Here is a 59,901-nt window from a genome sequence, read left to right on the forward strand (position 1 = left end):
ACGTGCGGCTTCATCGGGAATAGTGTGCTATGACTTTTCTAAGACATTCGTCATTTTTTCGCAGAATTATTCGCAAAAAACTGCCAAAAAAGTCCCATAGAAAATGAATGGGGAGCGAAAAAAATCGGTTCAAAAAATCCACTATTTTCAAAATGCCACTCCTTCGCCATACGTTCACCTAGAAACTTCATTTAACCATCAAAACGCAGGGATTTTTCTTGTCTCCGCAGGAATGTAGTTTATGTCAGGCTGAGATTTACAGTTTTTGATCAGTGAGTCCTCAAAAAAGTGAAAATTCTCAAAATCTGCTCTGGTTAGAGTGCGGCATGTCAGTTGGTAGAGTGGAGGAGAGGTGAAAAATCCGCCTGAAAATTTCCCGATCGCATCGCCCTCACGACCAAACGATAAATGTCAGGGGAATGAAATTTGGTCAGATTGTAGACAAATTTCCTGGGGTTCAAATGAATCCAAGTTTGAAGACCTAGCTCTTTCTGAAGTGAAATGGCAGGCAGCAGTTTAGACAAAAGTCGCACCGTTCTCTCCATAAGAACCAATGTAAACTGAATCATCTGCCTCATGGAGGGACAGTGTTTTTTAAATCGCTGTAACTCGGTCATTTCTCACAATATTTGGAAAATAATTACATTTATGGAAAGCCACAGCCTTCCTCTCGCTCACGGTCATTTCGGTTTTCAGCTAGCATTCACGGTTAGCCCACAGTTAGCGCCAGAACGAGACGTTGCGCGCTGCTGCTGAGAAGCACTTTTTTGCTGTCTGTGGCAGGCACCGTTGCTATGGGGGCCCATAGCAACCGCCCTTACACACGCGCAGGCATGTTCGCACGCACACACACAGACTCACTGGTGTGCCACACCCACCTTCACACCCAATACCTCCACAGGAGCTGCATTTCATCCTGAAAATCACTGAAACCTCTCAGCTTCACACAGCCTTTAGAGCAGGGGTGTCAAACTCAGTTCCAACACACCTGATTCAAATGATCAGGCTCGTTATCAGGCTTCTGCTGAGCTTTATGATGTAAGAAGGAAACATCTAGAACACAGAGGATAGTGGACCTCCAGGAACTGAGTTTGACACCCCTGCTTTACAGTAACTCCAATCCAAATTTTGACCAGGTGAGATCTTCCTGTCTCTACCTTTCAAAATAAAAGCACAACACAATTTCAAAATAAAAGCCTGCAACAGACTGGAAATGCCAGTTAAACCTTTCAGCTTCGCACAGCCTTTAGAGTAACTCCAATACAAATGTTGACCAGGTCAGATCTTCCTGTCTCTGCCTTTCAAAATAAAAGCACATCACAATTTACCAGTTAAACCTCTCAGCTTCACACAGCCTTTCGAGTAACTCCAATCCAAATTTTGACCAGGTGACATCTTCCTGTCTCTGCCTTTCAAAATAAAAGAACAGCACAATTTCTAAATAAAAGCCTGCGACTGACTGGAAATGCCAGTTAAACATCTCAGCTTCACACAGCCTTTACAGCAACTCCAATCCAAATTTTGACCAGGTGAGATCTTCCTGTCTCTGCCTTTCAGAATAAAGCACAGCACAATTTCAAAATAAAAGCCTGCGACAGACTGGAAATGCCAGTTCAACCTCTCAGCTTCACACAGCCTTTAGAGTAACTCCAATCCAAATTTTGACCAGGTCTGATCTTCCTGTCTCTTCCTCTCAAAATAAAAGCACAGCACAATTTGCCTGTTAGACTTCTCAGCTTCACACAGCCTTTACAGTAACTCCAATCCAAATTTTGACCAGGAAAACGCCGAAATACGCCTCTCCAGACATGCACACATCCCGAGCCCCTCCCACGATTTCCGCATCAGCGGGAATTGTCTAGTTAGGGGCTCGGGCTTCGACACGAAGCCACTCTCCTCTCCATTGCCAAAGCAATGGGAGGAGAGTGGCTCGTGGCGAAGCCACGAGCCACTATTGTTCTCCTGTGAAAAAGGCGTTTATTAGGGGCTCGGGCTTTCCGACACGAGCCACTCTCCTCTCCATTGCAAAAGCAAATGGGAGGAGAGTGGCTCGTGGCGAAGCCACGAGCCACTATTGTTCTCCTGCTGCGTTTATCTTTTCTATTTTCTTCACGTTTCCGCCGTTTTTCGATTCGCTTCTCGTCCTAGGCCTTTGAGAAAACCAAAACAAATTATATATCAAAAACGTGCGGCTTCATCGGGAATCCGTGTGCTATGACTTTTCTAAGACATTCGTCATTTTTTCGCAGAATTATTCGCAAAAACTGCGAAAAAGTCCCATAGAAAATGAATGGGGAGTGAAAAAAATCGCCAGAAAAAATTCACTTTTTTCCAAACGCCACTGCTTCGTCATACGTTCACCCAGAAACTTCATTTAACCATCAAAACGCAGTGATTTTTCTCGTCTCCGCAGGGATGTATTTTATGTCAGGTTGACATTTACAGTTTTTCATCTGTGAGTCTTTAAAAAAGTGAAAATTCTCAAAATCTGCTCTGTTTAGAGTGCGGCATGTCAGTTGGTAGAGTGGAGGAGAGGTGAAAAATCCGCCTGAAAATTTCACGAACGAATCGCCATCACGACCAAACGATAAATGTTAGGGGAATGAAATTTGGTCAGATTGTAAACAATTTTCCTGGGATTCAAATGAATCCAAGTTTGAAGACCTAGCTCTTTCTGAAGTGAAATGGCAGGCAGCAGTTTAGACCAAAGTCGCACCGTTCTCTCCATAAGAACCAATGTAAACTGAATCATCTGGCTCATGGAGGGACAGTGTTTTTTAAATCGCTGTAACTCGGTCATTTCTCACAATATTTGGACAACAATTACATTTATGGAAAGCCACAGCCTTCCTCTCGCTCACGGTCATTTTAGTTTTCAGCTGGCATTCACGGTTAGCCCACAGTTAGCGCCAGAACGAGACGTTGCGCGCTGCTGCTGAGAAGCACTTTTCTGCTGTCTGTGGCAGGCACCGTTGCTATGGGGCCCATAGCAACCGCCCTTACACACGCGCAGGCATGTTCGCACGCACACACACAGACTCATTGGTGTGCCACGCCCACCTTCACACCCAATACCTCCACAGGAGCTGCATTTCAGCCTGAAAATCACTGAAACCTCTCAGCTTCACACAGCCTTTAGAGCAGGGGTGTCAAACTCAGTTCCAACACACCTGATTCAAATGATCAGGCTCGTTATCAGGCTTCTGCTGAGCTTGATGATGAGCTCATTATTTGAAACAGGTGTGTTGGAAGAGGGAAACATGTAAAACATAGAGGATAGTGGACCTCCATGAACTGAGTTTGACACCCCTGCTTTAGAGTAACTCCAATCCAAATGTTGACCAGATGAGATCTTCCTGTCTTTCCCTTTCAAAATAAAAGCACAGCACAATTTCAAAATAAAAGCCTGCGATGGGCCTGAAAACACCAGTTAAACCTCTCAGCTTCACACAGCCTTTACAATAACTCCAATCCAAATTTTGACCAGGTGAGATCTTCCTGTCTCTGCCTTTCAAAATAAAAGCACAGCACAATTTGCCAGTTAAACCTCTCAGCTTCACACAGCCTTTAGAGTAACTCCAATTCAAATTTTGACCAGGTGAGATCTTCCTGTCTCTGCTTTCAAAACAAAGCACAGCAAAATTTCAAAATAAAAGCCTGCCATGAACTTCAAATGCCAGTTAAACCTCTCAGCTTCATACAGCCTGTACAGTAACTCCAATCCAAATTTTGACTTGGTGAGATCTTCCTGTCTCTGCCTTTCAAAATAAAAGCACAGCACAATTTCAAAATAAAAGCCTGCAATGGACTGGAAACGCCGAAATACGCCTCTCCGGACATGCACACATCCCGAGCCCCTCCCGACGATTTCCGCACCAGCGGGAATTGTCTAGTTAGGGCTCGGGCTTCGACACGAGCCACTCTCCTCTCCATTGCCAAAGCAATGGGAGGAGAGTGGCTCGTGGCGAAGCCACGAGCCACTATTGTTCTCCTGTTGAAAAAGCGTTTATTAGGGGCTCGGGGCTGCAGTATGCAGCCCGAGCCACTATTGTTCTCCTGTTGCGTTTATTATTAGGGGCTCGGGCTTCGACACGAGCCACTCTCCTCTCCATTGCAAAGCAATGGGAGGAGAGTGGCTCGTGGCGAAGCCACGAGCCACTATTGTTCTCCTGTGGCGTTTATTAGGGGCTCGGGCTTCGACACGAGCCACTCTCCTCTCCATTGCAAAGCAATGGGAGGAGAGTGGCTCGTGGCGAAGCCACGAGCCACTATTGTTCTCCTGTGGCGTTTATTAGGGGCTCGGGGCTGCAGCATGCAGCCCGAGCCACTATTGTTCTCCTGCTGCGTTTATTATATTTTCTTCAACTTCCGCCGTTTTTCGATTCGTAACTCGTCCTAGGCCTTTGAGAAAACCAAAATAAATTATATATCAAAACGTGCGGCTTCATCGGGAATAGTGTGCTATGACTTTTCTAAGAAATTCGTCATTTTTTCGCAGAATTATTCGCAAAAAACAGCGCAAAAAATCCCATAGAAATGAATGGGGACCGAAAAAAAATCGGCTTGAAAAATCCACTGTTTTCCAAACGCCACTGCCTCGCCATACGTTCACCTAGAAACTTCATTTAACCATCAAAACGTAGTGATTTTTCTTGTCTCCGCAGGAATGTAGTTTATGTCAGGCTGAGATTTACAGTTTTTGATCAGTGAGTCCTCAAAAAAGTGAAAATTCTCAAAATCTGCTCTGGTTAGAGTGCGTGATGTCAGTTGGTAGAGTGGAGGAGAGGTGAAAAATCCGCCTGAAAATTTCACGATCGCATCGCCCCACGACCAAACGATAAATGTTAGGGGAATGAAATTTGGTCAGATTGTAGACAAATTTCCTGTGATTCAAATGAATCCAAGTTTGAAGACCTCGCTCTTTCTGAAGTGAAATGGCAGGCAGCAGTTTAGACAAAGTTGCACCGTTCTCTCCAATAGGAAACCAATGTAAACTGAATCATCTGCTCACTGGAGGGACAGTGTTTTTTAAATCGCTGTAACTTTCGGTCATTTCTCACAATATTTGGAAAAATAATTACATTTCTGTTAGCCACAGCCTTCCTCTCGCTCACGGTCATTTTGGGTTTTTCAGCTAGCATTCACGGTTAGCCCACAATTAGCGCCAGAACGAGACGTTGCGCGCTGCTGCTGAGAAGCACTTTTCTGCTGTCTGTGGCAGGCACCGTTGCTATGGTGGCCCATAGCAACCGCCCTTACACACGCGCAGGCATGCTTCCACGCACACACACAGACTCATTGGAGTGCCACACCCACCTTCACACCCAATACCTCCACAGGAGCTGCATTTCAGCCTGAAAATCAGTTCAACCTCTCAGCTTCACACAGCCTTTAGAACAGAGGTGTCAAACTCAGTTCCAACACACCTGATTCACATGATCAGGCTCGTTATCAGGCTTCTGCTGAGCTTAATGATAGCCTATCATTTGAATCAGGTGTGTTGTAAGAAGGAAACATCTAGAACACAGAGGATAGTGGACCTCCAGGAACTGAGTTTGACATCCCTGCTTTGGGTAACTCCAATCCAAATGTTGACCAGGTGAGATCTTCTTGTCTTTGCCTTTCAAAATAAAAGCACAGCACAATTGCAAAATAAAAGCCTGTGACAGACTGGAAACGCCAGTTAAACCTCTCAGCTTCACACAGCCTTTACTCGAATCCAATTTTTGACCAGGTGAGAGCTTCCTGTCTCTGCCTTTCAAACTAAAAGCACAGCACAAGTTCAAAATAAAAGCCAATGACAGACTGGAAAATGCCAGTTAAACCTCTCAGCTTCACACAGCCTTTTGAGTAACTCCAATCCAAATTTTGACCAGGTGAGATCTTCCTGTCTTTCCCTTTCAAAATAAAAGCACAGCACAATTTCAAAATAAAAGCCTTCGATGGGCCTGAAACACCAGTTAACCTCTCAGCTTCACACAACCTTTACAGTAACTCCAATCCAAATTTTGACCAGGTGACATCTTCCTGTCTCTGCCTTTCAAAAAAAGCACAGCACAATTTCAAAATAAAAGCCTGCGACAGACTGGAAATGCCAGTTAAACATCTCAGCTTCACACAGCCTTTACAGTAACTCCAATCCAAATTTTGACCAAATGAGATCTTCCTGTCTCTGCCTTTCAAAATAAAAGCACAGCACAATTTCAAAATAAAAGCCTGTGACGGACCAAAAAATAACCCTCTCCTGCCCAGCTCCGGACATGCACCATCCCGAGCCCCTCCCACGATTTCCGCGAGCGGGAATTGTCTAGTTCTTCTCTTTTCTTCACGTTTCCGCCGTTTTTCGATTCGCTTCTCGTCCTAGGGCTTTGAGAAAATCAAAACAAATTATATATCAAAACGTGCGGCTTCATCGGGAATAGTGTGCTATGACTTTTCTAAGAAATTCGTCATTTTATCGCAGAATTATTCGCAAAAAACTGCGCAAAAAGTCCCATGAAAATGAATGGGGAGTGAAAAAAATCGGCTGAAAAAATCCACTTTTTTCCAAACGCCACTGCTTCGCCATACGTTCACCTAGAAACTTCATTTAACCATCAAAACGCAGTGATTTTTCTTGTCTTCGCAGAATGTATTTTATGTCAGGCTGAGATTTACAGTTTTTGATCAGTGAGTCCTCAAAAAAGTGAAAATTCTCAAAATCTGCTCTGGTTAGAGTGCGGCATGTCAGTTGGCAGAGTGGAGGAGAGGTAAAAATCGCCTGAAAATTTCCGATCGCATCGCCCTCGACCAAACCATAAATGTTAGGGGAATGAAATTTGGTCAGATTGTAAACAATTTTCCTGGGATTCAAATGAATCCAAGTTTGAAGACCTTGCTCTTTCTGAAGTGAAATGGCAGGCAGCAGTTTAGACCAAAGTCGCACCGTTCTCTCCAAGAACCAATGTAAACTGAATCATCTGCCTCATGGAGGGACAGTGTTTTTTAAATCGCTGTAACTCGGTCATTTCTCTCAATATTTGGAAAATAATCATATCTATGGATAGCCACGGCCTTCCTCTCGCTCACGGTCATTTTAGTTTCAGCTCGCATTAACGGTTCGCCCACAATTAGCGCCAGAACGAGACGTTGCGCGGTGCTGCTGAGAAGCACTTTTCTGCTGTCTGTGGCAGGCACCGTTGCTATGGGGGCCCATAGCAACCGCCCTTACACACGCGCAGGCATGGTCCCACGCACACACACAGACTCATTGAAGTGCCACACCCACCTTCACACCAATACCTCCACAGGAGCTGCATTTCAGCCTGAAAATCAGTTCAACCTCTCAGCTTCACACAGCCTTTAGAGCAGGGGTGTCAAACTCAGTTCCAACACACCTGATTCAAATGATCAGGCTCGTTATCAGGCTTCTGCTGAGCTTGATGATGAGCTGATCATTTGAATCAGGTGTGTTGGAAGAGGAAACATCTAGAACATAGAGGATAGTGGACCTCCAGGAACAGAGTTTGACACCCTGCTTTCGAGTAACTCCAATCCAAATGTTGACCAGGTGAGATCTTCCTGTCTTTCCCTTTCAAAATAAAAGCACAGCACAATTTCAAAATAAAAGCCTGCGATGGGCCTGAAAACACCAGTTAACCTCTCAGCTTCACACAGCCTTTAGAGCAGGGGTGTCAAACTCAGTTCCAACACACCTGATTCAAATGATCAGGCTCGTTATAATGCTTCTGCTGAGCTTAATGATAGCTAATCATTTGAATCAGGTGTGTTGTAAGATGGAAACATCTAGAACATAGAGGATAGTGGACCTCCAGGAACTGAGTTAGACACCCCTGCTTTAGAGTAACTCCAATCCAAATTTTGACCAGGTGACATCTTCCTGTCTCTGCCTTTCAGAATAAAAGCACAGCACAATTTCAAAATAAAAGCCTGCGACGGACTGAAAACTCCAGTTAAACCTCTCAGCTTCACACAGCCTTTGGAGTGACTCCAATCCAAATTTTGACCAGGTCTATCTTCCTGTCTCTTTCTCAAAATAAAAGCACAGCACAATTTGCCTGTTAGACTTCTCAGTATCACACAGCCTTTACAGTAACTCCAATCCAAATTTTGACCAGGTGAGATCTTCCTGTCTTTGTCTTTCAAAATAAAAGCACAGCACAATTTCAAAATAAAAGCATGCAATGGACTGGAAAATGCCACTTAAACCTCTTAGCTTCACACAGCCTTTACTGTAACTCCAATCCAAATTTTGACCAGGTGAGAGCTTCCTGTCTCTGCCTTTCAAAATAAAAGCACAGCCCAATTTGTCAGTTAAACCTCTCAGCTTCACACAGCCTTTAGAGTAACTCCAATCCAAATTTTGACCAGGTGAGATCTTCCTGTCTCTGCCTTTCAAAATAAAAGCACGGCAAAATTTCAAAATAAAAGCCTATGACAGACTGGAAAACGCCAGTTAAACCTCTCAGCTTCACACAGCCTTTAGAGTAACTCCAATCCAAATGTTGACCAGGTGAGATCTTCCTGTCTCTGCCTTTCAAAATAAAAGCACAGCACAATTTGCCAGTTAAACCTCTCAGCTTCACACAGCCTTTTGAGTAACTCCAATCCAAATTTTGACCAGGTGAGATCTTCCTGTCTCTTCTTTTCAAAATAAAAACACAGCAAAATTTCAAAATAAAAGCCTGCAAGGTACTGGAAACGCCAGTTAAAACTCTCAGCTTGAAACAGCCTTTACAGTAACTCCAATCCAAATGTTCACCAGGTCAGATCTTCCTGTCTCTGCCTTTCAAAATAAAAGCACAGCACAATTTGCCAGTTAAACTTGTCAGTTTCACACAGCCTTTACAGTAGCTCCAATCCAAATTTTGACCAGGTGAGATCTTCCTGTCTCTCCCTTTCAAAATAAAAGCACAGCACAATTTCAAAATAAAATCCTGTGACGGACCAAAAAATACCCCTCTCCTGCCCAGCTCCGGACATGCACACATCCCGAGCCCCTCCCACGATTTCCGCGAGCGGGAATTGTCTAGTTCTCTTTTATTCCTAACGTTTCCGCCGTTTTTCGATTCGCTTCTCCTCCTAGGGCTTTGAGAAAATCAAAGCAAATTATATATCAAAACGTGCGGCTTCATCGGGAATAGTGTGCTATGACTTTTCTAAGAAATTCGTCATTTTATCGCAGAATTATTCGCAAAAAACTGCGCAAAAAGTCCCATTGAAAATGAATGGGGAGCGAAAAAATCGGCTCAAAAAATCCACTTTTTTCCAAACGCCACTGCTTCGCCATACGTTCACCTAGAAACTTCATTTAACCATCAAAACGCAGTGATTTTTCTTGTCTCCGCAGGAATGTATTTTATGTCAGGCTGAGATTTACAGTTTTTCGTCAGTGAGTCCTCAAAAAAGTGAAAATTCTCAAAATCTGCTCTGGTTAGAGTGCGGCATGTCAGTTGGTAGAGTGGAGGAGAGGAGAAAAATCCGCCTGAAAATTTCACGATCGCATCGCCCTCACGACCAAACGATAAATGTTAGGAGAATGAAATTTGGTCAGATTGTAGACAATTTTCCTGGGATTCAAATGAATCCAAGTTTGAAGACCTAGCTCTTTCTGAAGGGAAATGGCAGGCAGCAGTTTAGACCAAAGTCGCACCGTTCTCCCATAAGAACCAATGTAAACTGAATCATCTGGCTCATGGAGGGACAGTGTTTTTTAAATCGCTGTAACTCGGTCATTTCTCTCAATATTTGGAAAATAATCATATCTATGGATAGCCACAGCCTTCCTCTCGCTCACGGTCATTTTAGTTTTCAGCTCGCATTAACGGTTCGCCCACAATTAGCGCCAGAACGAGACGTTGCGCGTGCTGCTGAGAAGCACTTTTCTGCTGTCTGTGGCAGGCACCGTTGCTATGGGGGCCCATAGCAACCGCCCTTACACACGCGCAGGCATGGTCTGACGCACACACACAGACTCATTGGTGTGCCACGCCCACCTTCACACCCAATACCTCCACAGGAGCTGCATTTCAGCCTGAAAATCAGTTCAACCTCTCAGCTTCACACAGCCTTTCGAGCAGGGGTGTCAAACTCAGTTCCAACACACCTGATTCAAATGATCAGGCTCGTTATCAGGCTTCTGGTGAGCTTGATGATGAGCTGATTATTTGAAACAGGTGTGTTGGAAGAAGGAAACATCTAGAACATAGAGGATAGTGGACCTCCAGGAACTGAGTTTGACACCCCTGCTTTACAGTAACTCCAATCCAAATTTTGACCAGGTCAGATCTTTCTGTCTCGGCCTTTCAAAATAAAAGCACAGCACAATTTCAAAATAAAAGCCTGCGATGAACCCGAAAACGCCAGTTTAACCTCTCAGCTTCACACAGCCTTTCGAGCAGGGGTGTCAAACTCAGTTCCAACACACCTGATTCAAATGATCAGGCTCGTTATCAGGCTTCTGCTGAGCTTAATGATGAGCAAATCACTTCAATCAGGTGTGTTGTAAGAAGGAAACATCTGGAACACAGAGGATAGTGGTTCTCCAGGAACTGAGTTTGAGACCCCTGCTTTACAGTAACTCCAATGCAAATGTTGACCAGATGAGATCTTCCTGTCTCTGCCTTTCAAAATAAAAGCACAGTAAATTTCAAAATAAAAGCCTGCGATTGGCCTGAAAACACCAGTTAAACCTCTCAGCTTCACACAGCCTTTACAATAACTCCAGTCCAAATTTTGACCAGGTGAGATCTTCCTGTCTTTGCCTTTCAAAATGAAAGCACAGCATGATTTCAAAATAAAAGCCTTTGACGGACTGGAAACGCCAGTTAACCCTCTCAGCTTCACACAACCTTTTGAGTAACTCCAATCTCAATTTTGACTGGGTGAGATCTTCCTGTCTGTGCCTTTCAAAATAAAAGCACAGCACAATTTGCCAGTTAACCCTCTTTGCTTCACACAGCCTTTACAGTAACTCCAATCCAAATTTTGACCAGGTGAGATCTTCCTGTCTCTTCCTTTCAAAATAAAAGCACAGAAGAATTTCAAAATAAAAGCCTGTGACGGACCAAAAAATTACCCCTCTCCTGCCCAGCTCCGGACATGCACACATCCCGAGCCCCTCCCACGATTTCCGCACCAGCGGGAATTGTCTAGTTAGGGGCTCGGGCTTCGACACGAGCCACTCTCCTCTCCATTGCAAAGCAATGGGAGGAGAGTGGCTCGTGGCGAAGCCACGAGCCACTATTGTTCTCCTGTTGAAAAGCGTTTATTAGGGGCTCGGGGCTGCAGTATGCAGCCCGAGCCACTATTGTTCTCCTGTTGCGTTTATTATTATTTTTCACGTTTCCGCCGTTTTTCGATTCGTAACTCGTCCTAGGCCTTTGAGAAAACCAAAACAAATTATATATCAAAACGTGCGGCTTCATCGGGAATAGTGTGCTATGACTTTTCTAAGAAATTCGTCATTTTATCGCAGAATTATTCGCAAAAAACTGCGAAAAAAATCCCATAGGAAATGAATGGGGACTGAAAAAAAATGGGCTTGAAAAGTCCACTGTTTTCCAAACGCCACTGCTTCGCCATACGTTCACCTAGAAACTTCATTTAACCATCAAAACGCAGTGATTTTTCTTGTCTTCGCAGGAATATATTTTATATCAGGCTGAGATTTACAGTTTTTGATCAGTGAGTCCTCAAAAAAGTGAAAATTTTCAAAATCTGCTCTGGTTAGAGTGCGGCATGTCAGTTGGTAGAGTGGAGGAGAGGAGAAAAATCCGCCTGAAAATTTCCCGATCGCATCGCCCTTACGACCAAACCATAAATGTTAGGGGAATGAAATTTGGTCAGATTGTAGACAATTTTCCTGGGATTCAAATGAATCCAAGTTTGAAGGTCTAGCTCTTTCTGAAGGGAAATGGCAGGCAGCAGTTTAGAGCAAAGTCGCACCGTTCTCCCCATTAGAACCAATGTAAACTGAATCATCTGCCTCATGGAGGGACAGTGTTTTTTAAATCGCTGTAACTCGGTCATTTCTCACAATATTTGGAAAATAATTACATTTATGGAAAGCCACAGCCCTCCTCTCGCTCACGGTCATTTCGGTTTTCACCAAGCATTCACGGTTAGCCCACAATTAGCGCCAGAACGAGACGTTGCGCGCTGCTGCTGAGAAGCACTTTTTTGCTGTCTGTGGCAGGCACCGTTGCTATGGGGCCCATAGCAACCGCCCTTACACACGCGCAGGCATGGTCCCACGCACACACACAGACTCATTGGAGTGCCACACCCACCTTCACACCCAATACCTCCACAGGAGCTGCATTTCAGCCTGAAAATCACTGAAACCTCTGAGCTTCACACAGCCTTTAGAGCAGGGGTGTCAAACTCAGTTCCAACACACCTGATACAAATGATCAGTCTCGTTATCAGGCTTCTGCTGAGCTTAATGATAGCTAATCATTTGAATCAGGTGTGTTGTAAGAAGGAAACATCTAGAACACAGAGGATAGTGGTCCTCCAGGAAGTGAGTTTGACACCCCTGCTTTACAGTAACTCCAATCCAAATTTTGACCAGGTGAGATCTTCCTGTCTCTGCCTTTCAAAATAAAAGCACATCAAAATTTCAAAATAAAAGCCTGCGACAGACTGGAAACGCCACTTAAACCTCTCAGCTTCATACAGCCTTTAGAGCAGGGGTGTCAAACTCAGTTCCAACACACCTGATTCAAATGATCAGTCTCGTTATCAGGCTTTTGCTGAGCTTAATGATAGCTAATCATTTGAATCAGGTGTGTTGTAAGAAGGAAACATCTAGAACACAGAGGATAGTGGTCCTCCAGGAAGTGAGTTTGACACCCCTGCATTACAGTAACTCCAATCCAAATGTTGACCAGGTGAGATCTTCCTGTCTCTGCCTTTCAAAATAAAAGCACAGCACAATTTCAAAATAAAAGCCTGCCACAGACTGGAAACGCCAGTCAAACCTCTCAGCTTCACACAGCCTTTAGAGTGACTCCAATCCAAATTTTGACCAGATGACATCTTCCTGTCTTTCCCTTTCAAAATAAAACCACAGCACAATTTCAAAATAAAAGCCTGCGATGGTCCTGAAAACACCAGTTAAACCTCTCAGCTTCACACAGCCTTTACAATAACTCCAATCCAAATTTTGACCAGGTGAGATCTTCCTGTCTCTGCCTTTCAAAATAAAAGCACAGCACAATTTCAAAATTAAAGCCTGCAACAGACTGGAAATGCCTTACACACGCGCAGGCATGGTCGCACGCACACACACAGACTCATTGGAGTGCCACACCCACCTTCACACCCAATACCTCCACAGGAGCTGCATTTCAGCCTGAAAATCAGTTCAACCTCCCAGCTTCACACGGCCTTTAGAGTAACTCCAATCCAAATTTTGACCAGGTGAGATCTTCCTGTCTCTGCCTTTCCAAATAAAAGCACAGCACAATGTCAAAATAAAAGCCTGCAAGGTACAGGAAACGCCACTTAAACCTCTCAGCTTCATACAGCCTTTAAAGCAGGGGTGTCAAACTCAGTTCCAACACACCTGATACAAATGATCAGGCTCGTTATCAGGCTTCTGCTGAGCTTCATGACAGCTAATCATTTGAATCAGGTGTGTTGTAAGAAGGAAACATCTAGAACATAGAGGATCGTGGTCCTCCAGGAACTGAATTTGACACGACTGCTCTACAGTAACTCCAATCCAAATTTTGACCAGGTGAGATCTTCCTGTCTCTGCCTTTCAAAATAAAAGCACAGCACACTTTCAAAATAAAAGCCTGTGATGGACCAGAAAACGCCGAAATACGTCTCTAAGGACATGCACACATCCCGAGCCCCTCCCACGATTTCCGCGAGCGGGAATTGTCTAGTTATTAGGGGCTCGGGCTTCGACACGAGCCACTCTCCTCTCCATTGCAAAGCAATGGGAGGAGAGTGGCTCGTGGCGAAGCCACGAGCCACTATTGTTCTCCTGTTGGCGTTTATTATTCTTCCTCACGTTTCCGCCGTTTTTCGATTCGCTTCTCGTCCTAGGCCTTTGAGAAAACCAAAGCAAATTATACATCAAAACGTGCGGCTTCATCGGGAATAGTGTGCTATGACTTTTCTAAGACATTCGTCATTTTGTCGCAGAATTATTCGCAAAAAACTGCGAAAAAAGTCCCATAGGAAATGAATGGGGACGGAAAAAAATTGGCTGAAAAAATCCACTTTTTTCCAAACGCCACTGCTTCGCCATACGTTCACCTAGAAACTTCATTTAACCATCAAAACGCAGGGATTTTTCTTGTCTCCGCAGGAATGTAGTTTATGTCAGGCTGAGATTTACAGTTTTTGATCAGTGAGTCCTCAAAAAAGTGAAAATTCTCAAAATCTGCTCTGGTTAGAGTGCGGCATGTCAGTTGGTAGAGTGGAGGAGAGGTGAAAAATCCGCCTGAAAATTTCACGATCGCATCGCCCTCACGACCAAACGATAAATGTTAGGGGAATGAAATTCGGTCAGATTGTAGACAATTTTCCTGGGATTCAAATGAATCCAAATTTGAAGACCTCGCTCTTTCTGAAGTGAAATGGCAGGCAGCAGTTCAGAGCAAAGTCGCACCGTTCTCCCCATTAGAACCAATGTAAACTGGATCATCTGCCTCATGGAGGGACAGTGTTTTTTAAATCGCTGTAACTCGGTCATTTCTCACAATATATGGAAAATAATTACATTTATGGAAAGCCACAGCCCTCCTCTCGCTCACGGTCATTTCGGTTTTCAGGTAGCATTCACGGTTAGCCCACAATTAGTGCCAGAACGAGACGTTGCGTGCTGCTGCTGAGAAGCACTTTTCTGCTGTCTGTGGCAGGCACCGTTGCTATGGGGCCCATAGCAACCGCCCTTACACACGCGCAGGCATGCTCCCACGCACACACACAGACTCATTGGAGTGCCACACCCACCTTCACAGCCAATACCTCCACAGGAGCTGCATTTCAGCCTGAAAATCAGTTCAAACTCTCAGCTTCACACAGCCTTGAGAGCAGGGGTGTCAAACTCAGTTCCAACACACCTGATTCAAATGATCAGGCTCGTTATCAGGCTTCTGCTGAGCTAAATAAAAATCTGAAACACAAACATGTAAAACTGCAAAGAAAAATAAATCTAATGAATAAAACTGAAATATAAATGCTAAATATTAATTTCCATCAGAAATACAATAACAAAATACATAAATAAATAAAATATATTAAAATGATAAAACAAATCCAAAATGCATATAACAGAAATGAAATAAAATAAAGCTGAAAATGCAATAACTTTTATAAAAATCACAACAATACACAAAATAAAAGTAAGAAACAGTTCAAAAAAACACAATAGTGCAACATAAAAATACTAATTACTTTTATAATTAAAAATAACTACAATAAAATATTCACAATAAAATCAAAAATAGGAAAATTAAAAAATCCAAAAGTCAAATATTGAATCACAAAAAATAAAATGAAAAATGTAAAGAATGAAATTAAAGCAAAAAATATAAATGCTAAATATTAATTAAATATTTTTAAAACTGTCATTAAATTAATCATTAAATAAAACAGCAAAAAATGGTATAGTAAATAAAATGCATCAAAATAATAACATTAATAAATAAAAATACACTTAATTAAAATAATAATAAAGTCAGTCTGAAAACAAAAGGTGATGTTAAATGTGTTCGATCAGCCCCCAGGAGAGCAACGCCTGTTTATGGAAGTTTAATAATTGAATTGGTATTTTTGTCAATTTTATAATTACATTTAAGTAAAAAATGAATTCCTCCTATTTTTTTGAGTACATAATTTGGTATTGCATTCCACATTTTAACATTTTCTCTTTTGAGGCAACATAACCAATTAATTTTGAACATATTATTCATATTATTAATAGATAGAGATAGATAGATAGATAGATAGATAGATAGATAGATAGATAGATAGATAGATAGACAGATACTTTATTAATCTCCAAAGAGAAATTCACAGTTCCAGCAGCATGAAAGGTAAGAAGAAAACAAAAACAAAAACATGAGAGCATGCAAGTTGCAAATAAGACTGTGAAAAGGAGAATCATCATCACTGAGTGGGCTTGAACCACCAACCCTTCAATTTACAGCCAAACACATTAACCAATTGCACCACAGATACCATATATAAACTTGTTCATGTTATTAGTCATTAGTTCATTTCATCCTCTTCTGTTCACGTATGGTTGTAATACTCTTTCTATGACTCTTTGCCTGTGTCCGAAATGGCATATTTATGTACTCCATAATACATACTCAATGAGTATATACTGTATACTATGTACTATAAGTATGATTAGAATGCCAACCGTTCACACTGTAGTATACTACTACGTTTCCCATAATGCATTTCAAACCTCCAGCGACAATAACCGGAAGTACGGCTATCTACTGACACACACACACACACACTGCAGACAGAACCTTCTGGAAAAAATGCTCTCCCGACAGGCGCCCGGCAACAGCCTAGCAACACCAATCAGCGGTGGCATGGAGGCCACTCATTGGAGTGCCACACCCACCTTCACACCCAATACCTCCACAGGAGCTACATTTCAGCCTGAAAATCAGTTCAACCTCTCAGCTTCACACAACCATTGTTGCAGGGGTGTCAAACTCAGTTCCAACACACCTGATTCAAATGATCGGGCTCGTTATCAGGCTTCTGCTGGGATTAATGATGAGCTGATTATTTGAATCAGGTGTGTTGGAAGAAGGAAACATCTAAAACATAGAGGATAGTGAACCTCCAGGAACTGAGTTTGACATCCCTGCTTTAGAGTAACTCCAATCCAAATGTTGACAAGGTGAGATCTTCCTGTCTTTGCCTTTCAAAATAAAAGCACAGCACAATTGCAAAATAAAAGCCTGTGACAGACTGGAAACGCCAGTGAAACCTCTCAGCTTCACTCAGCCTTTTGAGTAACTCCAATCCAAATGTTGACAAGGTGAGATCTTCCTGTCTTTGCCTTTCAAAATAAAAGCACAGCACAATTTCAAAATAAAAGCCTGCAACAGACCAAAAATGCCAGTTAAACCTCTCAGCTTCACACAGCCTTTGGAGTAACTCCAATCCAAATTTTGACCAGGTGAGATCTTCAGGTCTCTGCCTTTCAAAATTACTTTACAGCACAATTTGCCAGTTAAACCTCTCACCTTCACACAGCCTTTTGAGTAACTCCAATCCAAATTTTGACCAGGTGAGATCTTCCTGTCTCTGCCTTTCAAATTAAAAGCACTGCACAATTTGCCAGTTCAACCTCTCAGCTTCACACAGCGTTTAGAGTATCTCCAGTCCAAATTTTGACCAGGTGAGATCTTCATGTCTCTGCCTTTGAAAATAAAAGCACAGCACAATTTTAAAATAAAAGTCTGTGACGGACCGGAAAATGTCACCAAAACCTCTCAGCTTCACACAGCCGTTAGAACCCTCTCCTGCCCAGCTCCGGACATGCACACATCCCGAGCCCCTCCCACGATTTCCGCGAGCGGGAATTGTCTAGTTAGGGGCTCGGGGCTGCAGTATGCAGCCGAGCCACTATTGTTCTCCTGTTGCGTTTATTATTATTTTTCACGTTTCCGCCGTTTTTCGATTCGTAACTCGTCCTAGGCCTTTGAGAAAACCAAACAAATTATATATCAAAAACGTGCGGCTTCATCGGAATAGTGTGCTATGACTTTTCTAAGAAATTCGTCATTTTATCGCAGAATTATTCGCCAAAAAACTGCGAAAAAAATCCCATAGGAAATGAATGGGGACTGAAAAAAAATGGGCTTGAAAAGTCCACTGTTTTCCAAACGCCACTGCTTCGCCATACGTTCACTAGAAACTTCATTTAACCATCAAAACGCAGTGATTTTTCTTGTCTTCGCAGGAATGTATTTTATATCAGGCTGAGATTACAGTTTTTGATCAGTGAGTCCTCAAAAAAGTGAAATTTTCAAAATCTGCTCTGGTTAGAGTGCGGCATGTCAGTTGGTAGAGTGGAGGAGAGGTGAAAAATCCGCCTGAAAATTTCCCGATCGCATCGCCCTCACGACCAAACCATAAATGTTAGGGGAATGAAATTTGGTCAGATTGTAGACAATTTTCCTGGATTCAAATGAATCCAAGTTTGAAGACCTAGCTCTTTCTGAAGAGAAATGGCAGGCAGCAGTTTAGACCAAAGTCGCACCGTTCTCTCCATAGGAACCAATGTAAACTGAATCATCTGCCTCATGGAGGGACAGTTTTTTAAATCGCTGTAACTCGGTCATTTCTCACAATATTTGAAAAATAATTACATTTATGGAAAGCCACGGCCTTCCTCTCGCTCACGGTCATTTCGGTTTTCAGCTAGCATTCACGGTTAGCCCACAATTAGCGCCAGAACGAGACGTTGCGCGCTGCTGCTGAGAAGCACTTTTGCTGTCTGTGGCAGGCACCGTTGCTATGGGGGCCATAGCAACCGCCCTTACACACGCGCAGGCATGCTCCCACGCACACACACAGACTCATTGGTGTGCCACACCCACCTTCACGCCCAATACCTAAACAGAAGCTGAATTTCAGCCTGAAAATCAGTTCAAACTCTCAGCTTCACACAGCCTTTAGAGCAGGGGTGTCAAACTCAGTTCCAACACACCTGATTCAAATGATCAGGCTCGTTATCAGGCTTCTGCTGAGCTTCATGATAGCCTATCATTTGAATCAGGTGTGTTGTAAGAAGGAAACATCTAGAACACAAGGATAGTGGACCTCCAGGAACTGAGTTTGACACCCCTGCTTTGGGTAACTCCAATCCAAATGTTGACCCGGTGAGATCTTCCTGTCGTTGCCTTTCAAAATAAAAGCACAGCACAATTTCAAAATAAAAGCCTGCGACAGGCTGGCAACGCCAGTTCAACCTCTCAACTTCACACAGCCTTTAGAGTAACTCCAATCCAAATTTTGACCAGGTCTGATCTTCTTGTCTCTTCCTCTCAAAATAAAAGCACAGCACAATTTGCCTGTTAGAATTCTCAGCTTCACACAGCCTTTACAGTAACTCCAATCCAAATTTTGACCAGGTGAGATCTTCTTGCCTCTCGTGCGCTGCTCCGGACATGCAAACATCCCGAGCCCCTCCCACGATTTCCGCACCAGCGGGAATTGTCTAGTATTTCCATTACTACCCCAATATGATTTTTTCTTCACGTTTCCGCCGATTTTCGGTCGCTAACTTGTCCTAGGGCTTTGAGAAAACCAACATAAATTATATATCAAAACGTGCGGCTTCATCGGGAATAGTGTGCTATGACTTTTCTAAGACATTCGTCATTTTATCGTAGAATTATTCGCAAAAAACTGCCAAAAAAGTCCCATAGGAAATGAATGGGGAGTGAAAAAAATCGGCTCAAAAAATCCACTTTTTTCCAAACGCCACTGCTTCACCATACATTCACCTAGAAACTTCATTAACCATCAAAATGCAGTGATTTTTCTTGTCTCCGCAGGAATGTATTTTATGTCAGGCTGAGATTTACAGTTTTTCATCAGTGAGTCCTCAAAAAAGTGAAAATTCTCAAAATCTGCTCTGGTTAGAGTGCGGCATGTCAGTTGGTAGAGTGGAGGAGAGGTGAAAAATCCGCCTGAAAATTTCCCGATCGCATCGCCCTCACGACCAAACGATACATGTTAGGGGAATAAAATTTGGTCAGATTGTAGACAATTTTCCTGGGATTCAAATGAATCCAAGTTTGAAGACCTAGCTTTTTCTGAAGGGAAATGGCAGACAGCAGTTTAGACCAAAGTCGCACCGCTCTCTCCATAAGAACCAATGTAAACTGGATCATCTGCCTCATGGAGGGACAGTGTTTTTTAAATCGCTGTAACTCGGTCATTTCTCTCAATATTTGGAAAATAATCATATCTATGGATAGCCACGGCCTTCCTCTCGCTCACGGTCATTTCGGTTTTCAGCTAGCATTCACGGTTAGCCCACAGTTAGCGCCAGAACGAGATGTTGCGCGGTGCTGCTGAGAAGCACTTTTTTGCTGTCTGTGGCAGGCACCGTTGCTATGGGGGCCCATAGCAACCGCCCTTACACACGCGCAGGCATGTTCACACGCACACACACAGACTCATTGGTGTGCCACACCCACCTTCACACCCAATACCTCCACAGGAGCTGCATTTCAGCCTGAAAATCAGCTCAACCTCTCAGCTTCACACAGCCTTTAGAGCAGTGGTGTCAAACTCAGTTCCAACACACCTGATTCAAATGATCAGGCTCGTTATCAGGCTTCTGCTGAGCTTAATGATAGCTAATCATTTGAATCGTGTGTTGGAAGAAGGAAACATGTACAACACAGAGGATAGTGGACCTCCAGGAACTGAATTAGACACACCTGCTATCGAGGAACTCCAATCCAAATATTGACCAGGTCAGATCTTCCTTTCTCTGTCTTTCAAAATAAAAGCACAGCACACTTTGAAAATAAAAGCCTTCCACACACCGGAAAACACCAGTTAAACCCCTCAGCTTCACACAGCCTTTACAGTAACTCCAATCCAAATGTTGACCAGGTGAGATCTTCCTGTCTTTGCCTTTCAAAAAAAGCACAGCAAAATTTCAAAATAAAAGCCTGTGAAAGACAGGAAATGCCAGTTAAACCTCTCAGCTTCACACAGCCTTTACAGTAACTCCAATCCAAATTTTGACCAGGTGAGATCTTCCTGTCTCTGCCTTTCAAAATAAAAGCACAGCAAAATTTCAAAATAAAAGCCTGTGAAAGACTGGAAATGCCAGTTAAACCTCTCAGCTTCACACAGCCTTTACAATAACTCCAATCCAAATTGTGACCAGGTGAGATCTTCCTGTCTCTGCCTTTCAAAATAAAAGCACAGCACAATTTCAAAATAAAAGCCTGCGACGGACCAAAAAATACCCCTCTCCATCCCAGCTTCGGACATGCACCCATCCCGAGCCCCTCCCACGATTTCCGCACCAGCGGGAATTGTCTAGTATTTCCATTACTACCCCAATATCATTTTTTCTTCACGTTTCCGCCGATTTTCGGTCGCTAACTCGTCCTAGGGCTTTGAGAAAACCAAAACAAATTATACATCAAAACGTGCGGCTTCATCGGGAATAGTGTGCTATGACTTTTCTAAGAAATTCGTCATTTTTTCGCAGAATTATTCGCAAAAAACTGCGAAAAAAGTCCCATAGGAAATGAATGGGGAGTGAAAAAATCGGCTCAAAAAATCCACTTTCTTCCAAACGCCACTCCTTTCGCCATACGTTCACCGAGAAACTTCATTTAACCATCAAAACGCAGGATTTTCTTGTCTTCGCAGAAATGTATTTATGTCAGTCTGAGATTTACAGTTTTTCATCAGTGAGTCCTCAAAAAAGTGAAAATTTCGCAAAATCTGCTCTGGTTAGAGTGCGGCATGTCAGTTGGTAGAGTGGAGGAGAGGTGAAAAATCCGCCTGAAAATTTCCCGATCGCATCGCCCTCACGACCAAACCATAAATGTTAGGGGAATGAAATTTGGTCAGATTGTAGACAATTTTCCTGGGATTCAAATGAATCCAAGTTTTGAAGACGCTATCTCTTTCTGAAGGGAAATGGCAGGCAGCAGTTTAGACCAAAGTCGCACCGTTCTCCCCATTGAGAACCAATGTAAACTGGATCATCTGCCTCATGGAGGACAGTGTTTTTTAAATCGCTGTAACTCGGTCATTTCTCATCAATATTTGGAAAATAATACATTTATGGTAGCCACAGCCTTCCTCTCCTCAGCGGTCATTTCGGTTTATTCAGCTAGCATTCACGGTTAGCCCACATTAGCGCCAGAACGAGACGTTGCGCGCTGCTGCTGAGAAGCACTTTTCTGCGTGTCTGTGGCAGGCACCGTTGCTATGGGGGCCCATAGCAACCGCCCTTACACACGCGCAGGGCAGAGTCTCACGCACACACACAGACTCATTGGTCTGCCACACCCACCTTCACACCCAATACCTCCACAGGAGCTGCATTTCAGCCTGAAATCAGTTCAACCTCTCAGCTTCACACAGCCATTGTTGCAGGGTGTCAACTCAGTTCCAACACACCTGATTCAAATGATCAGGCCGTTATCAGCTTCTGCTGAGCTTGATGATGAGGTGATTATTTGAAACAGGTGTGTTGGAAGAGGGAAACATCTAAAACATACAGGATAGTTGACCTCCAGGAACTGAGTTTGACACCCTGCTTTAGAGTAACTCCAATCCAAATATTGACCAGGTGAGATCTTCCTGTCTTTGCCTTTCAAAATAAAAGCACAGCACAATTTCAAAATAAAAGCCTGTGATGGGCCTGAAAACACCAGTTAAACCTCTCAGCTTCACACAGCCTTTACAATAACTCCAATCCAAATGTTGACCAGGTGAGATCTTCCTGTCTCTTCCTTTCAAAATAAAAGCACAGCACAATTTCAAAATAAAAGCATGCGACAGGCTGGAAACGCCAGTTCAACCTCTCAGCTTCACACAGCCTTTGGAGTAACTCCAATCCAAATTTTGACCAGGTCTGATCTTCCTGTCTCTTTCTCTCAAAATAAAAGCACAGCACAATTTGCCTGTTAGAATTCTCAGCTTCACACAGCCTTTACAGTAACTCCAATCCAAATTTTGACCAGGTGAGATCTTCTTGCCTCTTGTGCGCTGCTCCGGACATGCACATATCCCGAGCCCCTCCCACGATTTCCGCACCAGCGGGAATTGTCTAGTATTTCCATTACTACCCCAATATCATTTTTTCTTCACGTTTCCGCCGTTTTTCGGTCGCTAACTAGTCCTAGGGCTTTGAGAAAACCAAAGCAAATTATATATCAAAATGTGCGGCTTCTTCGGGAATAGCGTGCTATGACTTTTCTAAGAAATTCGTCATTTTTTCGCAGAATTATTCGCAAAAAACTGCGCAAAAAGTCCCATAGGAAATGAATGGGAACTGAAAAAAATCGGCTTGAAAAATCCACTGTTTTCCAAACGCCACTCCTTCGCCATACGTTCACCTAGAAACTTCATTTAACCATCAAAACGCAGTGATTTTTCTTGTCTCCGCAGGAATGTATTTTATGTCTGCTGAGATTTACAGTTTTTGATCAGTGAGTCCTCAAAAAAGTGAAAATTCTCAAAATGTGCTCTGGTTAGAGTGCGGCATGTCAGTTGGGTAGAGTGGAGGAGAGGAGAGAAATCCGCCTGAAAATTTCACGATCGCATGCCCTCACGACCAAACCATAAATGTTAGGAGAATGAAATTTGGTCAGATTGTAGACAAATTTCCTGGGATTCAAATGAATCCAAGTTTGAAGACCCTAGCTCTTTCTGAAGGGAAATGGCAGGCAGCAGTTTAGACCAAAGTCGCACCGTTCTCTCCATTAGAACCAATGTAAACTGAATCATCTGGCTCATGGAGGGACAGTGTTTTTTAAATCGCTGTAACTCGGTCATTTCTCACAATATTTGGAAAATAATTACATTTATGGAAGGCCACAGCCTTCCTCTCGCTCACGGGTCATTTTAGTTTTCAGCTACCATTCACGGTTAGCCCACAATTAGCGCCAGAACGAGACGTTGCGCGCTGCTGCTGAGAAGCACTTTTTTGCTGTCTGTGGCAGGGCACCGTTGCTATGGGGGCCATAGCAACCGCCCTTACACACGCGCAGGCATGGTGGCACGCACACACACAGACTCATTGGAGTGCCACACCCACCTTCACACCCAATATCTACACAGGAGCTGCATTTCAGCCTGAAAATCAGTTCAAACTCTCAGCTTCACACAGCCTTGAGAGCAGGGGTGTCAAATTCACTTCCAACACACCTGATTCAAATGATCAGGCTCGTTATCAGGCTTCCTCTGAGCTTCATGATAGCTATCATTTGAATCAGTGTGTTGGAGAGAGGGAAACATCTAGAACATAGAGGATAGTTGACCTACAGGAACTGAGTTTGACACCCTGCTTTAGAGTAAACTCCAATCCAAATGTTGACCAGGTGAGATCTTCATGTCTTTCCTTTCAAAATAAAAGCACAGATACAATTTCAAAATAAAAGCCTGCGACGAACTTCAAATGCCAGTTTAAACCTCTCGCTTCATACAGTCTTTACAGTAACTCAATCCTCTATGTTTTATGTGTTCCCTCTTCCAACACACCTGATTAAAATGATCAGGCTTGTTATATGCTTCTGCTGAGCTTAATGATCAGCTGATTATTTGAATCAGGTGTGCTGGAAGGGGAAACATATAAAACATAGAGGATAGTGGACCTCCAGGAACTGAGTTTGACACCCCTGGTTTGAGTAACTCCAATCCAAATTTTGACCAGGTGAATCTCGCCTGTCTTTGGCCTTTCAAAATGAAAGCAGGGGCACAATTTCATAATAAAATCCTGCGATTGGGCCTGAAAACACCAGTTAAACCTCTCTGCTTCACACAGCCTTTTGAGTAACTCCAATCCAAATTTTGACAAATGATATCTTTCTGTCTCTGCCTTTCAAAATAAAAGCACAGAACAAATTGCCAGTTAAACCTCTCAGCTTCACACGGCCTTTTGAGTAACTCCAATCCAAAATTTTGACCAGGTGAGATCTTCCTGTCTCTTCCTTTCAAAATGAAAGCACAGCACAATTTCAAAATAAAACCCTGCGATGGGCCGGAAAACGGAAGTTAAACCTCTCAGCTTCACACAGCCTTAAGAGAAACTCCAATCCAAATTTTGTCAAGGTGAGATCTTCCTGTCTCTGCCTTTCAAAATAAAAGCACAGCACAATTTGCCAGTTAAATCTCTCAGCTTCACACAGCCTTTAGACTAACTCCAATTCAAATTTTGACCAGGTGAGATCTTTCTGTCTCTGCCTTTGAAAATAAAAGCACAGCACAATTTCAAAATAAAAGCCTGCGATGGGCCAGAAAGCGGAAGTTAAACCTCTCAGCTTCACACAACCTTAAGAGAAACTCCAATCCAAATTTTGACCAGGTGAGATCTTTCTGTCTCTGTCTTTCAAAATGAAAGCACAGCACAATTTCAAAATAAAAGCCTCCAACACACCGGAAGACGCAGAAATATGCCTCTCCGGACATGCACACATCCCGAGCCCTCCCACGATTTCCGCATCAGCGGGAATTGTCTAGTTATTCTTCACGTTTCCGCCGTTTTTCGGTCGCTAACTCGTCCTAGGCCTTTGAGAAAACAAAACAAATTATATATCAAAACGTGCGGCTTCATCGGAATAGTGTGCTATGACTTTTCTAAGAAATTCGTCATTTATCGCAGAATTATTCGCAAAAAACTGCGAAAAAATCCCATAGGAAATGAATGGGGACGTGAAAAAAAATCGGCTGAAAAATCCACTGTTTTCCAAACGCCACTGCTTCGCCATACGTTCACCTAGAAACTTCATTTAACCATCAAAACGCAGTGATTTTTCTTGTCTTCCGCAGGAATATATTTTATGTCTGGCTGAGATTTACAGTTTTTGATCAGTGAGTCCTCAAAAAAGTGAAAATTTCAAAATCTGCTCTGGTTAGAGTGCGGCATGTCAGTTGGTAGAGTGGAGGAGAGGTGGAAAAATCCGCCTGAAAATTTCCCGATCGCATCGCCCTCACGACCAAACCATAACTGTTAGGGAATGAAATTTGGTCAGATCGTAAACAATTTTCCTGGGATTCAAATGAATCCAAGTTTGAAGACCTACCTCTTTCTGAAGTGAAATGGCAGGCAGCAGTTTAGACCAAAGTCGCACCGTTCTCTCCATAAGAACCAATGTAAACTGAATCATCTGCCTCATGGAGGGACAGTGTTTTTTAAATCGCTGTAACTCGGTCATTTCTCACAATATTTGGAAAATAATTACATTTCTGGTTAGCCACAGCCTTCCTCTCGCTCACGGTCATTTTGGTTTTCAGCTAGCACTCACGGTTAGCCCACAGTTAGCGCCAGAACGAGACGTTGCGCGCTGCTACTGAGAAGCACTTTTCTGCTGTCTGTGGCAGGCACCGTTGCTATGGGGGCCCATAGCAACCGCCCTTACACACGCGCAGGCATGGTCGCACGCACACACACAGACTCATTGGTGTGCCACACCCACCTTCACGCCCAATACCTCCACAGATGCTGCATTTCAGCCTGAAAATCAGTTCAACCTCTCAGCTTCACACAGCCTTTAGAGCAGGGGTATCAAACTCAGTTCCAACACACCTGATTCAAATGATCAGGCTCGTTATCAGGCTTCTGCTGAGCTTGATGATGAGCTGATTATTTGAATCAGGTGTGTTGTAAGACGGAAACATCTGGAACACAGAGGGTAGTGGACCTCCAGGAACTGAGTTTGACATCCCTGCTTTGGGGTAACTCCAATCCAAATGTTGTTTGACCAGGTGAGATCTTCTTGTCTTTGCTTTCAAAATAAAAGCACAGCACAATTGCAAAATAAAAGCCTGTGACAGACTGGAAACGCCAGTGAAACCTCTCAGCTTCACAGCCTTTTGAGTAACTCCAATCCAAATATTGACCAGCTGAGATCTTCCTGTCTTTGCCTTTTAAAATAAAAGCACAGCACAATTTCAAAATAAAAGCCTGTAACACACTGGAAACTCCAGTTAAACCGCTCAGCTTCACACAGCCTTCACAGTAACTCCAATTAAAATGTTGACCAGGTGAGATCTTCCTGTCTTTGCCTTTCAAAAAAAAGCACAGCACAATTTGCCAGGTAAACTTCTCAGTTTCACACAGCCGTTAGAGTAACTCCAATCCAAATTTTGACCAGGTGAGATCTTCCTGTCTTTCCTTTCAAAATAAAAGTACAGCACAATTTCAAAATGAAAGCCTGCGATGGGCCTGAAAACACCAGTTAAACCTCTCAGCTTCACACAGTCTTTATAGTAACTCCAATCCAAATTTTGACCAGGTGAGATCTTCCCGTCTTGCCTTTCAAAATAAAAGCACAGCACAATTGCAAAATAAAAGCCTGCGACAGACTGGAAACAGTTAAACATCTCAGCTTCACACAGCCTTTAGAGTAACTCCAATCCAAATTTGACCAGTGAGATCTTCCTGTCTCTGCCTTTCAAAATAAAAGCACAGCACAATTTCAAAATAAAAGCCTGTGACGGACCAAAAAATAACCCTCTCCTGCCCAGCTCCGGACATGCACACATCCCGAGCCCCTCCCACGATTTCCGCGCGGGAATTGTCTAGTTAGGGGCTCGGGCTTCGACACGAGCCACTCTCCTCTCCATTGCAAAGCAATGGGAGGAGAGTGGCTCGTGGCGAAGCCACGAGCCACTATTGTTCTCCTGTTGCGTTTATTATTCCGTTTTATTTTTCACGTTTCCGCCGTTTTTCGGTCGCTAACTAGTCCTAGGGCTTTGAGAAAACCAAAATAAATTATATATCAAAACGTGCGGCTTCATCGGGAATAGTGTGCTATGACTTTTCTAAGACATTCGTCATTTTTTCGCAGAATTATTCGCAAAAAACTGCGAAAAAAGTCCCATAGAAAATGAATGGGGTGTGAAAAAAATCGGTTGAAAAAATCCACTTTTTTCCAAACGCCACTGCTTCGCCATACGTTCACCTAGAAACTTCATTTAACCATCAAAACGCAGTGATTTTTCTCGTCCCTGCAGGAATGTAGTTTATGTCAGGCTGAGATTTACAGTTTTTGATCAGTGAGTCCTCAAAAAAGGGAAAATTCTCAAAATCTGCTCTGGTTAGAGTGCAGCATGTCAGTTGGTAGAGTGGAGGAGAGGTGAAAAATTCGCCTGAAAATTTCACGAACGAATCGTCCTCACGACCAAACGATAAATGTTAGGGGAATGAAATTTGGTCAGATTGTAAACAATTTTCCTGGGATTCAAATGAATCCAAGTTTGAAGACGTAGCTCTTTCTGAAGTGAAATGGCAGGCAGCAGTTTAGACCAAAGTCGCACCGTTCTATCCATAAGAACCAATGTAAACGGAATCATCTGGCTCATGGAGGGACAGTGTTTTTTAAATCGCTATAACTTGGTCATTTCTCACAATATCTGGAAAAAAATTACATTTATGGTTAGCCACAGCCTTCCTCTTGCTCACGGTCACTTTAGTTTTCAGCTAGCATTCACGGTTAGCCCACAATTAGCGCCAGAACGCGACGTTGAGCGCTGCTGCTGAGAAGCACTTTTCTGCTGTCTGTGGCAGGCACCGTTGCTATGGTGGCCCATAGCAACCGCCCTTACACACGCGCAGGCATGGTCGCACGCACACACAAAGACTCATTGGTGTGCCACACCCACCTTCACACCCAATACCTCCACAGGAGCTGCATTTCAGCCTGAAAATCAGTTCAACCTCTCAGCTTCACACAGCCTTTAGAGCAGGGGTGTCAAACTCACTTCCAACACACCTGATACAAATGATCAGGCTCGTTATCAGGCTTCTGCTGAGCTTAATGATAGCAATTCATTTGAATCAGGTGTGTTGTAAGAAGGAAACATCTAGAACACAGAGGATAGTGGTCCTCCAGGAACTGAGTGTGACACACCTGCTTTAGAGTAACTCCAATCCAAATTTTGACCAGGTGAGATCTTCCTTTCTCTGCCTTTCAAAATAAAAGCACAGCACAATTTGCCAGTTAAACCTCTCAGCTTCACATAGCCTCTACAGTAACTCTAATCCAAATTTTGACCAGATCTTCCCTTCATGCTGTCAGTAAGATCAGCACAGTCAAACTGGCGCACCCACTGTGCCTCTTTCACTTCCTCCTGTAATTTCAAAATTCATTTTTCACAAATAATTCTACAAAATGTGGGTCAATCGATCTTGGGTCGCTTTTCACCAACCTTCAGCACCTTATTGTCTTCCCAGTCATGATTCTAAATAGATGGAAAATTCCAAGATAAACATATCAAAACTACACTAAATGTTTATTGATATAGTCGGTGGTCTTCCAAATATCCATTTTTTGTCAGTTTGTAAAGGATGCTGCTGATGCAAGCCGCAAGAGTTTCACAAGTTCATGGTGACAATAAGTGAAATTTGGAAAAAGAAAACTCTTAATATGTCTTCAAATATGCATCTCTGTCTCTGTTCAACTGTTGGGATTTTTTTTTATTACAGTCGAGATCTCAGTTAGTTCCGATATTATTTCGAGAAACATTAAACAGGTTAAGGTACTGAAAATATGTTCAGCTAATTTGAAAGTTCATGTTTGAAAGCTTGCCATTATCATAAAAATGCCAGTAATTTGCATGTGCCTGTCTCGGAAGCTCCTGCACCACGATAGTAGAACAATATCAAAATGTATCTAATACAATTTATTTTAAAAAGCATGCTATCATGATATTGCTTTGATGGGCCAAGTCAGTTTATATGGGGGTGTATATTAATACTAAAAAGTTTGAGCAAAATAGTTACAATATTCACTGCAGCCACCCTCTTTTGGGACAGAGCAACAGAGGACACTCGATTCCTATAAATGCAGTGTATCTTCTGATGAAGTAATGCAATCTTGAAGACTGTTACTTTATGTCTTTGCCTGTTTGTCAAATAAATGAATATTAATTGATCAAAATAATTGTAAAACACAATAAAATAAGTAAATAAAATATAGTAAATGAATACAGAAATAAATCAATAATACTTGTAGTTAAAATAATAACATAATAATGCTTAAAATAAGTAAATGAAAACAATGATAAACAAAATATAATTCAGGCAAACATTAAGTGAAAATTCAAAAATAATTTAAAAATAAAAATGCAAAATGTAATGTTCTTCATTAGAAATGTCATTAAAATGACATAAAATAACAATAATGCAAAACAAAATGAAAATTATTTTAAAACTTAAAAAACAACAAAATATTCATGATAAAATAAAAAGAATTAAATAAAAATCTGAAACACAAACATGTAAACTATAAGGAAAAATAAACCTAATGAATAAAACTGAAATATAAATGCTAAATGTTAATTTCCATCATAAATACAATAACAAATTACATAAATAAATAAAATATATTAAAATGATAAACGAATCCAAAATGCATATAACAAATATGAAATAAAATAAAGCTGAAAATACAATAAGTTTTTTATAAAATCACAACAATAACAAAATAAAAGTAAGAACAGTTTAAAAAAACACAATAGTGCAAAATAAAAAAACTAATTACTTTTATAATTAAAAAATAACTACAATAAAATATTCACAATAAAATAAAAAATAGTAAAATTACAAAATCCAAAAGTCAAATATTAAATCACAAAAATAAAATGAAAAATGTAAAGAATAAAATTAAAGCAAAAAATATAAATGCTAAATATTAATTAAATATTTTTTAAAATGTCATTAAATTAATCATTAAATAAAACAACAAAAATGGTGAAGTAAATAAAATGTATCAAAAATAATAACATTAATAAATAATAAATACACTTAATTAAAATAATAAGATAGTAAGTCTGAAAACAAAAGGTGAAGTTAAATGTGTTAGATCAGCCCCCAGGAGAGCAACGCCTGTTTATGAAAGTTTGATAATTGAATTGGTATTTTGTCAATTTTAAATTACATTTAAGTAAAAATGAATTCCTCCTATTTTTTGGAAACATACTTTGGTATTGCATTCCACATTTTAACATTTTCTCTTATGAGGCGACACAACCAATTAATTTTGAACATATTATTCATATTATTAAAAGATAGAGATAGATAGATAGATACTTTATTAATCTCCAAGAGAAATTCACAGTTCCAGCAGCATGAAAGGTAAGAAGAAAAACAAAACAAAACATGAGCGCATGCAAGTTACAAATAAGACTATGAGAAGCAGAGCTGTTATCCCTGGGTGAGCTTGAACCACCAACCTTTTGGTTAACAGCCAATCGCATTAACCAACTGCACCACATGTAAACATGATTATGTTATTAGTCATTACTTAATTTCATCCTCTTCTCTTCACATATGGTTGTAATACTCTCTTTCTATGACTCTTTGGCTGTGTCCGAAATGGCATACTAACGTACTACATACTACATACTCAATGAGTATATACTGTATACTATGTACTATAAGTATGATTAGAATGCCAACCGTTCACACTGTAGTATACTACTACGTTCCCCATAATGCATTTCAAACCTCCAACGACAAAAACCGGAAGTACGGCTGTCTACTGACACACACACACTGCAGACAGAACCTTCTGGAAAAAACGCCTCTCCCAACAGGCACCCGGCAACAGCCTAGCAACACCAATCAGCGGTGGCATGGAGGCCCCGGTGCACGTTCATTGGCACTTCTTTCAAATAAAGCCGCTGGCCGCTGGCCGCCAACGCCCTTTCTTCGGTTCCATTCAGAGGTAAGGTTGCGTACTTTTCTCCTCCCTGCTAGCTTTAGCATAGGCTGATTCTGCACTATATTCTATTAAATATTATGCTCCAACTGAATCTAAATGCTAAGGGTAACAGTAGAAATGCATACTGAATGTTGAAGTGGAAAAACAAACGACAATATTTTTGGTATATTTCAATGTCTGCATTGGTCATGTTCAAGTTGCTATCATTAGCTTATTCAAAGGCTAGCTAGCCGTTAGCTAGATACATAGCTTTTGGATAGCTAGATAGCTTTTGTCTTGTCTTTGGAAAATGTTGCTGCAACGGATAAAATAGCCTTTTCTGCCTCATAATGTTTGTTTGGAAAATGATTAAAGTAGATGTAGTAGTATTTGCTTTGGTCATGTTCAAGTTGCTATATGTGCTTTGGGACGTTTTAATTTGGATCTATGTACAACGTTTGTCTTAGTAAAATAGTGCTGTGATATCTCTTCTACCTCATTGTGTTTTCTGTAAAATAGTGTGGTTAAACAGGAGCTTTGCTATAACTGTTTTAGTCTTGCAAAATGGTGCTGTGTGCACTTTCACAGGAATTTTGATGTTTAAATTAATTAAGGTGCCAGTGCTTTGTTCCATCATGTTAGAATCAGTTCTATAAGTCATTTAGGACATCATGATGAGTATAATATTGTTTATTTATGGCATGTTGCATGATTAAATGTTTCAGTGCTTCCATTCAGTAGGCATTGTCTGATCTTTACCCTTGTTGTGTTTTAAAATCGTTGTTTCAGTTTCTGAGTCAGCAGTGACAGATTTTTTTTTTCTCTGATAAAAAAATACATTGTGAGGACATTCGATGTGTTGTGTATGTGTACATGTTTTTCTGCTCATATTGGTGATAACCGTTTTATAGCAGTGGTTTCAGACAAGTCACAGTGTTTGGTTTTTTTCTTTTAAGATTTTCACTATGCTGTAAGTGTCTTAGTCTTGTAAAATGTACTTTATACTGCTAACTTATCTTCAGCTGGTGCGGTCACCATGACACAGGAGTGTCACTAGGTTTTAAGGACAGGGAGGCTTAGCCCCCATGAGAAATTGCTTTTCCACTTTTTGGGCCGATTTAGATTTTTTCAGAGATACTTTACTGTTTAAATGTTTTAGGCCACAGTGGCCATGACTTTTGCTCACAACACAATAATTCAGGGCTGCCAACTTGTGATCAGACCTCAGAGTGAGATTTGGTTTATGCGAGATGCTGATGGGGGGTCTGGGGGAGGGCATTGATCCTATTTCCTGCATTCTGGTGTATTTTAATAGCATTTTGTTCAAATCTTATTATAGAGACAACATTAAGGGATTAAAAAAAAACATTGAGATTTAAAAAAATAGAAAAAAAACAGAGCAACTGCAGCCAATATTGAAAATGTTTCTTTATGTAAAATATGGATGAAGGTTCTGTGGCTGGATGTGCACAACACATTTCAGTATTTTCCATAAATATATGCATAATTGAAATAAGTCCATCCACCACTTTGTAACATTTGTCTTTATAGGATTCTAATGCACTCAACAGCTTCAAGTTGACCACATCAGCCAACTAAAGAATGAAAAGTGCTGAAGCAAAAACAAAACATCTTTATAACTTAAATTATCTATTCACTGAACAGAATTACAGTCAGACACTAAACTCTGTCCCACAGGAGCAGGGTTACATGGACTAATATCAGGACCAAACCAGGTCTGACTGGACCTCACAGGAGCAGGGTATCATGGACTAAACCCAGGACTAAATGAATGAATAACTTATTAACTCGGCCCAAAAATAAATAACAAAGGCTGTAAATTCAGAATAAATGGCACAACTGTATACAGGAACAGGAAGAGAACAGGAAAAAATGAATTTTGTGAGCCATGTTGTACTCCCTGAGGCTTCAGAAAATTCACCAGTTACTTGTAGTGCAGTTTGTATCTGTGATTTATCTTTGAGGAATAAAACTGTGTCATTAGCGAGCTGTGAAATCTTTATCTCACGATTGAAAACGACTACACCTTGAATATTTGGGTTGCAGGAAATATTTAAGAAGGTAAGTAATATTTCTTTTTCTGTTTCTTTTCTTTAATGCAAAAAAGTAACTTGAGTTTTTCTCGCCTTCTTCTAACCACTTAGCTCTAGATCTGATGAAAGCGCCTTTCGCTAAGTTCATGTACATTCTGTCAAGCTCTTCTCTGAGGTTTTTAGTGTGCTTAGGTCTTCTTCAGATAAATCATGTTTGGAACTTAATAACTGTAGCTGGTTTATTAGAAAATTCATTTTTTCATCTTTTACTTTTTTTATTTCTTTACTACGTTTAATTGCAACTTCTCTAATTTTAAATTTAAAGTATTCCCATTTTTGAATTGGATTCATTTCTCTATTACTGAATATATACTTAGCAAGTAATTGTACCCCTTCTTTAAATTGTTTATCATCTAATATATTATTGTTTAATTTCCAATAGCCTCTTATGTTAGAATTCTCTTTTGATCCTGTTAATCTTAAACTTATTAATTTATGATCAGACAGTGGAGCATGAGTATGAGAAATATCTAAAACAAACTGTAAACTCTGTGATGAGATGAACCAAAGGTCAATTCTTGACTGTAAACTTCTGCTGGTGTTAGACCACGTGCAGTCTGTGACATTGGGGTTCATAAATCTCCACACATCGGTTAACAAAGATGATCACTTATAAATGAGGTGGGTTTAAAGCCCAGTAATGATGCAGATCTTGGAGGATGTCTGTCCATGTAATCATCTGGAGCATCATTAAAGTCTCCTCCTATGATAATAGTAGAATCTTTGTATTTTTCCTTTAAATGGTCCAAAGCTGAAGAGAGTTCAGTAAACATGTCCTTTGCTTGCGATGCTCTGTTTGGTCCATAAACATTACAAATGATAGACATCAAATCATCCACCTTCAAAACTACAATGATCCGGCGGCCTTTGTTTGAAGCTTTGGTTTCCAGAATATCACCATTAAATCTGTTTAAAAGTACTGCCACTCCAGCTGAATAATTGTATACAGGCAGTTATAGTAGCAGCAGTACATGCATCTGCTGATGTGGGATTATTTCTGTCTTTTCAGCTTTTTAAAACACAGAAAATATACAAAGGATTTATCATTTCTTCACTATGTTGAAGCCTTAGTTTATACTGTGTTTATACATTTGTCTCTGTAAAATAGTGCTCTGACAGATGAAGTATCTCTTGTATCTTGTAGTGTTTGCTTAAAAAGTAGTGTGGCTAAATGTAACATTGACTACATTTTTCAGCAATTTTGATGTTAAAATTAATTAAGGTGCCAGTGCTTTGTTCCATTATCTTACAATCAGTTCTATCAGTCACTTAGGACATCATGATGAGTATAATATCGTTTATTTAAGGCATGTTGCATGAGGAAATGTTAACATATCATTAATTACAGTGTCATATTAATTCTCTGTGCTGTGTTAAAGACCAGTTCAGCTACTTTTGCTGCAGACATGTTGAGATTCTTCTTCTTTCTGAGAAAACATGCAGTAGTGCTTTAATTTAGTAGCCATTGTCTGATCTTTAGCCCTTTTGTGTTTTGAATTAGTTGTTTCAGTTTGAGTCAGGAGTGTAAGTAGATTTTTCCCTCTGATGAAAAAACACATAGTGAGGACATTAGATGTGTCTTGTACATGCATGTTTTGCTGCTCATATTGGTGCTTACTGTTTCACAGCAGTGCTTTTAGATAACTGTTTTTTTTTTTTTTTTCACCAGCCTTTGGACAGCCTTTTGGAGAGCCTCTGGATTGCCCTTGGACATCCTTTGGTCGACCACCACTGCATCACCTCGTATCCATCCATCCATCCATCCATCCATCCATCCATCTGTTTTGTGTGCCTTGTTCTCTCTCTCTCTCTGTCTCTCTCTCCCTGTGTTTGTGTGTCTCTTGTGCTCTTGTGCTGTCTTCCAGGATGCCTCGGAAGGGGAGACGCTCCCAGGCCCAGAAGCAGCGCTGGAGGAAGCTGGACGCGTCTGAGATGCCCACCCCTCCTGTCGACGCACCCCACTGCTCCCGCTCTCCCCAGTACAAGGTATGTTTACACCCGAACTGACATGCTCACTTGTGCAATACAGAATGTGCTAAGTTGGACACATTCATGGCATCCGCACGATGTTGAATTAAATAAGTGTATTATTTGCTCACAGAAGGTTGGTTCCACCCTGCCAGCCGGACGGTTCTGGGAAGAGCGGCAGGCGCGTGCAAACTTTATTGCACGTAAGTACTCAGCTGTTTTTATCATGAAATATCTTCACAAATCATATTTAGTGTACCCCCAACAATTACCCGTTGAACACAGATTCTGCTGTTCTCATACAATAATAGAAAATGGTGATTGTTGTATGAGCTCTCTTTGTTTGAAATCTGTTTTAAATCCTCTTTTGCTCTGTCTTCTTGTGAACAGGCCGTGGCACCGGTTACCGCCACAAGGTTAAAAAATGGCCAACTTCACCCTTTACTGGGCGCAACCACAAGTTGGTCATTCCTCCTGAGCGCCTTGGAAAGAAGGTATAATTATTGATTGTTGTTGTTCGTTTTCTTAAAAAGTTCTTTTGACTTTGATACTAAAACTGTGGTATTTCTTTTGCAGTTCATTCTTCTTGTCGGGGACTCCCATCTACGTGCTCTTGTAGATGGCTTTATTCGGATGCCAGAGTCTCGGCTGAGCTTTGGCTTCCTGTCGATCCCAGGGGCATCTGCTTCTGAAATTCGCACTGAGGTTCTGCACGCTGCAGTTCCTCGTGCACCTGATGCCGTCTGCGTCATGGCCCCTGGCAACAACCTGACCAGCACCACTGTTGAGAAGGCCGGTGTGGACTTTGCCAATCTCCTCACCACTTGTGGCAACCGCTGGTCCAAGGTTTTTGTGGTCGACTTTCCTCCCCGCCTGGTCGTCGACGTCCAACACCAGGACCTGCTTCGCCAGGAATACAGACGTGTGGCTGCTCGTATGGGTAAGAGGAAAAACATTGTTTTCATCCATTCCATTCACTGAATGAACAAACTAGAAAGACGTGACCTACATTTTAACAATAACTCAAGTATCAATGGATATTTTGGTACAATGATGACTTTTTTTTTTTCAAGGTGTAAAGTTCTACAACACTGCAGAGCACTTCCCCCTGAGTGATTTGGTGCTGTGGAGCAAGGATGGTGTAAGTGTAGTATGTTGTGAAAAAAAGTTGTTGATTGGACAAGTTTGGTTCACAGCAGATGTTCACTGACATTAAAACTGTTTGTATGTGTGTTTTTTTTATTTCTTATTTATGCAGGTCCATCTGAGTGATCGTGAGGGGATGGGGATCCTCGTCCAGTTATTCTGGTCCGCTGCCAGCGAGCAACTGGTGACACCACCTCCTTCGCCCCGGATCTCTCCTCAGCCTCCAGTTCGGAAAGCTACAGTGAGAGAGAGATCCCCTGCTCCACCCAGCCCGAAACCCCGTGAACGGAGGAAAATTGGTCAGGGCGGCAAGGTAATTGATAAATTGCTTTATGTTTTGTAGACTTTTTTTTAGACAACTGTGACATCATGTATTGTGATAATAATGGTAATAATATGTGTACTGTGGTAAAAAACATTAGTTATAATTCACTGTGACGCTTTCTGTGATTGCAGACGAGCCATCCTCGGGAACCTCCCGGTCCAGAGGTTCACCAAAGCCCAGGATGGCTCAACAGCAGGTTTGTGATTCTTCAGATATTTCTTTCAGATGCTACTGGTTGTTTTTTGACAGGAAAAACTGTAATTAGTAGTGTCTGCTTTGTGTTTTACAGGTGGAGGAGAGCTTCCTTCCACTGAACCCCGTCTGGTTCAGCAGCACAGCCCTAAGTGCCATGGAGAAAGTGTCTCCCTCCCATATGTCTTGCCTGGCGGATTTCAAGGCTTCTCCTAAGCCAAAGAAGGTAAGTTGATTGATTAAAATTTGATCTCCCACGGAAGGATTGTATGAATGTTCAAACGTGTAATTCCTGACAGTTAATTCTGCAGATGTTTTTTTTTTTAGTGTCATCTGCAATTAAGTAAAACTAGTTCATAACAACAGCCACAAATAAAAGACTTGAATCAGCTACACAGAAATGTAGTTGTAAATTGTTGGATAGCTGTTCAACTCCATTTAATTGGTATCTCATTTGGTTGCTGCTGACTCCATTCCACAGGCATCGACATTGTCCACACTGACACTTGCTATGTTTTTTCTCATCTGTCATCAGCTGTTTGACTCACCCCCGGCCAGATTGTCCTGCAGTTGGGGCAAGACAGAAACCCCTGTTTGTTCTCCCATTGCAAAGGTAAGGATTAGTCCTCTTCTCATCAATATGTATCATCTGACTGAAAATCATCGTCATTTCACTGAAGTTTTGTTGTTCTGTGTTTAGATGGCCAAGATGATGACCCCCTCACCGAATAGACAGGTCTGGACAGCTGATGATGCGGGCTGCAAGCCTCCTTCTCCTGAGAAGGTATATTTACCTCTCTATAATCAATTAAAAGAACATTACAAAGCAGGCATCTCCATTTGTGGCCATTTTTGTCATTCCTGTTTTTTTTCTGGCACATTTACTGTATAATCACAATTCCAATGAATCGCTAGCATTAGGAAAATTGAAACTACTAGCTAGCTATCAGCTACCAATCGAGCTTATTTGTTAGCTTGCTATCTTTCGGGTAGTTGGCTTTGGGACAACTGAAACTACTGGCTAGCAAGCTGGCAGCTAGCAATCTTGCTTATTCAAAGGCTAGCTAGCCGTTAGCTAGATGCATAGCTTTTGAATAGCTAGATAGCTAGCTTTTAGACAACTGATGCTATTTAGTCGTTTTCCGACTATCCAGCTATCGTGTTGCTTTATTTTTTACGTGTCACTGTTATTGTCATTTATCAGATGACCCGAACACTGACTCCATCACAAGCCCAGTGGCCCTGGTTCATGACAGCTGCATCCACCTCAGCTGATGCACCAACAGACAATGTAAGTTTATTCCTCTATGATAGACATGTTAGACAATACACAAGTATTTTTTTTTTTAGTAAGTCATGATTGTTTTTTTTGTTTGTTTGTTTACTGCAGTTAAAAATATTTTTTGGCAATTGAGAGAACTGTTATTACGCTGGTCACAATACAATAAGCTACCTGTAATGCTGTGTTGTGTGCCGTTGCTTTCACAAAGTAACTCTTGCTTCTAATCAGGGTTTTACATTAGCACTAGCCACTGGCAAAATTCATGTAGAAAAGGTGAATAAAATATTTACATCACTTGCCATTGGCATGGTGGAAAAAAGTCAGTGGAATACTGACTGTTATGTAATTGCATTTCAGACAAACAGGAAAAGTATGTGGTCCAGGCAGTCTTCAGTAGCCTTCAGTCTGTACAGTAATGTTGATCCCATGACCGTCAACTGTCTGTTAGATGAAACAACTGTGATTTAGTCATAAGTTGTCTGCTCAAAGCACCCTCCTTAAGCCTCCTCACAAACATTGGAGCAAGTCCCATTACGTTAAAATAGTAATGTGATGTTGAAATCTGTCTTGATGTCTACAGAATAGGAGCTAACTAGTCAATTAAATTGGGTGACATCGGGTTATGTGTTCATGGTCTCAGAAAAAATGTAAGTCATTATGATCTGTTCAAATGCAATTTCAAGAAATAAAGAAAATATGTTACAATGCCCTGGAAAAAAGTCCCGGAGGGAAATTCTACAAATAATACAATAATACAACAAAACACACACACATATATATATCGATGTGTATATACACACACACACACACACACACTAAATAAATAAATAAATAAATAAATAAATATATATATATATATATATATATATATAGAGAGAGAGAGAGAGAGAGAGAGAGATAGATAGATAGATGTGTATGTGTAAACTATATATAAAATATATGTTAATATGTATAATGTTATATACATAATATACACATATGTAATATGCGTGATTGCAGTAAACACACAAATATGTATATTAAACTAGCTAAGGTAATATTAAGCAATAATACGCTAAAATAATACAAGATTTCCATAAATTGGTGAGAGGATGTTCATAATGTTGGAACAATAAAAGTTCTCACTGAAACATTAAATCATATGATCCTTTAACTGAAGAAGCTAGTACTAATGCCAAGCTAAAAAAAATTAAGCTGTCTGAATAAATAATGAAAGTATAATAATTACTGATCACAATTTGTCATAATTTTCAGGATAAAACCAGGAGCGAGATTCGCCGTGTGGAGTCAGTCCGGGCCAGTCATTCTCAGAATGATAGGAGGTACAAAGTATTTTCCCGCAACCATCAGTGTAGCTGTAATGCATTGACATTTCTGGCATACCACACTGAGGGCTGTCAGTTCACCAGGACGACACTCGATAGAGTCCTGGCTCAGGGAGACGCGCTGTATGTCGGAGTCAAACAGCAGTTGATTCGCGACAAGACCTTCCAGAGCAATCACCTGACAGTCGAGGAGATGCCAAAGCAAGTCCTCACAGACAGACATTTGTATAATGTCAACATGCGTGACATCAGGTGTGGCTTTTTAAAAACTCAAGTATCGAGCCCTGGAAGACGGCAGTGGTGGCTTCCGCTTGCCAGCCAGCTGGAGTCTCTTTCTGCAGAGGTTAATCAGGCTTTAATCATCATTTCACCTGAGGTTATTGCTGTTTTCCGTGATCAGTCCGGGAGGTATGGAGTGTTTGATTCCCACTCCAGAGACTTGAGAGGATTACCCTCTCATTCCGGTAAGGCGATCGTCATGACTTTTGCGGAACTCAGTGACCTGGCTAACCACCTCCACACACTCTTCAGAGACCGTGGAGACTCTGCAAGTTACGAGTTTGTCCCGGTATCTTTTCAGACTGACAGCCCCAGTGAACATCTTAGACAATCCCCGGAAACCGAGGTTCAAGATGAAGTGTCTGAACCTGCTCTCCTCGCATTGCAGGCAGACAGTGGGACGGCTGTCAAAATTGAGGAGGACATTAAAGGTTCCTCAGCTGTCCCACAAGAAATAAAGCTCTCTAAAATCAACAAAGATCGGAGGCAAAAAGCCAAGAGGAGAGCATGTGACAAAACTGAACAAATCAAAGAAAAAATTGTGAAAAAAACCTGTGAAAGAATTAGGTATGCCAGCTGTGCCGAATTTCGCAGGAAAAAAATTCAGGCACAGAGTAAATGTGTGCAAAAGAACCGTGAACAACGGCTATTGTCTTCTAAAAAATACTATGCCAAGTTCAATGTCAAAATGCGAGACAGCGTAAAAAACAAATACATGACAGATTCTGCTTTTCGGAGCAGGAAAAAAAATTATGTTGTCAAGAGGTACAGCACAGATCCAGCCTTTCGGAACAGGCAAAAATATTATGTTGTCAAGAGGTACAGCACGGATCCTGCCTTTCGGAACAGGCAAAAAAATGATGTTCTCAAGAGGTACAGCACGGATCCAGCCATTCTGAACAGGCAGAAAAAGTATGTTGTCCAGAGGTACAGGAAGGATCCAGAGTTCAGGCTACATCATATTCAACGCTGTAGCCTGCTCAGAAGACGCAGGTTGGCTGCCAATCCTGACATGCGTCAGAAGTTGCAGAGAGCACTGAGCATCAGGCGGAAATACCGACAGCTCGGAACCTCTTGCCAGCCAGTGCTCACTTCAGTGATGGCAGCGGCAATAGCAGAATTCCGTGAGACCATCAGCCATGGACCAACATACGTCTGTACTGTCTGCCACAGGACTATGTTTCCAAATCAAGTCAAGTCATGCAAGAGAGTTAAATACTCCACCAACATCGACGTGGCACAGGCTTGCTTGACTGGAACATATGTGCATGTCTGTGACGCTGAGTGCTCCTCCCCTTGCTCAATGCCACCAGAGAGACTGCAGGAGTGGATCTGCCACAACTGTGACAGCCACCTCAGTCGTGGGAGGATGCCAACACATGCAGTAGCGAACAATTTAGAGTTGGCACCCATTCCCCCGGAGTTGGCCCAACTCAACATGCTGGAAAGACAGCTCATCGCAAAAATCCTCCCGTTTGCGAAGATCATCGCCTTACCGAAAGGACAGCAGCGAGCAGTCCATGGAGCTGTTGTGTGCGTTCCATCGGAAGTGGAAAGCGTTGTCAACAGTCTTCCACGTCCCCTCCCAGAAGCACAGCTACTGCAGGTGAAATTAAAGCGTCACATTCGATTCAAAGGTTACCAGCACTTCTACACTGTCAACATGAAGAATGTGCTGGTAGCCCTGGAAAAACTCAGAGAGCAGCACTCTGAGTATTCTGATGTGACCATTGATGAACAGGCCACGTTCCAAAATCTCCTCCACGACTCAGACAACGAGTGCACGGATGATGCGCAGTGGGGAGAAGACGGCATGCTCGACGAGGAGCTGCTGGAGGCGGCTGATAGCTACACTGAGCCAGTCTTGGCCGATTTTGTGTCAGCCGCAGGAACGAGTCGGCCAGAAGACGACCAAACGTGCAATACTGACATGCCATCACCAAGCACTGAGCTGGAAAACCGGTCCAATATGTCACGACAGAAACCCTCTTGGAGGAGTCTGCTGATGACATAGACTCTCAGCACGACGGCATGGATGCTGCCCAGTGGGGAGAAGACATCTTGGACCAAGAGCTGCTACAAGTGTCTGACAGCTACCAGACCAATTTAGCTGCAGACATACCCACCGAACAGCAGGAGGAGCTAAGACCTGGACTTGCTCTGGACACCTGCATGCAGCCACCAGACATTGCGCAGGAAATCCTTTCCTATGGAGATGGCATTTTCAGCGTTGCCCCCGCCCAAGGCAACAAACCTGTGGGATTTTTTGCAATCCCCAAACTGGAAGCCATGGCGTTCCCTGTGCAGTTTCCCACAGGAGAGAACACGCTGGATGAAGACCGTCCCATCAAGCTTTCACCCAGCAGATACTTTAACGCCAGGCTTTTCGGGGCAGACACGCGGTTTGCCGAGGACCAGACTTACCTTTTCTTTGCGCAGTTTGTAACGGAGACGAACCTCGCGAGAGGAAGTATGTCGATTCAAATGCGCAAAGGAAAGATGCGCACAAAAGACGGGCGTGCCATCAAAAACTCCATGCTCCAGGACAAAGAGGAGGTGGAGAGATTAATTCAGGCCAAAGAGGCCATGCGATTTATGCAGCCTCTGAGAGGCACACCTGCATATTGGAATAAAAGCCTGAGAGATTTGCATGCTATGCTCAGGCAACTCGGCAAACCGACGTTCTTTTTGACTTTTTCGGCAGCTGAGATGAGATGGCCTGAAATAATTGGGGTCATCAAATCTCAGCAAGGACAAACGCTTGGTGACTTTTCCGAACTGGACTGGAAAGCCAAGTGTGACATTTTGCGCAGTAACCCTGTCACCGTTATGCGCATGTTTGAAAAACGTGTGGATGCCCTTATGGCAAAGTTGATCCTCTCACCAGCGCGGCCCATCGGCGAGGTGGAGGATTATTTTTACCGCGTGGAATTTCAGGCCCGCGGAAGCCCACACATTCACATGCTAGTGTGGGTCAAAGACGCCCCTGTGTACGGCGAGGACTTGGACCACACCGTATGCAGGTTCATTGACCGCCACATTTCCTGCCAGATGCCTGACCCCGAGAAGGACCCGGAGCTCCACAAAATCGTCTCGGAAGTTCAGGTACACAGCAGGAGCCACACCGGCTCTTGCCGAAAGGGAAACGTGGTGTGTCGTTATGGCTTCCCCAAGCTGCCGTTTGATATCACCTGGATCACGGAGCCCTTTGCTGCCGATGTGGAAATGGAAGATGGTCAAGACCAGGAAGAGGTGATGAAGGAACGGAGGGAGCAGATCCGTCGGCAGCAAAGGGAAGCAAAGGAAAAGCTTCGGCACCTGAGAGAGCTCCTCATGGATCCGAGGGCCTCCTTTGAGAGCTTGTCAGATCTCCTCCGTCGATGCGACTTGGAACACGACGCCTATATGAAGTGCGCCGAAAATCTGACAAGCGGGAGCGTGGTCATGCTGAAGCGGCAGCCGAACGAATGTTGGGTTAACGCCTATAACCCAGACCTTCTCCGCGCTTGGAACGCCAACATGGACATCCAGTACGTCCTGGACGAGTACTGCTGTGCCATGTACATGATGTCGTACATCACCAAGCCGGAGCATGAGATGACCGAGATCCTGAACTCGGTCGTGAAGACCAGCAGAGAGTCTGCTTTCAACCAACGTGAGGAAATGAGAAAGATCATGCAGGCCTATGCGAAGCACCGAGAGGTCAGCGCCCAGGAGGCAGTGGCTCGCACGTGCAGCTTGCCCCTGAAAAAGTGCTCGCGGTCTGTGATTTTCCTCTCGACGGACGAGGAAGCCATGAAGATGAGTCTTCCTATGAGTCGCCTGAAGGACATGGCACCTGACTCTGAAGAGGTCTGGATGTTGGGGGTACCTGACAAGTACCTGTTCAGACCAAAGACTCCCGAGTTTCAGGGGATGTGCCTGGCTGAGTTTGCATCAGACTACCGGGTAGTCTACGGCGAACAAGCACAGGGCCCCAGTGCCATTGCCCTTTTGTGTGATAAAGGACATATTGCCAAGAGGACAGTCGGAAAACCAGCAGTCATTCGATATGCGCGCTTCTCTGAGACCAAGGCGCCAGAAAAACATTTCAGACGACTGCTAAAGCTGTACCTCCCCCACCGATCTGACGACGAACTCAACGACGGGGGTCGCACCTCGTACGAAGAGTTCTACAAATCCCGACGCGACGTCAAGGACATCGTGGAGCACAACAGGAAGCGATTCGAGGGACGAGGCGCAGGCATGGATAAGGCACTCCAGAACGTCCAGTTCGGTCCGGTCCTCAACGCTTGGAACACGTTCGCACCCGAGGTTGAGGCGGAACGGCAGGAGTGTCTTGAGCTCCGTGAAAAGATCCCAGAGGAGCAGGACGAAGACGCCGTGCCCGACTTTGAAGACCTGAATGTCGGTGAACCCGTTCCCCGAATCGAGGCGCCTCGGTTAAGTCCAGACTTTGTCCGCAAGATGTTTCAGAGTCTGAACGAGACCCAGGCGTGCGTCTTCTACGCTGTGCGCCAGTGGTGCCTTCGGCGTGTGTGGGGCCAAGATCCAGAACCGTTCCACTACTTTGTCTCTGGTGGAGCTGGTTGCGGTAAGTCCCACGTCATCAAGTGCATTCATGAGGAAGCAACGAGGATTCTGCGGCAGCTCCCGAGATTCCGGGACGCAGCTGACATGTCCCAGCCCTCTGTCCTTCTGACTGCCTTCACGGGCACGGCAGCCTTTAACATCGCGGGCAAAACGTTGCACTCTGTCCTTAAGCTTCCCAGGTCCCTGGAACCGCCGTACCAGGGCCTGGGCAATGCACTTGATGAACTTAGAGCAACTTTGACTTCGGTGGAAATTCTCATCATCGATGAGATTTCCATGGTTTCCAAGAAGCTGTTTGCCTACGTCAACTGGCGATTCCAGCAGCTCAAAGGAAACCGAAGACCTTTTGGCGGCATTTCCGTTCTCGCAGTCGGTGACTTTTACCAGCTGCCGCCGCTGGGCAGGGCCAAGCCGCTCTGTGTCTACGAGGAGACAGAGTTTGATCTCTGGAGAGAGCGCTTCACCATGGTCAACCTCACGGAGATCATGCGCCAGAAGGATGACCGAGCGTTCGCCGAACTCCTCAATCGACTGCGTGTCAAGCGCAAGCAAGATCCTCTGTGCGCTGCGGACAGAGGCTTGCTCATGAGAGCCGTCTCTGACGGCAAAGATTGCCCGCCAGGAACGCTGCACGTCTTTGCCACCAACAAGCAGGTAGATGGTCACAACGCAGCCACCGTGGCCTCCCTGCTTAAAGGGGACGTCAAAATAGCGGCCGAGGACTACAGGAAGGATGTCGCTACCGGCAGGAAGGTGCCTGTGCCCAACATCAAAGGCACCAAGAGAGATTTGCCTGACAGCATAATGGCAGCTGAAGGAGCAAGAGTTATGCTGATCAGGAATCTCAACGTGGAGGATGGCCTTGTCAATGGAACCTTTGGGACCATCTCCACCATTCTGCCTGACAGACGTGACCCTAAAGTCGTGAGCTTTCTTGGACTTAGACTGGACAATACCACAGCAGGACAGACTCTCCGCAAAAAGCTTCTGGGCCCCTCGGACGACTTGGTGTACGTCGAGAGATCCGAGGAGAGCATCGGTCGCAAGGGCGGAGTCGTGAGACGTCAGTTCCCCGTCAAGCTGGCCTTTGCGTGTACAGCCCACAAAGTTCAGGGAATGACGGTGACGTCGGCTGTCGTGAGCCTGAAACGCATGTTTCAGCCAGGCATGGCGTATGTGGCGCTTAGTCGCACCACTTCGCTTCAGGGTCTCACCATCACCGATTTTGATGAGACAAAAATCTATGCTGACCCTGCCATTACGACAGCTTTGGAAGACATGCGCAGCGCGAGTTTCCAGAGTGTTACTCCGCTGTTGCACCGCTTCAACCGGACGGAGCGACCAGACGCAGAGGTGACAATCGTCCATCATAACACCCAAGGGCTTCCATCTCACATGGTGGACCTGAAGTTGCATCACGAACTCAGGTTGGCAGATGTGCTTTGTCTCACCGAGACACATCTGTCAGGGTCCTCTGTATCCTCGTCCTTTGATCTGGAGGGATACACTGTGTTTCACCGCAGCAGACAGGCGTGTTACACCACGTGCAGGGACATGGCGTCAAAGGCCGGGGGTGGAGTTGCCGTGTACTGCAGGAGCGCTCTGATGGCGGAGGCGCCGAGCTGCATGGGACGTGTCACAGATCTCGAATGTCTGGTCGTGAAGGTTGAGGTCCCAGTCAAAGTGCTAATAGCAACTGTGTATAGACCTCCAGATTTTGGTTTGCAAAAGTTTCTGCCAAACCTCAACGCTCTCTTGGACACATTGGAACTGTTGGATCACCACCCTATTGTTGTTTGTGGTGACTTCAACGAAGACCTCCTTTCGAGAGGCAAAAAAAGCATAAGAGATGCACTTCTGTCCAGAGGCTACAACCAATTGATCACAGAGTCTACCACAGACAAGAACACTGTGATTGATCACATTTACATTTCCCAACCTGAGAAATGTGTTCAGTCAGGTGTTCTCCAAACGTATTATAGCTATCACAGCCCGGTCTATTGCATTTTGACTGGCTAAAGCCTCACCAGCCAACACTGATTTTGTGTCACACACTCACTTTGTGACACATCAGCGTGTTGTGCTGTCCGATTTTACAGTTGTGTCACACGTTTTTCATGTGGCACATTGTTCTGCTGTGTTTTGTTCTTGGTCTGATTTGTTCTTTGAGTTCCAGGCCTGAGGGGGTCCAGGAGGTGCAGTGGTGAGATCAGACGTCCTCCCACAAGTCCCCTCCTCTCGGACGCCCAGTCCTTTTGGAAGTCTTCTACAGCCTCCCCATAGGCATGTCTCAGGTAGGAACAAGTGTTCAATAGATATTCGTTCTAATCGTGCACATCAATTTACTTAATTGTTGAAAAATGTCAAACTAATTGATTTTAATTTGCCACTCTTAATTGTTCACCTTTTAGAATTTGGACTTGGCTTCCTGTGGTCCAGGGAGCGGGGTGTGTAGTGTGCAGTGTCGGCCGACGGCCTGTATAGGTCCGGTAACGGCTGCAGCTCCACATCTGCTTCCACGACCTGCTACGACGGGACATGCCTCAGGTAAAAACCGCAGTACAGATTTGCACTTGTTTCACATTTCAATTTCCCCAGTTAATTTTGATCTTTTAACACCCACAGACAACACAGAAGACCTCCAGAAGGCTGAAAGAAAAGGCTGAATGTTGTAAATAAAAAATGTATAGTATATGAAAATATTTCAAGTCTGAAGTGTCTTCTTTGGTTGCTATAATAGTACTACATGTACAGTATTTTGTATTGCATTGTTACATTGGTCCTTCTCTCTATGTATATGGGTCATTCCAGAATTGGAGGACAATTTAGGCATCCTAACCTTTGAAAAATCTCATATTTTTCGGTCATATATTTAAGAAAACCAGATAGCAAGCCATCAAATAATGTGATTCGGCCAGCTCAGGCATTAAAGTTACACTTTTTATGAAATGTTTTATTTGATGTGCGCCATGCATAGTACAATCCTGTTATGAATACTCAGGAACCTGAAAAAGTATATTTTTTTCAAAAATGTTTAATAAATCCTTTACCATTAAGTAAAGAAGGCCACATGCACATTGGATAATCATTTAATTTCAGTTAAGACTTGACCTCGATTAATTTAAACAACTTTTGAACTCTGGCATGCCCAACTTTTCAGTATTTGCTTGTTTTTTTTAATTAAATTGCAAATATTTGCTCAAATCTATTTCAAATTAAATCATTCAAACCACTAAAAGTACAATAGGTCAAACCCTCATGAGTTTGGGAAAATCATTTAAGATTATTTTGATAAAAATTATTTGGTAACGGTTGAAATTAGAGTAACAGGGTTGAATGGATCCATTACTTCTTATTATAGATCATAACATAAATTTGACAAATACTCAGGACCACAGGAATGTTGTTTCATAACATCTTATGCTGTGTATTAACCTGCAATGCCTATCATTCAATTTCTTGCATATTTCAAATATTAGGTTTTGGGGCTTTCTCTTTCATATAGGTGTAACTATAACAAGCTGGAATGTATGATATGAACATATTTTCAATAAAGGATCAGTGAGTAGGAATGATACATCAACATGTCACTAAGACCACAACTGGACCTGATCAAATATTCAATAGTCAAACATGAAAAACAGTAGTACTGTAGGCAGACATCTATAAAAATGAATGAGGATGTCAAAAGTAGTCATGAACAACTGATCAATGTCATAGAAAGCTGATGTCCAGGTTTAAATTCCGTGGCTGGCCAGAGCATCCCACACCTCTCTTGCAATGGCCATATGACGTGACGTAACATTCTCTGGAGGACGAATGAGGGACATCACATCCTCAAAGGGATACCAATGAAGATCATCCCTCAATGGCCAGAAGAAACGATTTTCCCCCACTCTGCATACATTTCACCTGGCAGTGGTGCGACAGACCGGAAAACATCAGGTATGTTACGTCCCTGGTCTAGGGGAAACATGAACGCAACATGATAATGCTCTGGACTCAGCCACCCCCAATGAAGCCAGCCTGGAAAAATTCTCAAAAGGTGCACAAAAGGTTTATTCTTTAAACAAAACAAACAAAGGTAACTTAAAACTCCCAGTAACATAAAAATTCTAATTTTATAAAGCAAACTATAAACTGGGGTTTCCCGAATAAACAATTAACAAACTTAGTCACTAACAGGTCTTTGGGCTTCCTGCCCCTACCACAGGATCAGTCTCCAACTATCACATGAACACACAGAGCTGACAACAGGCTGCTTCATCGAGGGTGGCCGGATCAGGAGAGAGTGAGCAGGTTGCAGCAGCTGGTTTTTGTAGCCTCCAGGCAGACTCTCAGGTGGCAGCAATCCTCCCAGCAGCCCAATCAGCCTCAGCACCAGGAACTAGTCACAGCTACTGACTCTGCTGGACAACCACACCCACTCACACGCACACACACACACAGGAGGAGGAGAGGAGACCAAGTTTCTCAACATGAACACTGCACAAAATGACCCAGGGTCATCACAGTAAACCTCTCAGCTTCACACATCCTGAGGAGTGACTTCAATCCAAATTTTGACCAGGTGAGATCCTCCTGTCTCTGCCTTTCAAAATAAAAGCACAGCACAATTTCTAAATAAAAGCCTGCCACAGACCGGAAAACGCCAGTTAAACCTCTCAGCTTCACACAGCCTTTAGAGTAACTCCAATCCAAATTTTGAGCATGTGAGATCTTCATGTCTCTGCCTTTGAAAATAAAAGCATAGCACAATTTTAAAATAAAAGCCTGCGACGGACCGGAAAATGCCAGTTAAACCTCTCAGCTTCACACAGCGTTTAGAATAAATACGCCGCTCCGGACATGCACCCATCCCGAGCCCCTCCCACGATTTCCGCACCAGCGGGAATTGTCTAGTTAGGGGCTCGGGCTTCGACACGAGCCACTCTCCTCTCCATTGCAAAGCAATGGGAGGAGAGTGGCTCGTGGCGAAGCCACGAGCCACTATTGTTCTCCTGCTGCGTTTATTATTAGGGGCTCGGGCTTCGACACGAGCCACTCTCCTCTCCATTGCAAAGCAATGGGAGGAGAGTGGCTCGTGGCGAAGCCACGAGCCACTATTGTTCTCCTGTTGAAAAAGCGTTTATTATATTTTATTATTATTAACGTTTCCGCCGTTTTTCGATTCGTAACTCGTCCTAGGCCTTTGAGAGCACCAAAACAAATTATATATCAAAACGTGCGGCTTCATCGGGAATAGTGTGCTATGACTTTTCTAAGAAATTCGTCATTTTTTCGCAGAATTATTCGCAAAAAACTGCGAAAAAAGTCCCATAGAAAATGAATGGGGAGTGAAAAAAATCGGCTTAAAAAATCCACTTTTTTCCAAACGCCACTGCTTCGCCATACGTTCACCTAGAAACTTCATTTAACCATCAAAACGCAGTGATTTTTCTTGTCTCCGCAGGAATGTAGTTTATGTCTGGCTGAGATTTACAGTTTTTGATCAGTGAGTCCTCAAAAAAGTGAAAATTCTCAAAATCTGCTCTGGTTAGAGTGCGGCATGTCAGTTGGTAGAGTGGAGGAGAGGTGAAAAATTCGCCTGAAAATTTCACGATCGCATCGCCCTCACGACCAAACCATAAATGTTAGGTGAATGAAATTTGGTCAGATTGTAGACAATTTTCCTGGGATTCAAATGAATCCAAGTTTGAAGACCTAGCTCTTTCTGAAGGGAAATGGCAGGCAGCAGTTTAGACCAAAGTCGCACCGTTCTCCCCATTGGAACCAATGTAAACTGGATCATCTGCCTCATGGAGGGACAGTGTTTTTTAAATCGCTGTAACTCGGTCATTTCTCACAATATTTGGAAAATAATCATATGTATGGTTAGCCACAGCCTTCCTCTCGCTCACGGTTATTTCGGTTTTCAGCTAGCATTCACGGTTAGCCCACAATTAGCGCCAGAATGCGACGTTGCGCGCTGCTGCTGAGAAGCACTTTTTTGCTGTCTGTGGCAGGCACCGTTGCTATGGGGGCCATAGCAACCGCTCTTACACACGCGCAGGCATGGTCGCACGCACACACACAGACTCACTGGAATGCCACACCCACCTCCACACCCAATACCTCCACAGGAGCTGCATTTCAGCCTGAAAATCAGTTCAACCTCTCAGCTTCACACAGCCTTGAGAGCACGGGTGTCAAACTCAGTTCAAACACACCTGATTCAAATGATCAGGCTCGTTATAATGCTTCTGCTGAGCTTAATGATGAGCTGATTATTTGAGTCAGGTGTGTTGTCAGAAGGAAACATCTGGAACATAGAGGATAGTGGACCTCCAGGAACTGAGTTTGACACCCCTGCTTTCGAGTAACTCCAATCCAAATTTTGACCTGGTGAGATCTTCCTGTCTTTGCCTTTCAAAATAAAAGCACAGCACAATTTCAAAATAAAAGCCTGCGACGGACTGAAAACTCCAGTGAAACCTCTCAGCTTCACACAGCCTTTACTCCAATCCAAAGTTTAACCAGGTCTGATTTTCCTGTCTCTGGCTTTCAAAATAAAAGCACAGCAGAATTTCAAAATAAAAGCCTGCAACAGACCAAAAAATGCCAGTTAAACCTCTCAGCTTCACACAGCCTTTAGAGTGACTCCAATCCAAATGTTGACCAGGTGAGGTCTTAGTGTCTCTGCCTTTCAAAATAAAAGCACAGCACAATTTCAAAATAAAAGCCTGCGACAGACTGGAAATGCCAGTTAAACATCTCAGCTTCACACAGCCTTTACAATAACTCCAATCCAAATGTTGACCAGGTGAGATTTTCCTGTCTCTGCCTTTCACAATAAAAGCACAGCACAATTTCAAAATAAAAGCCTGTGACGGACTAGAAACGCCAATTGAACCTCTCAGCTTCACACAGCCTTTAGAGTAACTCCAATCGAAATTTTGACCAGGTGAGATCTTCTTGTCTCTGCCTTTCAAAATAAAAGCACAGCACAATTTCAAAATTAAAGCCTGCGATGGGCCTGAAAACACCAGTTAAACCTCTCAGCTTCACACAGCCTTTACAATAACTCCAATCCAAATGTTGACCAGGTGAGATTTTCCTGTCTCTGCCTTTCACAATAAAAGCACAGCACAATTTCAAAATAAAAGCCTGTAACGGACTAGAAACGCCAATTGAACCTCTCAGCTTCACACAGCCTTTTGAGTAACTCCAATTCAAATTTTGACCTGGTGAGATCCGGACATGCACACATCCCGAGCCCCTCCCACGATTTCCGCGAGCGGGAATTGTCTAGTATTTCCATTACTACCCCAATATCATTTTTTCTTCACATTTTCGGTCGCTAACTCGTCCTAGGCTTTTGAGAAAACCAAAGCAAATTATATATCAAAACGTGTGGCTTCTTCAGGAATAGTGTGCTATGACTTTTCTAAGAAATTCGTCATTTTTTCGCAGAATTATTCGCAAAAAACTGCGAAAAAAGTCCCATAGGAAATGAATGGGGACGGAAAAAAATCGGCTCAAAAAATCCACTATTTTCCAAACGCCACTCCTTCGCCATACGTTCACCTAGAAACTTTATTTAACCATCAAAACGCAGTGATTTTTCTTGTCTTCGCAGGAATGTATTTTATGTCAGGCTGAGATTTAGAGTTTTTGATCAGTGAGTCCTCAAAAAAGTGAAAATTCTCAAAATCTGCTCTGGTTAGAGTGCGGCATGTCAGTTGGTAGAGTGGAGGAGAGGAGAAAAATCCGCCTGAAAATTTCCCGATCGCATCGCCCTCACGACCAAACGATAAGAGTTAGGAAAATGAAATTTGGTCAGATTGTAGACAATTTTCCTGGGATTCAAATGAATCCAAGTTTGAAGATCTACCTCTTTCTGAAGTGAAATGGCAGGCAGCAGTTTAGACCAAAGTCGCACCGTTCTCTCCATAGGAACCAATGTAAACTGAATCATCTGCCTCACGGAGGGACAGTGTTTTTTTAAATCGCTGTAACTCGGTCATTTCTCACAATATTTGGAAAATAATTACATTTATGGTTAGCCACAGCCTTCCTCTCGCTCACGGTCATTTTAGTTTTCAGCTACCATTAACGGTTCGCCCACAATTAGCGCCAGAACGAGACGTTGCGCGCTGCTGCTGAGAAGCACTTTTCTGCTGTCTGTGGCAGGCACCGTTGCTATGGGGCCCATAGCAACCGCCCTTACACACGCGCAGGCATGCTCCCACGCACACACACAGACTCATTGGAGTGCCACACCCACCTTCACACCCAATACCTCCACAGGAGCTGCATTTCAGCCTGAAAATCAGTTCAACCTCCCAGCTTCACACAGCCTTTAGAGCAGGGGTGTCAAACTCAGTTCCAACACACCTGATTCAAATGATCAAGCTCGTTATCAGGCTTCTGCTGAGCTTGATGATGAGCTGATTATTTGAAACAGGTGTGTTGGAAGAGGGAAACATCTAAAACATAGAGGATAGTGGACCTCCAGGAACAGAGTTTGACACCCCTGCTTTAGAGTAACTCCAATCCAAATGTTGACCAGGTGAGATCTTCCTGTCTTTCCCTTTCAAAATAAAAGCACAGCACAATTTCAAAATAAAAGCCTGCGATGGGCCTGAAAACACCAGTTAAACCTCTCTGCTTCACACAGCCTTTTGAGTAACTCCAATCCAAATTTTGACTAGATGTTATCTTCCTGTCTCTGCCTTTCAAAATAAAAGCACAGCACAATTTGCCAGTTAAACCTCTCAGCTTCACACAGCCTTTTGAGTAACTCCAATCCAAATTTTGACCAGGTGAGATCTTCCTGTCTCTTCTTTTCAAAATAAAAACACAGCAAAATTTCAAAATAAAAGCCTGCAAGGTACTGGAAACGCCAGTTAAACCTCTCAGCTTGAAACAGCCTTTACAGTAACTCCAATCCAAATGTTCACCAGGTCAGATCTTCCTGTCTCTGCCTTTCAAAATAAAAGCACAGCACAATTTGCCAGTTAAACTTGTCAGTTTCACACAGCCTTTACAGTAGCTCCAATCCAAATTTTGACCAGGTGAGATCTTCCTGTCTCTCCCTTTCAAAATAAAAGCACAGCACAATTTCAAAATAAAATCCTGTGACGGACCAAAAAATACCCCTCTCCTGCCCAGCTCCGGACATGCACACATCCCGAGCCCCTCCCACGATTTCCGCGAGCGGGAATTGTCTAGTATTTTATTAATCACGTTTCCGCCGTTTTTCGATTCGCTTCTCCTCCTAGGGCTTTGAGAAAATCAAAGCAAATTATATATCAAAACGTGCGGCTTCATCGGGAATAGTGTGCTATGACTTTTCTAAGACATTCGTCATTTTTTCGCAGAATTATTCGCAAAAAACTGCGAAAAAAGTCCCATAGAAAATGAATGGGGAGTGAAAAAATTCGGCTCAAAAAATCCACTTTTTTCCAAACGCCACTGCTTCGCCATACGTTCACCTAGAAACTTCATTTAACCATCAAAATGCAGTGATGTTTCTTGTCTTCGCAGGAATGTATTTTATGTCAGGCTGAGATTTACAGTTTTTCATCAGTGAGTCCTCAAAAAAGTGAAAATTCTCAAAATCTGCTCTGGTTAGAGTGCGGCATGTCAGTTGGTAGAGTGGAGGAGAGGAGAAAAATCCGCCTGAAAATTTCACGATCGCATCGCCCTCACGACCAAACGATAAATGTTAGGAGAATGAAATTTGGTCAGATTGTAGACAATTTTCCTGGGATTCAAATGAATCCAAGTTTGAAGACCTAGCTCTTTCTGAAGGGAAATGGCAGGCAGCAGTTTAGACCAAAGTCGCACCGTTCTCCCCATAAGAACCAATGTAAACTGAATCATCTGGCTCATGGAGGGACAGTGTTTTTTAAATCGCTGTAACTCGGTCATTTCTCTCAATATTTGGAAAATAATCATATCTATGGATAGCCACAGCCTTCCTCTCGCTCACGGTCATTTTAGTTTTCAGCTCGCATTAACGGTTCGCCCACAATTAGCGCCAGAACGAGACGTTGCGCGGTGCTGCTGAGAAGCACTTTTCTGCTGTCTGTGGCAGGCACCGTTGCTATGGGGGCCCATAGCAACCGCCCTTACACACGCGCAGGCATGGTCTGACGCACACACACAGACTCATTGGTGTGCCACGCCCACCTTCACACCCAATACCTCCACAGGAGCTGCATTTCAGCCTGAAAATCAGTTCAACCTCTCAGCTTCACACAGCCTTTCGAGCAGGGGTGTCAAACTCAGTTCCAACACACCTGATTCAACTGATCAGGCTCGTTATCAGGCTTCTGGTGAGCTTGATGATGAGCTGATTATTTGAAACAGGTGTGTTGGAAGAAGGAAACATCTAGAACATAGAGGATAGTGGACCTCCAGGAACTGAGTTTGACACCCCTGCTTTACAGTAACTCCAATCCAAATTTTGACCAGGTCAGATCTTTCTGTCTCGGCCTTTCAAAATAAAAGCACAGCACAATTTCAAAATAAAAGCCTGCGATGAACCCGAAAACGCCAGTTTAACCTCTCAGCTTCACACAGCCTTTCGAGCAGGGGTGTCAAACTCAGTTCCAACACACCTGATTCAAATGATCAGGCTCGTTATCAGGCTTCTGCTGAGCTTAATGATGAGCAAATCACTTCAATCAGGTGTGTTGTAAGAAGGAAACATCTGGAACACAGAGGATAGTGGTTCTCCAGGAACTGAGTTTGAGACCCCTGCTTTACAGTAACTCCAATGCAAATGTTGACCAGATGAGATCTTCCTGTCTCTGCCTTTCAAAATAAAAGCACAGTAAATTTCAAAATAAAAGCCTGCGATTGGCCTGAAAACACCAGTTAAACCTCTCAGCTTCACACAGCCTTTACAATAACTCCAGTCCAAATTTTGACCAGGTGAGATCTTCCTGTCTTTGCCTTTCAAAATGAAAGCACAGCATGATTTCAAAATAAAAGCCTTTGACGGACTGGAAACGCCAGTTAACCCTCTCAGCTTCACACAACCTTTTGAGTAACTCCAATCTCAATTTTGACTGGGTGAGATCTTCCTGTCTGTGCCTTTCAAAATAAAAGCACAGCACAATTTGCCAGTTAACCCTCTTTGCTTCACACAGCCTTTACAGTAACTCCAATCCAAATTTTGACCAGGTGAGATCTTCCTGTCTCTTCCTTTCAAAATAAAAGCACAGAAGAATTTCAAAATAAAAGCCTGTGACGGACCAAAAAATTACCCCTCTCCTGCCCAGCTCCGGACATGCACACATCCCGAGCCCCTCCCACGATTTCCGCGAGCGGGAATTGTCTAGTTATTTTTCACGTTTCCGCCGTTTTTCGATTCGTAACTCGTCCTAGGCCTTTGAGAAAACCAAAACAAATTATATATCAAAACGTGCGGCTTCATCGGGAATAGTGTGCTATGACTTTTCTAAGAAATTCGTCATTTTATCGCAGAATTATTCGCAAAAAACTGCGAAAAAAATCCCATAGGAAATGAATGGGGACTGAAAAAAAATGGGCTTGAAAAGTCCACTGTTTTCCAAACGCCACTGCTTCGCCATACGTTCACCTAGAAACTTCATTTAACCATCAAAACGCAGTGATTTTTCTTGTCTTCGCAGGAATATATTTTATATCAGGCTGAGATTTACAGTTTTTGATCAGTGAGTCCTCAAAAAAGTGAAAATTTTCAAAATCTGCTCTGGTTAGAGTGCGGCATGTCAGTTGGTAGAGTGGAGGAGAGGTGAAAAATCCGCCTGAAAATTTCCCGATCGCATCGCCCTCACGACCAAACCATAAATGTTAGGGGAATGAAATTTGGTCAGATTGTAGACAATTTTCCTGGGATTCAAATGAATCCAAGTTTGAAGACCTAGCTCTTTCTGAAGAGAAATGGCAGGCAGCAGTTTAGACCAAAGTCGCACCGTTCTCTCCATAGGAACCAATGTAAACTGAATCATCTGCCTCATGGAGGGACAGTGTTTTTTAAATCGCTGTAACTCGGTCATTTCTCACAATATTTGAAAAATAATTACATTTATGGAAAGCCACGGCCTTCCTCTCGCTCACGGTCATTTCGGTTTTCAGCTAGCATTCACGGTTAGCCCACAATTAGCGCCAGAACGAGACGTTGCGCGCTGCTGCTGAGAAGCACTTTTTTGCTGTCTGTGGCAGGCACCGTTGCTATGGGGGCCATAGCAACCGCCCTTACACACGCGCAGGCATGCTCCCACGCACACACACAGACTCATTGGTGTGCCACACCCACCTTCACGCCCAATACCTAAACAGAAGCTGAATTTCAGCCTGAAAATCAGTTCAAACTCTCAGCTTCACACAGCCTTTAGAGCAGGGGTGTCAAACTCAGTTCCAACACACCTGATTCAAATGATCAGGCTCGTTATCAGGCTTCTGCTGAGCTTCATGATAGCCTATCATTTGAATCAGGTGTGTTGTAAGAAGGAAACATCTAGAACACAGAGGATAGTGGACCTCCAGGAACTGAGTTTGACACCCCTGCTTTGGGGTAACTCCAATCCAAATGTTGACCCGGTGAGATCTTCCTGTCGTTGCCTTTCAAAATAAAAGCACAGCACAATTTCAAAATAAAAGCCTGCGACAGGCTGGCAACGCCAGTTCAACCTCTCAACTTCACACAGCCTTTAGAGTAACTCCAATCCAAATTTTGACCAGGTCTGATCTTCTTGTCTCTTCCTCTCAAAATAAAAGCACAGCACAATTTGCCTGTTAGAATTCTCAGCTTCACACAGCCTTTACAGTAACTCCAATCCAAATTTTGACCAGGTGAGATCTTCTTGCCTCTCGTGCGCTGCTCCGGACATGCAAACATCCCGAGCCCCTCCCACGATTTCCGCACCAGCGGGAATTGTCTAGTTATTCCTAACGTTTCCGCCGTTTTTCGATTCGTAACTAGTCCTAGGCCTTTGAGAAAACCAAAGCAAATTATATATCAAAACGTGCGGATTCTTTGGGAATAGTGTGCTATGACTTTTCTAAGACATTCGTCATTTTGTCGCAAAATTATTCGCAAAAAACTGCGAAAAAATTCCCATAGAAAATGAATGGGGAGTGAAAAAAATCGGCTCAAAAAATCCACTGTTTTCCAAACGCCACTGCTTCGCCATACGTTCACCTAGAAACTTCATTCAACCATCAAAACGCAGTGGTTTTTCTTGTCTTCGCAGGAATCTATTTCATGTCAGGTTGAGATTTACAGTTTTTCATCAGTGAGTCCTCAAAAAAGTGAAAATTCTCAAAATCTGCTCTGTTTAGAGTGCGTGATGTCAGTTTGTAGAGTGGAGGAGACGTCAAAAATCCGCCTGAAAATTTCACGATCGCATCGCCCTCACGACCAAACCATAAATGTTAGGGATATGAAATTTGGTCATATTGTAAACAATTTTCCTGGGATTCAAATGAATCCAAGTTTGAAGACCTCGCTCTTTCTGAAGTGAAATGGCAGGCAGCAGTTTAGACCAAAGTCGCACCGTTCTCTCCATAAGAACCAATGTAAACTGGATCATCTGCCTCATGGAGAGACAGTGTTTTTTAAATCGCTGTAACTCGGTCATTTCTCACAATATTTTGAAAATAATTACATTCATGGTTTGCCACAGCCTTCCTCGCGCTCACGGTCATTTCGGTTTGCAGGTAGCATTCACGGTAAGCCCACAATTAGCGCCAGAACGCAATGTTGCGCGCTGCTCCTGAGAAGCACTTCTCTGCTGTCTGTGGCAGGCACCGTTGCTATGGGGGCCCATAGCAACCGCCCTTACACACGCGCAGGCATGGTCCGACGCACACACACAGACTCATTGGTGTGCCACACCCACCTTCACACCCAATACCTCCACAGGAGCTGCATTTCAGCCTGAAAATCAGTTCAACCTCTCGGCTTCACACAGCCTTTAGGGCAGGGGGGTCAAACTCAGTTCCAACACACCTGATACAAATGATCAGGCTCGTTATCAGGCTTCTGCTGAGCTTAATGATAGCTAATCATTTGAATCAGGTGTGTTGGAAGAGGGAAACATCTAAAACACAGAGGATAGTGGACCTCCAGGAACTGAGTTTGACACCCCTGCTTCAGAGTAACTCCAATCCAGATTTTGACCAGGTGAGATCTTCCCATCTCTTCCTTTCAAAATAAAAGCACAGCACAATTTCAAAATAAAAGCCTGCGATGGACCGGAAAACGCCACTTAAACCTCTCAGCTTAACACAGCCTTTAGTAACTCCAATCCAAATTTTGAGCAGGTGAGATATTCCTGTCTCTGCTTTCAAAATAAATGCACAGCACAATTTGCCAGTTAAACCTCTTAGCTTCACACAGCCTTTAGAGTCACTCCAATCCAAATTTTGACCAGGTGAGATCTTCCCTTCATGCAGTCAATAAGAGCAGCACAGTGAAGCTGGCGCACCCACTGTGCCTCTTTCACTTCCTCCTGTAATTTCAAAAATGTATTTTGCACAAATAATTCTACAAAATGTGGGTCAATAGATCTTGGGTGGCTTTTCACCAACCTTCAGCACCTCATTGTCTTCCCAGTCATGATTCTAAATAGATCGAACATTCCAAGACAAACATATCAGAACTACACTAAATGTTTATTTATATAGTCGGTGGTCTTCCAAATGTCCATTTTTTGTCAGTTTGTAAAGGATGCTGCTGACGCTAGCAGCAAGAGTTTCACAAGGTCATGGTGACAATAACTGAAATTTGTAAAAAGAAAACACTTAATATGTCTTCAAATATGCATCTCTGTCTCTGTTCAACTGTGGGGATTTTTTTTATTAAAGTCTAGATCTCACTTAGGTCTGATATTATTTCTAGATAGCCCTTGGTTTCTGATCTGCAATGCCGATGTACAATTTATAATGTTAGTGTAACTGTTTATTATTGTGTGTCAGGCTTATGACCGGTGGTTCAAACTTACTAATAAAATGAAACAAAGGACAAACATGACAAATACTATGGTGTGCTTCCTAGTGAGACCATTCAGTGGGCCTTAAACCAAGGCTGCCTGTTATTGTTATTGGTGACAACACTGTCCTTTGAAGAAGGTCTTAATTACACATACATGTAAAGTCGCCATATTATATCACTCATTGTGTTGTCACATATTCTTACATCTGTGTCTTTTATCATCTGTTCTTTTCCGCTTCAGTCAGAAAACAGGTGAAAGACGGCCAGAAATCATGTCCTTTCCCTCCTTAGTGAAAT

General features: G+C 42.9%; 2 protein-coding genes and 1 long non-coding RNA gene across 3 annotated transcripts; all 3 read left to right on the top strand.

Moving 5' to 3' along the window:
• The first annotated feature begins 35,038 nt into the window (after positions 1–35,038).
• Positions 35,039–35,985, top strand: LOC127531127 (uncharacterized). Its single transcript, XR_007938073.1, has 3 exons — positions 35,039–35,509; positions 35,625–35,694; positions 35,882–35,985. It is a non-coding gene; the product is annotated as an uncharacterized LOC127531127 (long non-coding RNA).
• Positions 35,986–40,713: 4,728 nt separating this feature from the next.
• On the top strand, positions 40,714–42,054 carry LOC127531126 (uncharacterized). Its single transcript, XM_051939603.1, has 2 exons — positions 40,714–40,805; positions 40,914–42,054. The coding sequence occupies exons 1-2, from the start codon at positions 40,729–40,731 to the stop codon at positions 42,052–42,054; spliced, it is 1,218 nt and encodes a 405-aa protein (XP_051795563.1). The 5' UTR covers positions 40,714–40,728.
• On the top strand, positions 41,995–47,335 carry LOC127531125 (uncharacterized). Its single transcript, XM_051939602.1, has 3 exons — positions 41,995–46,927; positions 47,045–47,180; positions 47,259–47,335. The coding sequence occupies exon 1, from the start codon at positions 42,072–42,074 to the stop codon at positions 46,650–46,652; it is 4,581 nt and encodes a 1,526-aa protein (XP_051795562.1). The 5' UTR covers positions 41,995–42,071; the 3' UTR covers positions 46,653–46,927; positions 47,045–47,180; positions 47,259–47,335.
• The last annotated feature ends 12,566 nt before the right edge of the window (positions 47,336–59,901 follow it).

Source organism: Acanthochromis polyacanthus, chromosome 19 (genome assembly GCF_021347895.1).
Source record: "Acanthochromis polyacanthus isolate Apoly-LR-REF ecotype Palm Island chromosome 19, KAUST_Apoly_ChrSc, whole genome shotgun sequence".
NCBI classification, from domain to species: Eukaryota; Metazoa; Chordata; class Actinopteri; family Pomacentridae; genus Acanthochromis; species Acanthochromis polyacanthus.

What these genes read in the sequence shown, in the direction of transcription:
- LOC127531126 (XM_051939603.1), top strand. Translation starts at nt 40,729, where the DNA reads ATGCGAGACAGCGTAAAAAACAAATACATGACAGATTCTGCTTTTCGG. An exon ending in AAAAATTATGTTGTCAAGAG is followed by an intron (nt 40,806 to 40,913) that starts GTACAGCACAGA and finishes TGTTCTCAAGAG; the next exon opens with GTACAGCACGGATCCAGCCA.
- LOC127531125 (XM_051939602.1), top strand. Translation starts at nt 42,072, where the DNA reads ATGGATGCTGCCCAGTGGGGAGAAGACATCTTGGACCAAGAGCTGCTA.